Below are 72,089 nucleotides of genomic sequence, written 5' to 3' on the forward strand. Positions count from 1 at the left end.
AGGTATAAAAACTACTTTGGAAAATAAAGTGTGGGCCTTGTTCACCGAAACTTGGTCTCCCCATGTTGTTCTTTCTCTCACCTTCTGGCTGAATTATTCAGCCTCTTTTCTCCACTGAATTTCCTCACTGAGCTATCCTTATTTAACCACTCTTTATATCCTTAATTAACATTTAATTAAGCAATTGTTTCCTGATCCTTGCCGACACCGTCCCCACTTCAAATTCCCTGGATCCACCGGGGCTGGACCCCGGCAATCCTCCACTAAAATTCTGGCTTTGACAAGGAATTATTGAGAGCTAAACCCCTGGACAGACTTCTCCTGTGACTCAGCAGTAAAGAAACCGCCTACCAGTGCAAGAGACACACGTTCCATCCCTAGGTTGGGAAGATCCCCTGAAGAAGAAAACGGCAACCCACTCCAGTATTCTTGCCTAGGAAATTCCATGGATAGAGGAGCCTGGCAGGCTACAGTCCATGGTCTCACAAAGAGGTGGACATGACTGAGTGACTGAGCATGAACGCAAATTATAATTATAACTCAAAAGATAGCTTTAAGATTTGCAGAATTATACAGTAAGAAATAACTCTGTTACACATTTCACATGCATGTCCATGAAGGCGACCATTCATCAGCCCCACACTATTACTCAGAAATGACCAATTTGCTTGATTTTATCACCAAAGTATATTCTCCATCAGTGTAGGAGTTATTGTTTTGTACACCACTGTGCTAACACAGAGCATAGGCTATCAAGTCATACTTATACATTGGAAGCTGTGTCCAGTCTCAAGGCACACTCATCATTTCAAAGATACAAAACCAAGAAATACAAGCAAAGGTTAGAAACCTGGGACACAGAGTGCGATTCTCCAGGATTTTGCTGTTGGACATGTGTTCCCTGTCCCACTTTACACATTTGGCAGCATGTTAGGTTATAAAACATGTCTGTGGAATTTCCCTGGTGGTCCAGTGGTTAAGACTCTGTGCTTCCAATGCAGGGGTGTAGGGGACACGGGTTCAATCCCTCATCAGGGAAATAAGATCCCACATGCCATGGGGTGCACCAAAAAAGCAAACAAACAAACAAAAAAGAAAACACAGCTAAAACTACTGTCTTTGTTTTATACTTAGACCTCCCAGCAAATTTCCCAGGAATCCATGTCCCATAGGTTCTATGTTGGTTTGCTACAGCAATGCTAAACCAAAAACAACATACTGAAAATAAATTTACACAAAGCTGCTCCTCCTAGCAAATACTGATGGTCTATTAACCCTAAGATCAATTATCAGGGTGTTTATAATGACATCAAAGTGCCAGCTACCTTCTTTCTGAGCATCCTCATGGCAAAGAGAAATGAATGGCTTGCAAGCCACCTGCTTGACTCCTTTCCACCTGCTACTTCCCTGGTGCCTATAGCATTGTTGGGCACATAGTATGTAAATAACCATCTCCTTAGTGACTGAATAATGTGAGTCTGACCAATAGCTATTGGCAATGTGGAATATTATGTTCAGAAGGAACCTGGGGACCATATCCGGACTCCAGTGAAATAGTGTAACATCATTAGGTGGCAACATATAAACATACAGGAGATTTGTGAAATTTCATTGTCCACACACTTATCTCCACTGCACTGCTAAACAGACTAGTCTCCCTGACAAGTAACAATCAACCAAACCGATTTAGCACCCTATATGTCAACACCAGGGATATACAAATTTTAAAGTGAAAAAAAGGATTTCCCTGGTGGGGCCGGGGTCAAGAATCCACCTCCCAAAGCAGGAGACACAGCTTAGATTCCTAGTTTGGGAAGATCCCACATACAGCAGAGCAACTAAGCCTGAGCACCACCAACTTGTGCTCTAGAGCCTGGGAGCCTCAACCACTGAAGCCTGCGTGCCCTAGAGCCTGTGCTCCACGACAAGAGAAGCCACCGCAATGAGAAGCCCACGCATGGCACGGCAACTAGAATGTAGCACTCGCTCGCCACAACTAGAGAAAAGCCCTTGCAACAAGGAAGACCTAGCATAGGCAAAAATACATCAATTAATTAAGTTACAAAAAAAGGAAGTGAAAGAAAAGATGATAGCTTTTGAACGTCACTGATCAACAAGTTATGATTTCCTTAGTTTCTTTCAGATTTCCTATTTATGGATTTGTAAGGACACTTTATTATTCCTGTTCTGTGCTTAACTATCTTCATAAAATTAATGGAACTGATGATTGTTTCCTATGGGATTTAGATGGACCTCATTCATAGTCTGTATTATAATTCAAGACTCGTTATCTGCAATCATCTCTGTTAGTTCACTAAGGCTGCCATTACAGAGTACTATAGACTTGATGGCTTAAAGAACATAAATTTATTTTCTCACAGTTCTGGGAGGCAAAAAATCCAAGATTAAGACATAGGTGGAGCTGGGAGCATTCTGGGGTCTCTCTTCATGGCATCTTTTATCTGTCTTCACATGGTCTTTCCACTGCATGTATTTGTGTCCTAATCTCTTTTATAAGAAGACAAATAACATTGGATTAGGGCCCACCCTAATGATCTTTGTGATGGTGATGTAGTCACTAAGTCATGTCTGACTCTTTGAGATCCCTGGACTGTAGCCTGCCAGGTTCCTCTGTCCATGGGTTTTCCCAGGCAAGAATACTGGAATGGGTTGCCATTTCCTTCTCCAGGGGCTCTTCCTGACCCAGGGATCAAACCCATGGCTCCTGCATTGCAGGTGGATCTTTACCTCTGAGCTGCCAAGGAAGCCCACCTTATAACTTTAATTACCATTTTAAAGTACTCCGAATACTCCAGAACTCCAAATACAGTCACACAGAAAGCTACTAAGGACTAATATTTCAACATATGAATGAGGTAGGGGCACAGTTCACCCCATAATATCACTCAAGGCAGAAAATCATCATGCATTTCACTGGAGAGTTAATTTTTAAGCACTGTTTTATTGTACTTGACTTTAAATAAACTATTTTCTCCCTCATGGAAAAGTATTATGTTTTCTTCTTCAGTAAGATTCATCTGTGAGTGCATGTGATGTGCACTTTTTGTTAAAGTGATGCCCAACCTTTGGCAGGAGTAGATTATTGACCAAAGTACCAAAGTATGTTAATAAAATTATGGAGGCACAAAACTAGGGTATGTAATGTGACTCAGATAGCCAGAACTCACCATTTGAACTGATAAATCTCTGTAAAATTATTTTTGAGGAAATAAATTTAAATATATATAAAGGAAAATAGTAGTTTCTAGAATCATTAAGAATTCAGTGATAACCAAAATAGCACAGTGAAAATTAGTGAGCTTTTAAATAGTCTCTGAGTCATCAATGACTTTTGAAAAGTTGCCAAACCTTCTAAAGAAAATATTGTTTAGTGAATTTTAAGCGAAATTAGATGTAATTATTTTCTTTGATGACAGGGTTTTACAGAAATGCTGATTAGTGCTAAAAAAAATTGTCTGCCTATGTTGTCATCAACAATCTAATGTTTTCTTCAAGCATTCTGAACTAAGCTATACTTTTTGTTTTAGAACTTTTTATTTAAGAATTCAGGGCTGCAAAGTTTCACATCTACTTTCTATTATTCAAAAATTTACAGGACTCTAAAATATTTTAATATTTGAAATATACAATGTATCTTTAATATATGTACTATGTCATATGTTTGCATATACAGATCTCTGAATCTATTCAATCTATTTTTCTTTTCCCTATGCCACATGAAGGCATGGATCGTGTCTGTTTTGTGAATTATAGTATATAACATATCAAGGAACTTACCTAGCAAGTGTTTTTATAAATTAAAAGGTAAAAATTTTTCAGAATTCCAGTTGCAGCTTAGATATGTAAAGAGATAGTCATCATTTCACCAAAACAATAAGAAAAACATGAGCAAACTGAAAAATAATGATTTTTCATAAACCCCAAGGTCTTGGAACCAATCACCTTCACTCTAGCACCTGCAGTGAGATATTAGAGCCAAGAAGTTATTTCCTGGGCAGAAGCCACAGGATCCCATGTAAGCCAATAGGAGGATTAGACTGGAAATTCTGCCAAATTGCTGGAAGCTGAAATATGGGCTAGCATAAGAATGAGAAGCAAGTAAATGCAATAGACACAATCACATTTCTGCAGACGTTTCCTGCAGAAACCCCAGAAATCTCTCTTGGCCCTGAAGAAAGTGTCCACCGGCTATAATGTAACAAGTGTCCATAACCCATGGAGAGAATAAGTAAATACACAGAAAGCTTTCCCTTATGGAGCAAAAGGCCTGATATGCCAGGGGAAGAAAATCAACAAGTAGAATGGCAAAATTCCATTACAGCTGGGGAGTGAACTCAGTACAGCTCCAGCCCCCATTTCACTGAAGGATGCAAAAAAGCCATAATCTACAGGAAATAGAATTTAAAATATATTATTCTTGTCTAAGTCTAAGTCACTTCAGTCGTGTCCGACTCTGTGCGACCCCATAGGCAGCAGCCCACCAGGCTCCCCCGTCCCTGGGATTCTCCAGGCAAGAACACTGGAGTGGGTTGCCATTTCCTTCTCCAATGCATGAAAGTGAAAAGTGAAAGTGAAGTCGCTCAGTCGTGTCCGACTCTTAACGACCCCATGGACAGCAACCTACCAGGCTCCTCCATCCGTGGGATTTTCCAGGCAAGAGTACTGGAGTGGGATGCCATTGCCTACTCTTAGTTCTGCTTAAAAACACACACCCACAATTTTTTTTTTTTTTTAGTGTCAAGAAATTAGTATTATAAACAATTAAGGTAGAAAATCAGTCAAAATGGCCTGGCTTTGTCAAAAACAAGGAAAAAGATGCCCAATGAAAACTAGCAGAACCCTTACACAAACTAGCTTGACTGACTTTACAATCCTTCCTTTGAAAAAAAGAAAAGCAAAGATTCCAAAAGCTAAGAATCCCACAGGATTCAGGAAAATCATCATGCTTTTTCAACTCTACCATAGTATCTTCCACTTAATGTAGTTAAAATTTTTTTCATTGCTGTATTCCTTGTTACCACATTATATTATATACCACATTATATTTTTACAAATATATTTTAGAAAGTGAAAAATCTCTGTACCACAGCGAACAACTTTCAGCAATTCTCTCTCTTTTTTTTTTTTTTTTTGGTATGTAATTTCTTTTGCTTACCTTGGGAACTTGGAAAGGCAATTAAGGAAAGAAATAAAATACCCCCTGCTTTCTTTTTATAGTTTCACAACTGGCAGAAGTAACTATCTGGCTGTTTCTAGCTAAGGGATCATTAAAAATTTGCCACTTTGATGTGTCTATGGGGAACAAAAAAGTTTCTGTAAGAATTGCTCACGGGTTTCTGGATCTGCCAAAAGAGAACAAACAGAAAGAGGTTAAGATGCTAGACGTCTCAAGGGGTTTGTGAAAGATTTAGAAAGTGAGAATTTTCAATAATGCATTGTTCAAATTTCTTTTCATCAAACATGATGACATTGCAATATTTTCCTTTATTGTTTCAATAGTAAAATCATTAGAAAAAACACATCTTTTTTTCCAAAATAAGTGAAGGTTATGAGGATATGAGCAAAGGACGGATTATTCATTGATGTTTACAAAACCAAAATATAAATAATTTGTTATTTCTGCCCACATAAATTTTACATTTTGAGCTAAAATCTTAATTTCTATTTATTTCATTTTGCTCTGCCTGTCGATTGTATTCAGGGAAACATAGACCTTCCTTTCTTTTTTTTATTATAATAATAACGCCACTTACTCAGATTCACTAGGGATTGCAATACAAAGAACATTTACCTCTCTCACTATTCAAAATGTCCTTAGCAGCTATAGCCCTGGTACAAAAGCTAGTTAAATTTAGACTTTCTTCAATTCTTCCAGCTAATTTTGGACACTTACCTTTTAAACTATGCTGCTTAGAATATGAATACAGGCCAAATACTGCAATTATACATTCTCTTGATAGAAATGAAGGTGGGCCATTATATTTCCTGTATTTCCGCAAACTGTGAACCTTTTCTTGAAACAAAATGCACGGGTCATTCGAACTCCTCATTTAAATATGTACTAGGAAGATAATTCCACTGCTGAATAGCTAGAGTTATTACAGTTCAAACAATTGAACATATTATCTTCTGGTCATTGTAAGACTATTGCTTCTTCTCTGACTTCTGAGTTACTGTTAATTTCTATCAAAATACTGGGAATTTCTTCACAGCAATTAAGGATTGGAAAACTGGTTTAAGGGAATTTCAAACTGATCACATGGACCACAGCCTTGTCTAACTCAATGAAACTATGAGCCATGCCGTGCAGGGCCACCCAAGACAGATGTGTCATGATGAAGACTTCTCCCAAAACGTGGCCCACTGGAGAAGAGAATGGCATACTACTTCAGTATTCTTGCCTTGAGAACCCCATGAGTAGCCTGAAAAGGCAGTTTGACATGTTAACCTTTTGCAACTGTTATTAGGGTAAGCAATGGCTTTTGATATTATAGATAAGGTACTTCTATTTTGTTGCACTTAAATATTGTAAAATGATCATAAAAATGTGCTGTTTACTTTTAGAAAGCAAAAATAAGAATTTAACTGTTTTTGTTTAGTCGTTAAGTACTGTATGACTCTTTTGACACCCCATGGACTGTAGCCCACCAGGCTTCTCTGTCCCTGGGATTCTCCAGGCAAGAAAGCTGGAGTTAGTTGCCATTTCCTCCTCAAGGTGATCTTCCCGACCCAGGAATCAAACCAGCATTTCCTGCACTAGCAGTCAGATTCATTACAACTGAGAAACCAGGGAAACCTAAGAATTTAGCTAGGAAGGTACTAACAGAATTTAGTGCTTCTATTAAAAAAAAAAGTTGAGAAAAATGTCATAGATTTACAACTAATGCTATACATATGTATGACATTTTAATTTCATGCTGTTTATGGTAATTATTTAATTTTCTTTTAATAATATAAATTGCTAAATAATTATGGAAATGCATATAAAGCTAACATTTTGTTTTAATAAATAAAACACAAAGAACAGTGGAAAGTGCTAGCAGAACCAAGTAGTCCATAAATAAATTTTGGGGAAAAAAAACTACTATAGATTAAAAGGTAATATTTAACATACATTACGATTCAGGTACTCACTTATGCCTAATATAGTTGCTTTCAAGTTTAATTGTGTATAAGTACAGTACATTGGTAACTCAGCAGGTAAAGAATCTGCCTGCAATGCAGGAGACCCCGTTGGATTCCTGAGTCAGGAAGATCCCCTGGAGAAGGGATAGGCTACCCAGTCCAGTATTCCTGGGCTTCCCTGGTGGCTCAGCTGGTAAAGAATCTGCCTGCAGTATGGGAGACCTGGGTTCAATCCCTAGGTTGGGAAGACCCTCTGGAGAAGGAAACAGCTACTAGCTGCAGTATTCTGGCCTGGAGAACTCCGTGGACTGTATAGTCCATGGGGTCTCAAAGAGTCAGACACAACTGAGTGGCTTTCACTTTATACTACATTGAACATCGTGGACAAACTTGGCTAAACTTTTAAAAAGTTTTGTTAGTTTTTTAAGTTGTGTGTGTGTTAGTCATGTCTGACTCTTTGTGACACCATGGACTGTAGCCTGACAGGCTCTTCTATCTATGGAATTTTCTAGGCAAAAATATTGGAATGGGTTGCCTTGCCCTCCTCCAGGGGATCTTCCTGACCAAGGGATCAAACCTGGGTCTCTCGCATTGCAGGCAGATTCTTTACTATCTGAGCCACCAGGGAAGGCACATGAACAAAAATGACATTTTAAGTTACATGAATAAAAATGGCATTTCAAGACATTATATCTCTGAACTCAGAGCCTGCATCACAAGTTTCAAAGTCTAAAATGTATTCATAAAGATGTCCAATGTACGCAGTTGATTAAAGAGGCCGTTGCGATATAACAAAAACAACCCTTTAGAGAGCTGGAAGAAACAAATGTGCTCTCTGTTCATCCACTAACAACCTATGAGACCTTGGGAAAGTGAACAGAGCTCATTCTGTAACTTTTTCCTATTCAGAAAGATGAGGAAATTTGACTAAATGATCTCTAAGGCCTATTTAAATTTAAAAGTTAATACTCCATCATTGCTGACTCTTTAATACTCATGAAAATGAACTACACACATTTCTCTACATGCTGGGAGTTTAAACCACCTAAGAAGCAAGGGTCCATATTATCCTTGTTATCTGCTGAATCTCAAGGCCCACCTCAAAACTGAACACAGCAGAGGTGAGTCACTCAATAAAAAGTTGCTGAGTAAATGAACAAGTGAATCAATGACTGAACATTTTCCCCTGATGACTTTTTCTAGTTGTGAAACTATCTGGACTAGTCATTTTTCTTCACTTTTTAACATAACTCTAATTTTGTCATTATTATCAGAATGTTTGCTGTCCAAGTATAATGAGTAAAAATGTCACCAGTAGTTTAGTTTTCTTTCATGATTTGATATGAGTAAGCTTGGCATGGCTTCCCTGGTGGCTCAGAAGGTAAAGGTAAAGAATCTGCCTGCAGTGTGGGAAACCTGGATTTGAAACTTGGGTCAGGGTCTGACCCTTACCCACAAACTTTAAAATTCCAAGAAGAAGATACTCTGCCTAAGAAGCAGAAAACTTAAAAATGTAGAACATCTTCCCTCAGTAGAATGATCTAGAAATTTTATTTTTTTAATTTATTTTTTATTTCATTTTTTTAAATTTTATTTTATTTAACTTTACAATATTGTATTGGTTTTGCCATATATCAAAATGAATCTGCCACAGGTATACATGTGTTCCCCATCCTGAACCCTCCTTCCTCCTCCCTCCCCATACCATCCCTCTGGGTCGTCCCAGTGCACCAGCCCCAAGCATCCAGTATCGTGCATCGAACCTGGACTGGTGACTCGTTTCATATATGATATTATACATATTTCAATGATCTAGAAATTTTAGAACTTCTCTTATGCTGAGCACCAGAGATAATGTATAAAGAGCACTTGAACCTTACAAGGCTATGAAGCATCTCCAGGTCAAGATCTGGTGAATGGCAATCCAAAGAGAATTGATTTTTAATTCTGGAATAGGTAGCCGAGACACAACAAGTATGAGCAGCATACTTGAAAGTCTCGTCGGATGAGAAGGATCTAAGTTGGAGATCAAACCCATCCACATGGGAGCCCTGCTCAACAGCTTGCACTTTAAGTGTGTGTGTGTGTGCTTAGTGGCTCAGTCTGTCCAACTCTGTGACCCCAAGGGCTGTAGTCCGCCAGGCTCCTCTGTCCATGGGGATTCTCCAGGCAAGAATCCTGGAGTGGGTTGCCATGGCCTTCTCCAGGGGATCTTCCTAACCCAGGGATCGAACCCAGGTCTCGCACATTGCAGGCAAATTCTTTACCACATGAGCTCTGAAAAACTGGAACCAGGGAAGCTCTGAAAAACTGAACCCTAGCAATAAGGATAAACAAACTTTCCTGCAACTCAAATCTCAGTCCCTGAAATTGGCATTAGACAACCACATACTATTAGTGTCCCTAAGAGGTACATGACAGAAGCAATGGGACTTTCTTCTAGAAGCTAATGTTATACTAGGCTTCCAAATAGTTCAATAAAACAATTTTATTAAATGCAATGCTTGGTACATAATAACAAATGAATGAAGCTAGCAGCAAAGTCACTCTTTATCTTTCTGGCAATAGATTTTATTTTCAGATAAATTCTTCATTGAGATAAATTCCAACGTCTTCATTTGTTCTCTATTTCTTCTTATGTATTTCAATCAAGACATAAATGAATAATCTAAATTCTGAGCTTGGCAACACTAGAAAAAATTTAAGAGTTGTGCTAAAGTCACTCTTCAGTATTAAAAAAGTACTACATCTTTCTGATATGACAGCATTTCTTCTACTGCCAAAGTAAAATAACTTTGTCAAGGTAAGCATTCTTTTCTCCAGTGCAAGGGAACTCTTAATGGAAAGATGGGCACAATAAAGGAGGGAAATGACATGGACCTAGCAGAAGCAGAAGATATTAAGAAGAGGTGGCAAGAATACAGAGAAGATCTATATTAAAAAGATCTTAATGAGCCAGGTAACCACGATGGTGTGCTCACTCACCTAGAACCAGACATCCTGGAGTGCAAAGTCAGGTGGGCCTTAGGAAGCATCACTGCAAACAAAGCTAGTGGAGGGGATGGATTCCAGTTCAACTATTTCAAATCCTAAAAGATGATGCTGTGAAAATACTGCACTCAATATGCCAGCAAATATGGAAAACTCAGTAGAGGCCACAGGACTGGAAAAGGTCAGTTCTCATTCAAATTCTGAAGAAAAGCAATGTCAAAGAATGATCAAACTACTACACAATTGCACTCATCTCACACACTAGCAAGGTAATGTTGAAAACTCTCCAAGTGAGGTTTCAACAGTAAGGGAACCAAGAACTTCCAGATGTTCTAGCTGGATTTAGAAAAGGCAGAGGAACAAGAGATCAAATTGTCAACATCCATTGGATCATCAAAAAAGCAAGAGAGTTCCAGAAAAACATCTGCTTCTGCTTTGTGGACTATGCCAAAAGCTTTGTGTGGATCAAGACAAACTGTGAAAATTCTTAAAGAGATGGGATTATGAGACCACCCTACCTGCCTCCTGAGAAATCTGTATGCAGGTCAAGAAGCAACAGTTAGAACAAGATATAGTACAATGGACTGGTTCCAAATTGGCAAAGGTGTACGTCAAGGCTGTATATTGTCATCCTGCTTATTTAACTTATATGCAGAATATATCATGAGAAATGCCAGATTGGATGAAGTACAAGCTGGAGTCAAGATTACGGGAAAAAATATCAATAACCTCAGATATGCAGATGACACCAGACTTATGGCAGAAAGTGAAGAGGAACTAAAGTCACTTGATGAAAGTGAAAGAGGAGAGTGAGAAAACTGCCTTAAAACTCAGCATTCAGAAAATTATGACATTGGGGTCCAGTCCAATCACTTCATGCCAAATAGATGGGGAAACAATGAAAACAGTGAGAGACTTTATTTCCTTGGGCTCCAAAATCACTGCAGATGGTGATTGCAGCCATGAAATTAAAAGGGTCTTGCTCCTTGGAAGAAAATATATGACCAACCTAGACATATTAAAAAGCAGAGACATTACTTTTCCTACTAATGTGCATCTAGCAAAAGCTATGGTCTTTCCAGTATTCATGTATGGATGTGAGAGTTTGACCATAAGAAACCTGAGTGCTAAAGAATCGATGCTTTTGAACTGCAGTGTTGGAGAAGACTCTTGAGAGTCCCCTGGATTGCAAAGAGATCAAACCAGTCAATCCTAAGGAAATCAGTCCTGAAAATTCATTGGAAGGACTGATGCTAAAGCTGAAACTCCAATACTTTGGCCAGATCATTAGAAGAACTGATTCATTGGAAAAGACCCTGATGGTGGAAAATGAAAGCAGGAAGAGAAAGGGATGACAGAGGATAAGATGGTTGGATGGCATCACCAACTCAATGGGCAAGAGTTTAAGCAGGACACAGGAGTTGGTGAAAGACATGGAAGACTGGTATGCTTCAGTCCATGGGGTCACAAAGAGCTGGACATGACTGAGCCACTGAACTGAACTGAACTGACATTATTAAATATATATGATTGGAGACATTCTGATCTACAGTTCAGTTTGTCTCTACCAATAACTTAAAAATCGTGTACTTATATTTGAAGAGGGAAATCTTATGAACTCAAAAAAAATGTGTTTGTAGTATTTTAATTTCACACTTGAGAAATTGTTCTGTAGCCAATAGGTTATATATGTAGTATGGCTAACATATTTGTCTTGGAAGCAACAGTTATAACGGGACACGGAACAAAAGTTCAGTTCATTTCAGTTGCTCAGTCGTGTCCGACGCTGCGACCCCATGAACCGCAGCACACCAGGCCTCCCCGTCCATCACCAACTCCTGGAGTCCACCCAAACCCATGCCCATGGTGTCCGTGATGCCATCCAACCATCTCATCCTCTGTTGTCCCCTTCTCCTCCTGCCCTCAATCTTTCCCAAGGCCTTTTCAAATGAGTCAGCTCTCCACATCAAGTGGCCAAAGTATTGGAGTTTCAGCTTCAACAACAGTCCTTCCAATATACACGCAGGACTGATCTCCTTTAGGATGGACTGGTTGGATCTCCTCGCAGGCCAAGGGACTCTCAAGAGTCTTCTTCAACACCACAGTTCAAAAGCATCAATTCCTCAGCACTCAGTTTTCTTTATAGTCCAACTCTCACATCCGTACATGACCACTGGAAAAACTATAGCCTTGACTACACAGACCTTTGTTGGCAAAGTAATGTCTCTGCTTTTGAATATGCTATCTAGGTTGGTCATAACTTTCCTTCCAAGGAGCAAGCATCTTTTAATTTCATGGCTGCAATCACCATCTGCAGTGATTTTGGAACCCAAAAAAATGAAGTCAGCCACTGTTTCCATTATTTCCCCATATATTTCCCATGAAGTGATGGGACCAGATGCCATGATCTTAGTTTTCTGAATGTTGAGTTTTAAGCCAACTTTTTCACTCTCCTCTTTCACTTTCATCAAAAGGATCTTTAGTTCTTCTTCACTTTCTGCCAGAAGGGTGGTATCATCTGCATGTATGACGTTATTGATATTTCTCCTGGCAATCTTGATTCCAGCTTGTGCTTCATCCAGCCCAGCATTTCTCATCATGTACTCTGCATATAAGTTAAATAAGTAGGATGACAATATACAGCCTTGACATACTCTTTTTCCTATTTGGAACCAGTCAGTTGTTCCATGTCCAGTTCTAACTGTTGCTTCCTGACCTGCATATAGATTTCTCAAGAGGCAGGTCAGGTGGTCTGGTATTCCCATCTCTTGAAGAATTTTCCACAGTTTATTGTGATGCACACAGTCAAAAGCTTTGGCATAGTCAATAAAGCAGAAATAGATGTTTTTCTGGAACTCTCTTGCTTTTTTGATGATCCAGAGGATGTTGGCAAATTGATCTCTGGTTCCTCTGCCTTTTCTAACACCAGCATGAACACCTGGGAGTTCATAGGTCATGTATTGCTAAGGCCTGGCTTGGAGAATTTTGAGCATTACTTTACTAGCATGTGAGATGAGTGCAATTGTGTGGTAGTTTGAGCATTCTTTAGCATTGCCTTTCTTTGGGATTGGAATGAAAACTGACCTTTTCCAGTCCTGTGGCCACTGCTGAGTTTTCCAAATTTGCTGACATATTGAGTGCAGCACTTTCACAGCATCATCTTTTAGAATTTGAAATAGCTCCACTGGAATTCCATCACCTCCACTAGCTTTGTTCATAGTGATGCTTCTTGTGAAGCCCACCTAACTTCACATTCCAGGATGCCCGGCTCTAGGTGAATGGGAATGATCACACCTCCGTGATTACCTGGGCCATGCAGATCTTTTTTGTACAGTTCTTCTGTGTATTCTTGCCACCTCTTCTTAATATCTTCTGCTTCTGTAAGGTCCATACCATTTTTGTCCTTTATCGAGCCCATCTTTGCATGAAATGTTCTCTTGATATCTCTAATTTTCTTGAAGAGATCTCTAGTCTTTCCCAATCTATTGTTTTCTCTATTTCCTTGCACTGATCGTTGAGGAAGACTTTCTTATCTCTCCTTGCTATTCTTTGGAACTCTGCATTCAAATGGGTATATATTTCCTTTTCTTCTTTGTTTTTCACTTCTCTTCTTTTCACAGTGATTTATAAGGCCTCCTCAGACAACCATTTTGCTTTTTTTGCATTTCTTTTTCTTGAGGATGGTCTTGATCCCTGTCTCCTATACAATGTCATGATCTCCGTCCATAGTTCATCAGACACTCTGTCTATCAGATCTAGTCCCTTAAATCTATTTCTCACTTCCACTGTATAATCATAAGGGATTTGATTTAGGTCATACCTAAATGGTCTAGTGGCTTTCCCCACTTTCTTCAATTTAAGTCTAAATTTGGCAATAAGGAGTTCATGATCTGAGCCACAGTCCACTCCTGGTCTTGTTTTTCGGGAATGTATAGAGCTTCTCTATCTTTGGCTGCAAAGGATATAATCAATCTGATTTCAGTGTTGACCATCTGGTGATGTTCATGTATAGAGTCTTCTCCTGTGTTGTTGGAAGAGGGCGTTTGCTATAACCAGTGCTATGGGACAACAGTCTGAATCCAAATAGGAAAAGGAGTACATCAAAGCTGTATATTGTCACCCTACTTATTTAACTTATATGCGGAGTACATCATGAGAAGTGCAGGGCTGGATGAAGCACAAGCTGGAATCAAGATTGCTGGGAGACATATCAATAACCTCAGATATGCAGATGACACCACCCTTATGGCAGAAAGTGAAGAACTAAAGAGCCTCTCAATGAAAGTGAAAGAAAAGAGTGAAAAAGTTGGCTTAAAAGTCAACATTCAGAAAACGAAGATCATGGCATCTGGTCCCATCAGTTCATGGGAGATAGATGGAGAAACAGTGGAAACAGTGGCTGACTTTATATTTCTGGGCTCCAAAATCACTGCAGATGGTGATTGCAGCCATGAAATTAAAAGATGCTTGCTCCTTGAAGGAACATTATGAGCAACCTAGACAGCACATTCAAAGGCAGAGACATTACTTGCCAACAAAGGTCCATCTAGTCAAGGCTATAGTTTTTCCAGTGGTCATGTATGAATGTGAGAGTTGGACTATAAAGAAAGCTGAGTGCTGAGGAATTGATGCTTTTGAACTATGGTGTTGGAGAAGACTCTTGAGAGTCCCTTGGCCTGCGAGAAGATCCAATCAGTCCATCCTAAAGGAAATCAGTCCTGGATGTTCATTGGAAGGACTGATGTTGAAGCTGAAACTCCAATACTTTGGCCACTTCATGCGAAGAGCTGACTCATTTGAAAAGACCCTGATTCTGGGAAAGATTGAGAACAGGAGGAGAAGGGGACAACAGAGGATGAGATGGTTGGATGGCATCACCAACTCAATGGAGATGTGTTTGGGTGTACTCCGGGAATTGGTGATGGACAGGGAGGCCTGGCGTGCTGGGGTTCATGGGGTCACAAGGAGTCGGACATGACTGAGTGACTGAACTGAACTGAAGCATTGATATGTATGGCAGCAGAAATTGAAACAAGTCTTTTTTCTCTTTGAAAAAAATTTCCAAAATACTATATGATCAAATACTGTTTTTTTTTATTTAAAATTTTTTAGTAAAATGATATTATAGGAAAAAATCTAATGCAGACACATTAGCTTTTCAGCATCTAGTCAAACTCTTGAACTCTAGTTAATCAGCAGTTATGATGCTGAGTTTGATCAGAAGATAACAATTAAAAAAGTGAGGGAAATGGAAGATAAGAAAAGAAAAAAGCAAAGATATAGGTACTGTGCACTAAGTCGCTTCAGTAATATCTGACTCTTTGAGACCCTATAGACTGTAGCTCACCAGGCTCCTCTGTCCATGGGATTCTCCAAGCAAGAATATTGGAGTGGGTTGCCATTTCTTCCTCCAGAGGATCTTCCCAACCCAAGGGTCGAACCCACGTCTCAAGTTTCCTGAATTGGCATGCGAGGTCTTTACCGTTGTTGCCAACTGAGCAGAGAGTTAAAAGAGGTAAATTTTGGTACAGAAATGGACAAAAGGACAAGAGCCTTGGTTCTCAAGGATTTCAGTGGGAGAGTGGGGAGTGGTCCAGGAGAAAAAAAAACAGTTGAAGGTGCTGGAAAAAAAAAAACAAAAACAAAAAACCTCTGCTACTTTAGTAGAGGGAGGCATACTTATTTGTTGGTAATTCAAAAATTCTGACCCTCTTACCACCTTATCTAAGGATGGTCTTCATACCAGTTTTAAGTACCTAATCAGCCCACAGCTGGTACTTAACTCTGTGCTGGGCACTGCTCAAAGTTAAGGCCAGTCTATGAGGTTACATAGTTTGGACCTATCAAAAAGTGGCCTGTGAGTAGTATTTAGTCACTATAATCCAGCTGCCACTTTCCCAGCCAAGTGCTTGTACCTGGTGCCTCAACTAAGAGACCTTAGAAGGGCATCTTCCTCTACTTTATACATAAGGTGCTATATGCCAGTGGTGACCCTACCAAGGTGTTTGATACATGTTAACTCATGTAATCTTCCCAACAGCAAATATATAGAAAATATCACTATGTTAATAATATTTGCACAGCATTTACCATATTATCTTAAAATCGCACAACTATGAAATATCAGATAAATATTATTCTCATTTTATGTATGAGATATGTGGAAATTAAATTACTAAACTAAAGGGATACAGAAGGTGGTAGCAAGCCTGGTGTATGAAGCTGGGAAGCCCAGCCCCAAATCCTTGCTCTTAGCAAGGACTCCTCATATCCTCTCTCATCTGTTTTTTTTTTACCATTCTCCATCCTAATCTTCTTGCTCCTTTTCTCTCTTATTTATTTCTTTTTACTTTCACTATCCCTTTATGCTCTCTGTCAAGATCAGTCTAAAGTGGGCTAAATTATTAATTTAATCTTTCTGGATAACTGGTTATTGATTCATAAAGAAATGATTGCTCTCTTTTGAAAGTCACAAAAACATAGATTTTAATCTTCTATTAAATACAGTTACTGTTTGTGTTTTTGCTGACAAATGTTTACACCCACACATCTCCCAAGTAAATTAGTTTACTAATACAAAACCTGTTTTGGTTAATTTTCGTCAAATTATTAAAAAACCATAATGCTTTATAAATATAATCTCTCAGTCAAAACACGTTGTATTAGGTTTAAATGACTTCACATGTTAATCTCATAAAGTTGATATAAGTATCATCTTTAAATGGAATTTGATATCTACTTTACAGGAACATCTCAATTATGAAAGGAAACTTGAACATAAATTGTCAGGTATTTAATATTTATTTGAATTTGTTGTACTTCCTTCCTTTTTCCTATTCCATCAGTTCAGTTCAGTTCAGTTCAGTCACTCAGTCATGTCTGACTCTTTGCGACCCCATGAATCGCAGCACGCCAGGCCTCCTTGTCCATCACCAACTCCCGGAGTTCACTCAAACTCACGTCCATTGAGTCAGTGATGCCATCCAGTCATCTCCTCCTCTGTCATCCCCTTCTCCTCCTGCCCCCAATCCCTCCCAGCATCAGAGTGCCTATTCCATAACAGCTGACTGATCTGGGGTAATATGTTACTTAACAATGCTACAAAATTATCAATACTTTAGTCTCAAATTTTAAAAAAAAAAAAAAACACATCAAATTGATCGATACTCAAAATGAGAAAGGCAGCAAGAGTCAACACAAAGCTATGTTTAATACTTTTTAAAAGAGGCTAAATACCGCACAATTTATTCCTCAGAATAAACAATTTGTTCCTCAGAATCAAGCAGGAAGAGATGCATAGAAACAAGAGGATAACCATGGTGTAAGAGTTTAAAGGCCATGACCACTTAACATTATTGAAGATATCTCATCCCAAGTTTTCCTCTGGAATATTTTCAAAGGACCACAGCATCAGACAGATACACAGAACCATGCACATATGATATGAATGAATAGAATTAAACAACTACCCAGATATATAACCCCAAACATATGGTTTCTGTAATTAATATACAACCCCAAGAGAAAGCTTTTCTATAATTTTCATTTTCATACACACACACATTTATATGATGCCACATAAAACCTCGTCAAAATCTTCAAAAGCAGTTAGAGGGCAAATAAATATATTGTTTAAATATTCAAAAATTTAGATTGTTATGCCACTATATTTTCCATGGCAGATTGTGAATGTCATGTAGGGGACACAGCTCCAGTTCTGAAGGGTGCATCACACTCTCACTAACCATTCGAGGGCTGACCATGGTGATTCTACAAAGAGCTGCTACAAACAACATATCCAGCCTTCAAACACACTCAGAGCCCGCATTTTCTAAAAATAAAATGATATTTTGTGTGAATGACTAGAATAAATTATGTGACCATGGTGCCAGATGTTTTATATGGAATTATTTGAAAAATTTCCCTGGTACATGAAATGAAGTAAAATGAAGTGAAAGTCACTCAGTCATGTCCGACTCTTTGTGACTATACAGTCCATGGAATTCTATACCGTCCATGGAATTCTACAGACTAGAATACTGGAATGTGCAGCCTTTCCCTTCTCCAGGGGATCTTCCCAATCCAGGAATCAAACCCAGGTCTCCCGCATTGCAGATCGATTCTTTACCAGTTGAGCCACAAAAGAAGCCCAAGAATACTGGAGTGGGTAGCCTATCACATATTCAAGATTATTGAGGTTCACATTGAAAGAGAAATAGAGAAATACACCTACCTCGTCACCCCTCCCACATATATAAATAAGGGCTGATAGCAATTGTAATTGTCCTTTAAAAGTCAAATTACTTTGAAGAAAGTAAAATTGGGACAAAAGAATACATATAGGCAAATGAATAATTTTATTTTAAAGCTCTAAGCACTAAAATATCCTTGAAGAAATATATTTTAACAATTTTTCCAGTTTATTTATGTTACAAGAGATTTAATGAATGCATAAATTTTATTTTTTTAATTAAAATATAATACTTTGGCCACCTGAGTGAAGAACCAATTCATTGGAAAAGACCCTGATGCTGGGAAAGATTGAAGGCAGGAGAAGAGGGCGGCAGAAGACGAGATGGTTAGATAGCATCAGTGACTCAATGGACATGAAACTGAACAAACTCCAGAAGATAGTGAAGGACACGGAAGTCTGACGTGCTGCAGTCCATGGGGTCACAGAGTTGGACACGACTTTGTGACTGAACAACAAAAATAGCTGATTTACAACATTATGTTACTTTCTGCTGTACAGAAAAGTGCTTCAGTTATATATATATATTTTTTCTCTTTTTAATATTCTTGTTCCTTTATGGTTTATTATAAGATTATGAATGTAGTTCTCTGTGCTGAAAGAATGAATTTTAAACAAATAGGTTAAAGTATTGGAAAATAAGTACTTAAATAGGTGGAAAAACTATGGGCACTATAAAACAATATTAAATTTCCAGAACATCTGATTGACGTTTTCTGCTTTTAGTTTCTGGTTTTTATCAGATTTGAGACAGTCTCTTCAAAAGTGTTCTTATCCTATTTTGATCATGTGTAATAAATTAAATTCATATATAAGTGCACATATTAATTCCATACAGACTTATAGTAAAAGAACCAGAAATAGTAACTCATAGAATAAAACAAAAAGAGCAATCATCAGATAAAATTCCCCAAATTTATTGATTACACTTCATATAATGTCTATGAAAAGTGAAAGTGAAGTCGATCAGTCGTGTCCGACTCTTTGTGACCCCGTAGACTATAGCCCAGCATGCTCCTCTGCCCGTGGGATTTTCCAGGCAAGAGTACTGGAGTGGGTTGCCATTTCCTTAGCTTTGATCATTTAAATTATAGTCTTCAGAACTCTTTAATCATACAAACACCCAAAATTCTCAACTGACATTACAGACAGATAAAATACTGGTAAAAATTTTGCATCTGAGATACTTTGTTCTCTAATTTGAAAATATGCTTATTATAAATTGGTTTATAATAATTAAATTTCAAACATATTAAATTATACTTTTAAAGTGCAATCATTTTTAAAAAAAAAGTATATCCTGTATTTTCATTCATCTGTATTCCCTTGTCCTTAAATAACTTGAATAATTACCAATTATTAATTTCAATGTTTTTTCTCTTTTCCCAGTGAGTAGTTTCAAAACAGTAAACAATTCAGTTTTCCATCAAAAAGTGGGAAATTCATTAGTGATCATGTCAACATACACAAATTTCAGACAATGTACACAAAACATAAAAACAGAGTTTTATCCAAGTTCTTAAAGATATTAATATCTATTTACACACCATGTCCAACTTTAAACATTCATGGTCTAAAATTCAGCAGTGTTTGCTTTTTATCATAAGATTCATACCATATGAATTCATAATATTATGAAAAAAAGAACTAATCATTTTCCATTAACCCTAGTAAGACTCCCAGGTAAGACCTCCTAGTAAAGCAGCTTAGAGCTCTTCCTCTCCATTCATCTGTCTGAAAGTGAAAGTGAAAGTCGCTCAGTCCAGTTAGACTCTTTGCGACCCCATATACAGTCCATGGAATTCTCCAGGCCAGTATACTGGAGTGGGTAGCCTTTCCCTTCTCCAGGGGATCTTCCCAATCCAGGGATCGAACCAAGGTCTCCCACATATGCAGGTGGTTTCTTTACCAGCTGAGCCACAGGGGAAGCTCAAGAACACAGGAGTGGGTAGCTTATCCCTGTTCAAGTGGATCTTTCCGACTCAGGAATCCAACTGGGGTCTCCTGCATTGCAAGCAGGTTCTTTACCAACTGAGCTATCAGGCAAGCCCATTCATCTGTCTAAACCCGTCTTGTTCAAACAAGGCTGATAAACCCTGGCTCCAGTATGGTTGCCTGTGACGTCCTGTTCTATGTCTTTAGCAACCCATGTTTCTCCATACTTTACAAGAATTTAAACAGTAAACAATTCTTAGGAAAAAAAAAAAAATGAACACTATCTTTATCTTCTAAAATGTTTGTGTGTGTTCCTTCCACAAACTGCTATCTTAGAGCTGTTCTCATTTTGCAATGTTTTAATAAAGGCTTGGGGCTTCTCAGGTGGCTCAGTGGCAAGGAATCCTGCCGTCAAATCCAAGTGACATGGGTTGGATCCCTGGGTTGAAAAGATCACCTGGAGAAGGAAATGACAAGCGATTCTAATATTCCTGCCTGGGAAAAGCCAAGGATAGAGGAGCCTGGCAGGCTACAGTCCATGGGGTCACAGAGTCAGATACGACTTAGCAACTAAACCACAACAACAATAAATGCTTGAGCTGATGGTTTAAGGTAGCTGCTACACTTTCTACATTTTTAATACACTTTTTGTTGTTGTTCAGCCGCTAAGTCATGTCCAACGCCTTGTAACCCCACAGACTGCAGCACCCCAGGCTTCCCTGTTCTTCACTATGTGCTGGAGTTTGCTCAAACTCAAGTTCATTGAGTTGGTGATGCAATCTAACCATCCCATCCTCTGCCACTCTCTTCTCCTCTTGCCTTCAGTCTTTCCCACTATCAGGGTCTTACCCAATGAGTCAGCTCTTCATGTCATTTGGCAAAAATATTGTAGCTTCAGCTTCAGCATAAATCCTCCCAGTGAATATTCAGCATTGACTTCCTTTAGGACTGACTGGTTTGATCTCCTTTCTGTCCAAGGGACTCTCAAGTGTCTTCTCCAGCACCAAAATTCAAAAGCATCAATTCTTCAGTGCTCAGCCTTGTTTATGGTCCAATCCTCACATCCATACATGACTACAAGAAAAATCATGGTTTTGACTTTACAGACCTTTGTCGGCAAAGTAATGTCTCTGGTTTTTGATATGCTGTCTAAGTTTGTCATAGCTTTCCTTCCAAGGAGCAAGCTTCTTTTAATTTCGTAGCTGCAGTGATCATCCACAGTGATTTTGCAACCTAAGAAAATAAAACATGGCACTGTTTCCACTTTCTCCCCACCTAATTGCCATGAAGTGATGGGACCAGATGCCATCTCAGTTTTTTGAATATAGAGTTTTAAGCCTGCTTTTTCACTCTCCTCTTTTACCCTCATCAAGAGGCTCCTTAGGTCCTCTTTGCTTTCTGCCATTAGGGTGGTATCATCAGCGTACTGTAGGTTGTTGATATTTCTCCCACCAATCTTGATTTCAGCTTTTGTTTCATCCAAACCAGCATTTCACATGATGTACTCTGAAAATGAAAGTTGCTCAGTCGTGTCTGACTTTTTGCAACCCCTGTATAGTCCATGGGGTTCTCAAGGCCAGAATACTGGAGTGGGTAGCCATTCCTTTCTCCAGGGGATCTTCCCAACCTAGGGATAGAATCCAGGTCTCCAGCATTGCAGGCAGATTCTTTACCAACTGAGCCACCAGGAAAGCCCATGATGTACTCTGCATAGAAGTAAATTAAGCAGGGTGACAATATATAGCTTTGATGTTCCCCTTTCTAACAGTCCATTATTTCATGTCCAGTCTAACTTGTTTCTGGTGGCTCAGATGGTAAACGATCTGCCTGCAATGCAAGGGACCAGGTTCAGCCTCTGGATTAGTAAGATCCTCTGGTGAAGGGAATGGCTACCTACGCCAATATTCTTGCCTGGAGAATTCCATGGACAGAGGAACCTGGTGGGCTATTATAGTCCATGTAGTCACAAAGAGTCAGCCATGACTGAGTGACTAACTCACTCTATTCTTTATTTTTCTATATTTTTTCAAATTCTTCTTTCCCAATTTAGGATATTACAGAATACTCTATCCTTTTATTAAGATTATACACTCAAAACTTACAGATATAGGTACTCAGTATTCCTTAAAAAATTGGAAACATCCATGAAAGCTATATATATTTATTTCTAAGAAATACACTATAAAAGAAAATTGACCAGGGTACATTGCTAAGATCTTTGTCACTCTGATTTGTCTTTAGAATCTAAAAGCTGATAGAGAAGTCTCTGAAATAAAAAAGAAGAGATAAAATTTTATAACCCAAGGTAATAGACAACTGTGGAATTTGTATTGCACATAGCATGATTCATGAGTTTCTTTAATGTCTTCATAAATTACAGCATCATATTTGTTTAAAAAAGAGGAAAACTAACCCACAAAACCAGGTTAATATTATATTTAATTTATTGATTGATTTACATGACTGTATTTGATATTATAGTATTTATAACATTTATAATAGATACACTATTAATTTAAAATATATACTATATAATTCACAAACTATATGCAATATATTACACAGCCTATTATGTCATAATATTTTATATAGCATATATTTCATTTACTTACATGATGTAGATTACATGTTACATGTTTCATCCAGCCCAGCATTTTCCATGGATGTGCTCTGAAAATGAAAGTTGCTCAGTCATGTCTGACTCTTTACATTCCCATCTCCTGTCGGATCATCAAAAAAGCAAAAGAGTTCCAGAAAAACATCTATTTCTTCTTTATTGACTATGCCAAAGCCTTTAACTGTGTGGATCACCAGAAACTGTAGGAAATTCTGAAAGAGATGGGAATACCAGACCACCTGACCTGCCTCTTGAGAAATCTGTATGCAGGTCAGGAAGCAACAGTTAGAAGTAGACATGGAACAACAGACTGGTTCCAAATAGGGAAAGGAGTACGTCAAGGCTGTATATTGTCACCCTGCTTATTTAACTTCTATGCAGAGTACATCATGAGAAACGCTGGGCTGGAAGAAGCACAAGCTGGAATCAAGATTGCTGGGAGAAATATCAATAACTTCAGATATGCAGATGACACCACTGTTACAGCAGAAAGTGAGGAAGAACTAAAGAGCCTCTTGATGAAACAGGAAAGTTAAAAAGTTGGCTTAAAACTCAACATTCAGAAAACTAAGATCATGGCATCTGGTCCCATCACTTCATGGCAAATAGAGGGGGAAACTGTGAAGACAGTGACAGCCTTTATGTTTTGGGGCTCCAAGATCGCTGTAGATGGTGACTGAAGTCATAAAATAAAAAGACACTTACTCCTCGGAAGAAAAGTTATGACCAACCTAGACAGCATATTAAAAAGCAGAGACATTACTTTGCTAACAAAGGTCTGTCTAGTCAAAGCTGTGGTTTTTCCAGTAGTCATGTACTGTTGTGAGAGTTGGACTATAAAGAAAGCTGAGTGCCAAAGAATTGATGCTTTTAAACTGTGGTGTTTAGAAGACTCTTGAGAGTCCCTTGGGCTGCAAGAAGATCCAACCAGTCTATCCCAAAGGAGATCAGTCCTGGGTGTTCATTGGAAGGACTGATGTTGAAGTTGAAACTCCAGTATTCTGGCCATCTCATGAGAAGAGTTGACTCATTTGAAAGGACCCAGATGCTGGGAAAGATTGAGGGCAGGAGGAGAAGGAGACGACAGAGGATGAGATGGTTGGATGGCATCACCGACTCAATGGACATGAGTTTGGGTGAACTTCGGGAGTTGGTGATGGACAGGGAGGCCTGGCGTGCTGCAGTCCATGGGTTCACAATGAGTCGGACACAACTGAGTGACTGAACTGACTGAACTGAAGAAATTTTAACTCTCTGACAGGAAAAAATTTGAAAGTTAGTATTAAGAACTATGAGAACTCAAATACTTGGCAGTGGTAGTAAAAATTAATACAGTCACTTTGAAAACAGTAAAAGCAAAAATCGGCAAATTCTATAAAATTATGCAGTTCCACTCATAGACATAGAGAGCAAATTAGTGGTTACCAGTGCAGAGGTGGGTGGGTGGGGGCGGGGGGTGTTAGTATGTAATATGTTTAAATGGAGTACAATTTATAAACATTGAATCACTGCTGTACACTTGAAAGTAATATGTTTTTAGGGCAACTATATTTAAATAACAAAACAGAAAGAAAAATTGTAGAGCTTTCTCCAGCTGGCAAAAGAAGTCAGAGAAAGTAAAGTCAGAGAATTTCAAATTATGAGAAGGACTAGACTACATGCTGCTTTGAAGATGGATGAGAGACGGGGGGTGGGGGAACACTGAAAGGAACACAGGTGGCCTCAAGGAATTGAGAATGATCCTTGACTGACAGCCATGAAGGATTCACTTTTAGATTCATTTAGGTAGTGGATTAAAACCTAATGCCTTACAACTAGAAAAAAAGCAGATAGTACTGATGAGCTGTGATATAGTAAGGAAGCAACAAAAAAGCATAATTGTTGAGGCTTTTATCATCTTTCCTTACCTGAGTATAATTACTTATTTACCAATTTACATTATTTATGTTTTCTTAGTACATATATACATGGCATAGAAATATGTTTAACTTCCAACTGGAAAATTATGTAAAGAATTACCTAGTGAATAAAAGAAAAAAGTTTCCATCCTGATGACATTTAGGACAAAAACTGGCCCTGATCTAGGAATAATTATTTGGGGAATATGGGAATAATTATTTTGCACAGTTCTTGTCCATAGGAACCAATACCCTAGAGCAAAAGTAGGAAAGGCTGTTGACAATTAAATCAACACTACTTATCTAAAGACACCATTTAAATAAGCTGTAGTAAGTTGAAAAGATTGTTATGTTTAGAATTAGAAGTATCTTCTCAGTAGACATAACTTTTGACTTAACTTTTAAATTTACTGAAAGTACTCATTTAGCTTTAAAAATAGAGCCTTTATCAAAATATATAAACAAAATTCAGTTTAACCAATTATTTCTTCCATTTCTCAGCCCATCTCACCCAAAGAACTGAACTTGATTTTGAAATCTGGGTTATCCTGTGGAGTTAACTGAAGATTTTTTCAATTACTATTGTCTCAAACTGTTTTTACTCTAGAATACAATCAATCAATTTCCAGTGATGCAATTTAAAAAAAAGAAAAAAGAAAGACTTGAAATCTCAGCTTCTCAAGAAAAGAGAGAGATTTCTTTCTTGTACGAATGAAACAGATTTTTTTTTATAGCTTCAACTGATAATGTTATTGGGTAGAGAAGCTTTTTTTTTTTTAATTGGGCTAAAGTTGCCTTACAAAGTTGTGTTAGTTTCTGCTGTGGTGGTGGTTTAATCACTAAGTCATGTCCGACTCTTGTGATCTTATGGTCTGTAGCCTGCCAGGCTCCTCTGTCCATGGGATTTTCCAGATGAGAATACTGGAATGGGTTGCCATTTCCTTCTCCAGGGGATCTTCCTGACCCAGGAATCAAATCCAGGTCTCCTGTATTGCAGGCAGATTCTTTACCTACTGAGCTATGAGAGAAGCCCAAGGAAGCAAATCATCTGTGCATAGTAAGGAACATAACCAACGAACATCTGTACATAATCAAGGAACAAATCATCTGTACATATACTTATATCCCTTCTCTCTTGGAGCTCCCCTCTCCCCATTCTATTCCTCTAGGTCACCACAGAGCGCAGCGCTCAGCAGCCTGTGCTATATAGCAGGCTCCCACCAGCTGTCTATTTTACATGATAGTGTGTATATGTCAGTCCCAATCTCCCAATTCATCCCATCGCTCCCAGCACCCCCACCCCACAGCCTAAATTTCATGGGCAACAACAACCTCGGTTGTTATGAAATTGACTAATCACTATACTTGCATAACTTTAAGCCATAAATCATTTACATATAAAATTAATACCTGGCTCTCACATTAAACCTGACAAGGTAAAGTTTTTATTTTGGAGCTTCTTAATCAGGACACATTTCCTGGAAGCAGAGGTAACATATAGTAAAAAAGGCTTAGTTGACTTTACAAAGGGAAAATATAAGTCTCTTTTTGCATACGATATTTATAGATTTCATTGCTTTTTTATGGTCCTAACTATATCTGACAGTTAAGCTGAAAGTTCAGTGAAAATCTAGCTAACTTGTGGAAATAAGTGAGAAGTGACTTGTCTTTACTGAGACATCAGTTGTGTCTAGCAGGAAATAAATGCATAATATTCACATGTAAGTTAACATCCAACAATAAAATAACATACCCAATGACTTTCAGTATATATATTTCTGAAGTTTGAACATAATGTTTCTATTTATAGAAAGCAGTTGAAGAACTTGATATGTCTGTTGTATTATTTTTTCCCCAGATTTTACCTGTTTAGTAGTTGCTTTATAAATAGTGGATGTTTTATAAGAATTTAAGTTATTGCTTGCTTTGTTCTGTTTTATGCATTTATAACTGAAATAATTTTGGTTTAACCATTTACAGTGTCATTAGAACAAACAACAATTTTGAAACTAATTATGGTTCCAAAAGGTTGGGTAAGGTGCCCAAAAGACAAGAAACAGCTGGGTGGCACTGAGGTTTTAGACAATCTCAGATGTGAACACTACATTGTTAACAATGAGAAATTATTTATTTTAAGCAACATAAAATATTGGCAAGTCCTCATTTTTAAAAATGGTTTTGAAACTTTTTGAGATAAACTGTTCTCAGTGTTGTGGAATTCTTAATGGCATATGAATTAAGTAAGCAAAATTTCCAACACTGAAGGGTTTCTCCTAGCTATTACTGACAGGACACTTCTACAGAGGTGTCAGTAATCAGAGTGGCCAGTCTTATGGAAAGAGCTGGAATGTGGCTGAGAACCTTTTAGCTTCCTGGAAACCTGGCTCTTAGTTTAGCTTCTGGACACTGCTTTAAACTGAGCTCTCCTTTCACATGATTCAAAGGGGGCTTGGCAGCTAATAACCCTGAGAGCCTTTCAGTGTTCAGGGTTGGCTGTATGCCTGACAGTTACTTGAAATGGGACAAGAAGTCCCTCCCCATTGGGGTCTCCTGACTCAGAGAGTCTGCCCAGATATTCACCACCTGTCAGTCAGCTGGCCAAGACCCCTACTCTCAAGCTCGAGGCTGTTTCTCAACTCAGATTGCCATTCTGAACACACAACGCAAATAAAACAAGAAGCATAATTGATGTCATGTTATTCAAAAAGGAATTACAGACAATGCCAAGAGTGAACCACAAAGCAAATTATGGACTTTGCATATTTGTAAGGTAGGTTCATTGATTTTAGCAAATGTACCACTCAGGATTATTGATAATGGGGGAGGCTGTAGGTGTAGAGGTTGATATATGGAAATCTTGATCTTCCCCTCAATTTTGCTGACCCTAAAACTGCTCTGCAAAAAAAAGTCTTAAAGTCTTTAAAATGAGTCCATTTTGTTTTTGTTTTTGTTTTTTTAATAACTATAGTAAGATAGACTACAGCTTGAACTACAGACAATTCTGTATTTAAATTTCTAACTATAACATCATTGAGAAAGACTTTCTATATCTTTTCTACCTTTTTTAAGTCATCCACCTGGAACGTCAGAGAAAAAAATTCCTGGTGTTTGGTGTAAAAAATACATAGATTCTGAATCTTGGCAGCAGTACTAGACACAGAATGGGAAATTCACTGTTTCCTATTCTATGATGCTGATGAGACTACTTTGCTATAGAATTTGGAAAGAACCTGACAGATACCAATTAGTGAAGAAAGTGCCAAAGTGAGTCAATGAAGACTGTACTTCAGACAGTCAAGCACTATTACATTTCATAATGTCATGACTCATTTGATGAGTTACTAATGTCCACAATTTATTTTACATGAATATGGAAAAGAAAGTTGTATACCAGATTTATCAGGTTGGCTGGATCCATGTATACCTTTAAAATTGCCTAAAATTGATTTCTTTTCTAAAAAAAAATCAACTTATTTATTTTAATTGAAGGCTAATTGCTTTACAATATTGTGGTGGTTTTTGCTATACATCGACATGAATCAGCCATGGGTGTACATGTGTCCCCCATCCTGAAAACCCCTTCTACCTCCCTCCCTACTCCATCCCTCTGGGTTGTCCCAGAGCACCATCTTTGACTGCCCTGTTTGCACTGGTCATCTATTTTAATATGGTAATATATATGTCTCTTTGCTATTTTCTCATACCATTCTATGCTCATCTTATCCCACATAGTCCAATAGTCTGTTCTTTACATCTGTGTCTCTTCTGCCATCTTGCACACTTTCTAAACACAAGTGTGCATGTGTGTGTGTATTTCTCTTCCAGAGTCATACCTTGTTTTATAGCACTTCTCTTTTTGCTCTTTGCAGATGCTGCAGTTTTTACAAATTAAAGATTTGTGGCAAAGTCTGTTGCTGCCTTTTACCCAACATTTGTTCACTTCTTGTCTCTGTGTCATATTTCAATGATTCTCTCAATATTCAAACTATTTCATTGTCATTATATTTGTTACAGTAATCTGTGATCAGTGATCTTTGATGTTTCTACTATGACTTGCTGAAGTCCTAGATAATGGTTAGCATTTTTTAGCAATGAAATAATATTAAACAAGAGATGTACATTTGTTTAGGCAAAATGATATTGCACATTTGACAGACTACAGTATAGTCTGACACAACTGAAGTGACTTAGCGGCAGCAGCAGTATAGTGTAATCATAGTTTTATATACCCTGGTAATGAAAAAAATCTGTGACTTCCTTTGGTTTGATATTCACTCTGTTGCAGTGGTCTGGAACCAAATCTATGCTATCTTGGAGGAATGTATGCCTCTACAGATCAGTTAGTGAGATAAAGTCACCTTTTTTTTTCCCCCTAAATTTTGAAGGCTAAAAGCAATGGACAACAAGAAGACCTGTTAGTTTCGGCAGCTATCACAACCACCTGCTTGGGGAAGTAAGTCATCACTCCAAATATTAATATTATAGTCATCTCTCAGTATTTGAGAGGGACTGGTTCCAAGACTCCATCCCACAGATACCAAAATCAGTGGGTGCCTGAGTCTCGTATACAAAATGCATAGTATTTGTGTGCAATGTATACATATCCTCCCACATGCCTACTCTCTAGAATATATATAATGCCTACTATGAGTAAATGCTAGGTGTGTGTGCTTATTCACTCAGTCATGTCTGACTTTTTGCAACTCCATGGACTGTAGCTCACCATGCTCTTCTGTCCATGGGGATTCTCTAGGCAAGAATACTGGAGTGGGTTACCATGCTCTTCTCCAGGGGATCTTCCCAATGCAGGGATCGAACCCAGATCTCCCACATTGCATGTGGATTCTTTACCATCAGAGCCATGAAGTTGCTATATATTGTAAGTGCTATGTAATTAGTCACTGGTGTGTGACAAATTCAAGTTTTGTTTTTTGAAACTTTAAACATTTTTCTGAATATTTTTGATCTGGGGTTGGTTGAATCTGCAGATACAGAACCTGAAAATATGAAAGGCCAAATGCATTCAAAAATCACAGTTAGTACAGGAATTTTTGATTCCAGATGACTAGATGTATAGAACAGTCTTTTGGACTCTGTGGGAGAGGGAGTGAAAGTGAAAGTGAAGTTGCTCAGTCATGTCCGACTCTTAGCGATCCCAGGTATTGCAGCCTACCCGGCTCCTCCGTCCATGGGATTTTCCAGGCAGGAGTACTGGAGTGGGGTGCCATTGCCTTCTCTGAAATACTGGGTTAAACAAAGTTAAAAAGTTCCTATAGGGCTTCTCAGAACTTCTTTAAATGCTCACAAATACTGTAAAGGTATTATAATGGAAAGTGTTTCTTAAACCCCAGTCAGTTAGAGAACTAAGGATTCCATAAGCACCAGGAGTCCAATGAACACACCTTGAGAAGTGTCGTTACAGGGTGGGCCTGTAACACAGAAAAGTAAGGCCCCAAATAAGCCTTCCGCCACTATCTTCAAAAGTACGGTAGGGCTGTGCCACTGCCATTTGTTAGCGGTGGAAATACAAAGAGCGCTAACTTTGAAAATAAACAACTCGATGCATTAAAAAAAAGTGCAGAGTTGGATCAAACAAGGTTGTCATTGGGAGAGCGAGAGGGTGGGATAAATTGGGCGAATGGCATTGAAACATGTATAATATCATATATGAAACAAATCGCCAGTCTAGGTTCGATGCATGATACTGGATGCTTGGGGCTGGTGCACTGAGATGACCCAGAGGGATGGTACAGGGAGGGAGGAGAGAGGGGGCTTCAGGATGGGGAACACGTGTATACCTGTGGTGGATTCATGTTGACGTATGGCAAAACCAATACAATATTGTAAAGTAATTAACCTCCAATAAAAATAAATAAATTGATATTAAATAAATAAATATTTACCGCACTTGCTGGACTCTGGACACATTTATTACAAATCCCTGGTGGCTCAGACAGTAAAGAATCAGCCTGCAATGCAGGAGACCTGGGTTTGATCCCTGAGTTGGGAAGATCCCCTGGATGAGGGCATGGCAACCCACTCCAGGAGTCTTGCCTGGAGAATCCCCATGGACAGAGGAGCCTGGTGGGCTACAGAGTAGGACACTACTGAGTGACTAAGCACAGCAAAACACATCTTTAAGTGTTATATTTCTCATAATTTAAAAGCCAAAGTCACAAATTATAATTATAGTGTTTAAATATGTTCTTAAGAAACTGAAAGATTTTAATAATCTCTGTTCAGCTTTTAAAACTTTCCTTTGGTCATATGTAAAACTCATATTGTTATATTCAACAAATTCATTGCTTCTGATGGAAGGTAGAGAACTCTTGGGCACAGCATACTGAGATAATGCAAAACAAAATTCTCCTTCTGCTGGAGAAGTGCTAGAAAACTCTTTCCAAAGAGCTCTCATAGGTACAGGGTATAATGTATATGCCACACAGAGGAATGGGGTGGGGAGGGGGAATGCTGAGAAAGTCCCATTCTTGAGGCCCAGGTATAGAGTTCTAGGCTCAGACAATAGAACTGGATGCCCTACCTCCAATCAAGGACCCATTCAGTAGAGATCACAGGCAACCTCCTGCTGAGGAAGCAGCAAGAATGTTATCATGTTGGTACAAGTGTTCAGGAACTGATGAAGTTTGGAAATGAAGCAGGAACTCAGGAGAAAAAAAAAAAAAAAAAGGATCTAAACACTCAGACTTGACACTAAGTCCAAGGGAACAGCAACCTGTCCCAGGGGAGCTTTGAAGTCTGTGGAGCACTGTCAGTGACTAAGACAAAATCCAAACCCAGTTCAGCTACTGATGAGATCAACTCAATTTCTCACACTATCTCCTTAACAGATGAAGAGGTAGACCAGTTTCAGGGTGTTATTTTCACTTCCTTCATTATTCTTTTACAGATAGTATCTGGCTTTCAACCAAAAACCATGGAATAAACAAAAAAGCAAGAGAAAACCAACCTGTTTTCAAAAGATAAAGCTAGCAGCATTACCAGACCCAGAGATATAACTATCATTCAGGAATATTAAAATAGCTATAATTCAAAGTACATTCAGTATTTACTTGTACATGTCACTGCATGCGACCTTTTATATATGTTGAGCTCTAGCTAATAATATACATGCCAACATATTCAGGGAAATTTTATTGATGTCTGCAATTTTTTGTTTGTTCAGTTGCTCAGTTCTGTCCAACTCTTTGTTACACCATGGACCGCAGAACACCAGGCTTCCTTGTCCTTCAACATCTCCCAGAGATTGCTTAAACTCATGTCCACTGGGTCAGTGATGCCATCCAACCATCTCGTCCTCTGTCATCCCCTTCTCCTGCCTTCAATCTTTCCCAGCATCAAGGTCTTTTCCAATGAGTCAGCTCTTCGCATCAGGTGGCCAAAGTATTAGAGCTTTAACTTCAGCAACAGCATCAGTCCTTCCAATGAATTTTCAGGGTTAATTTCCTTTAGTGTTGACTGGATTGATCTCTTTGCAGTCCAAGGTACTTTCAAGAGTCTTCTCCAACACCACAGTTCAAAAGCATCAATTCTTCAGCACTCAGCCGTCTTTATGGTCCAACTCTCACTTCTGAACATGACTACTGGAAATAGCTTTGACTATACAGACCTTTGTCGACAAAGTGATGTCTCTGGTTTTTAATATGCTGTCTAGGTTTGTCACAGCTTTCCTTCCAAGGAGCAAGCACCTTTTAATTCCATGGCTATAAACACCATCCACAGTGATTTTGAAGCACAAGAAGATAAAGTCTGTCACTGCTTCCACTTTTTCCTCTTCTATTTGCCATGAACTGATAGAACTGGATGCCATTATCTTAGTTATTTGAATGTTGAGTTTTAAGCCAACTTTTTCATTCTCCTCTTTCACTGTCATCAAGAGGCTATTTAGTTCCTCTTCACTTGCTGCCATTAAAGTGGCATCATCAGTTGATATTTCTCCTGGCAGTCTTGATTCCAGTTTGTGATTCATCCAGACCAGCATTTTGCATAATGTACTCTGCATCAGTGTTCTAAAACCACTTATATTACTCCACCATAATATATATTTACATAAGATATACTGCATTTTCAAATAGATGAAATGTGAATGATGAAATTCGTAAACCTTGAATTATATATCCTTCTGTAATTTCTAAATGACTATTAACTTTCTATTTTTTAAAATATCATTATAAAAAGATAAAACTGTCTAGAATAGGTTTCTATCATTTAAGCTATGCATGCATGCATGCACGCATGCTAAGTCACTTCAGTCGTGTCCGACTCTGTGCAACCGCATAGACAGCAGCCCACCAGGGCCCTCCCCTCCCCTGGGATTCTCCAGGCAAGAGTACTGGAGTGGGTTGCCATTTCCTTCTCCAATGCAGGAAAGTGAAAAGTGAAAGTGAAGTTGATCAGTCGTGTCTGACTCTTAGTGACCCCATGGACTGTAGCCTACCAGGCTCCTCAGTCCATGGGTTTTTCCAGGCAAGAGTACTGGAGTCGGGTGTCATTGCCTTCTCCCTTAAGCTATGCATTTCTTACTAAATATCCAATATGTCACTGTATGTCAAATCTGTTTTAATCTACAACATTTGTAGGAAGATACCATAAGATACATGAGAAACTTGATAGTACCTCATGCCCATCCTGAGGCCAAATAAGCAGATGCTGCTAAGACGCTTTCCTACAAATACCTTTTTTTTTTTATTTTATCTTTTTTAAACTGTCTACTCTTGTTTGCAAAGTACCTGCAACCTGCTAACAGAATGAATGTAATAAAAATACAGAATAATAAATGTCTGCTTATTTTTTTCAATAATGTGGAAGAAGCTTCTACTATTGTTCTGAGAACTTGGGTAAATACAGATAAATGTGTTCCCCTTTTTACTCAATAACAAACAACTCCATTTAGACTGAAATAAATGCAATTAAGTAAATTATTTTTGGTTTCACACTTCAAAGGCATTCCTAATGTAGACTATTATTTTTTTTAATGGTTTTGGACTACAATTTATTTTCATTACAATTATCTGTAACAGAAGTATTGTAATATAGATTTAAAGACAACTCATGGCAAAGATGCTACAGCTATCAACTGAAATAACACAACAATATAAATTATTATGGTCAAGCCCTACTTCATTTAACAATACCAGAAAAAAAAAAAAACATACTATGGCTGATTTGTCCCAAATCTTATTCTCTACATTCACATTGATCCTCAAAACATCAGTTTTAATTATAGAAGATATATAAAAAATGCACAAATTAGATTGAAGGCGGAGAATGCACCACTTTGAAAAAGTTCAGATCACCAGTAAGTATGGTCAAATTACATAGATGAAGCTAATTTTACCATTTTATGGCTTTTAAAAATCTTTCCAGTATAGGAAGAATTGATATAGCAAACGTTTAAAAATATTAATAGTAAATCCTCCCCTCCGCCACAAAAGTCAGCTTACTGTATTTAGATTTAGAGAATTTAGAGAAAAACATGCCTTTTGATTCAGTCTTTGATGATCAGATATTTTGGACCCCAGAACATGCCATTATAGTCCAGTTGAATTTAAAGGTATTATATAAAAGTTACTCTCACTTTGGCATTGGTTCAAGAAAATCACTGCATGGTTCTTAATTCACTCTAACTATAGACTTAGAAAGAGATAGAATATGACCTGAAAAAAACCTACAATATAAAATACAAGAGACAGAATATTTTCATTAACACAAAAGCGATAGAAAGAAAGGAATAAAGCAGGTTGTGAGTGTTATTTACAGGTTCTGGACATCTCCACTCATGAAACACAAGATGCTTTAATGCTCCTTCTGCTAATGAAGTGAATGATGCTTTCTAATCTGGGCTTTCTCTTCATTTTTTTAAAGTCACTTTAACCCATGGGGAATAAAATTGATTTTTTTTTTTAAATAGCAAAATGCTGAATGGTTAGAATCTGTATATTCACCACTATGCTCTTTCCTTTAAAATAGCAGGAAATTAAAACCTTGCTGATTTCAGCCAGAGTCTCCATCTAGGAGTGTCTGTATCTCCCTGAATAGTGAGCTGTCCACCAGGAAAACACAGACTTTGCTCTGGGCATTTCAGGCAAGGAAGAAAATACAAAATCCAATAGAAGCCTCCCTATAGCGTAATTGATCTTCATTTTCTCTTCACATGTCATTACCAATGAAATCCCCAATTTTTCTTCTCCCCTTTTCTTCTGCTCCTCAGGTTATTTCCTGAAAAGTTCAAAGAAACTTCATGACTGTAAATATCCATTATCTGCTCTAGCTTTCTGGGAGAAAGTTGGCCATCAGGCAAAGAGAAATCTTGTTGCTGGAAGCAGAGGAATAGGGGATGAACTAATGATCTCTTAACCTAAATCCTTTAATGCACATGACCGGATTTAGAAAGATCAGGTTTTCCATATCTAAGTGAGACAATAGTTGATCAGAAAGGCATGGACATAGACATGGGCAAGAGGACTCACTCATTTGCTCAGTGGCCACATCAGGAAGGTGGCATTTGAACAAAGATGTGAAGTATGTAAAAACACTATCTCACATTATAACCTGGAGGACAAACTTTGCAAGCAGAGCAAACAAACTGCCAAGTTTTAAAGCAGAGATGTGCCTGGTTTCTTTTCAAGGATCAGATGAGAGATCAGTGTGGCTTCAGCAGACTGTTAGTAGAAAATTAGTACAGGTCAAAATGATAGGAGAGGGCTGATGGTGGGGAAGAGAATTAGGTAGGGTTTTGGAGGCATATCATTGCAAGCTCACTGGATTTCATATCAGTGTAACGGAGAACCCCCGCAGGGTTTCAAGTAGAACAACACAATCTAATCTGTGTTCAAAAAGAATGACTCCCGCCTCCCTGTGGAGAACACAGAGCATGAACAAGAGGTAGGACCAGTGAGTACGGTTCAGAGGTGGCGCTAGCGGTAAAGAACCCTCCTTCCAATGCAAGAGACGTAAGAGACGTGGGTTTGATCCCTGGGTGGAGAAGATACCCTGGAGGAGGGTAACCCATTCTTGCCTGGAGAATCCCATAAACAGAGCAGTCTCAGGGTCACAAACAGTCAGACAAGACTGAAGCGACCGAGCACACGTGCACGTGGGGGCTGGGGGCGGAGAGAAGAAGGGTACGTTCCCCGTGACAGCAGGGGAGGTGGTTAGAAGTGGCTGGAGTGTTCATGGTGGTTTGAAATTGAAGACAACCAGATTTGTTTCCTGACTGAATGTAAGGAATGAGAAAGAAAGAGGACTTTAAAAAAATGCCTCCTCTTCCATAGCTTTATGTCTGAACATCAGGAAGAGAGATGCCAACAGCTGAGGTCAGGAAAACAGCAATTGGAACAGATTTGGACTCGAGGAGGTCAGAATATCAGTTTTGGAAATGCCAAATTTGATAGGCTAACTAGAAACAAAAAAGAAAAAGCTAATACGCTATCATATATATCAATCCAGAGTTCCTATAAAGATTTGGGTGGGAGATCAAAACTGAAAGTTCCTAAGGCTGTATAAGATCACCAAGAAAATAAATGCAAAGACTAAGTCAGTGCCCATCAACATACGTACTTTAAGGAAAAAGATACTCCAGAAACAGACTGAGAAGAAGTAAAGTAAGAGGATGGAGGGAAGTTGGGTGACTCGAGTGTTCTGCAAACTAGGGAAGGAATTCTTTAGAGAAGGAGAGAGAATCAACTCTGCCTGGATAAGGAAGATGCGGCTTGAAATTAATCACTGGACTCTTATTGTAAGGAAGCCAATCATGGCCATATCAGAAAAGCAGCTTGTTGTCCTTGATATTTGTTATTGTTGTTAAAAGTGGGGGTGGTAATAGAGAATGCACAAAGGAGAAGACGAAAACAGCCTATAGGACCCTCTGGAAAAACTTTATTGAGAAGTAGACATGAGAAATGGGACAGTAATTGTCAGGGGAAGTGGGGTTCTGTGAGCATCTTTTAAAAGATGGGAGAGTGGCACCATAGGTCCATGCTACTGAAAATGATGCTGTATATTATAGAATAAAGAAAGGATAAATGTATCATTCTTTACATATATATATATATATATATATATATATAAATATGTATATGCTGCTAAGTCACTTCAGTCATGTCCGACTCTGTGCGACCCCAGAGACGGCAGCCCACCAGGCTCCCCTGTCCCTGGGATTCTCCAAGCAAGAATACTGGAGTGGGTTGCCATGTCCTTCTCCAATGCATGAAAGTGAAAAGTGAAAGTGAAGTCACTCAGTCGTTGTCTGACTCTTAGTGACCCCATGGACTGCAGCCCACCAGGCTTCTCCGTCCATGGGATTTTCCAGGCAAGAGTACTGGAGTGGGGTGCCATTGCCTTCTCCAAAATATGTATATACTGATATATATAACTGATATATATGCATATATAACTGATATATATGCAAATATTACTTATATGTATATAAAACTGATTCAGTCTGCAGTACATCTGCAACTAGCACAACATTGTAAATCAACTATATTCTAGTAAAACTTAATTTTAAATAAATGATGCTGAAGATCAGGGGAAATAAACTGGCAATGTAGACTGGAAGGTATGGGAGACAAGCTGGTGTGATGATCTCACATATCCGTGTTCTTTGTGAAAGGAGAGCAATCTGCTTCAGACAGAAATCCAAGTTCTTCTAGAGCAGGTCTTCCTAACAGAATTATGATGTTAGCAGCATAAGGGATTTTACACTTGCCAATAACCACACTTTAAAAAGTTAAAAAAGGAAAGTGAAATTCTTTAAATATTATTTAACCCAATATATCCAAAATATTATTTCAACATTTAATCAGTATAACAAATTAAGTGTGATATTCTACTCTAAATCTTTCATACTCTATTTGAAATCCAATGTGGATTTTGCATTCACAGTATTTCACAATTTGGACTAGCCTCTCTTCTTATATGCTCTATGGCCACATGGGGCTTGTGGCTATTGGATTGGAAAACACAGATTTGGGGTATCAAGCAGGAAGATGTCATATGTGGATGCAAATATGGTTGGAAAGGGATTGTCTGAGTCTACAAATTTTATTTTCTGATTAATTTACATAGTGAAGAAGCAATCATTAAAGAACAGATAAGTGTGAGAGTGGGGTAAAAAGATGTTGGAGCTTTTTGAAGAGAGAAGGAATGAAATAGAAACAGAAAATGGGACCATGAAGGAAAGAGGCATTTTTGCTGAGTAGCATGAAGGTACCTTTTGAGGCTCATGACCATGAATTTAAAGAGTTCAAGCAACATAACTAAGTTCATTCCCTGGTCAATTGCAGTGCATCCCTTCTATCCATCTCCTTTCCTTGTCTATTCTTGCTTCATTTAAATGGACATACAACTTCATGTAACCTACTGAGCACTTTTAGAAAATAAGATTGTTAATTCTATAAAGTGTGTGTGTGTGTGTTTACAGCCTCCTCACATGAGAATGTAAGCGTCACAAACTTAATTCAGGCAGGTTTTTATCACTTTTATTCACTCCTATATTCTTTGTGCTTAGCATACAAAATAGGTACTCACTAAATAAATATTTATTAAAGGAAGTCATAAAATAATATTTCTAATATATTTTAATGTTACTTTTGAAGATTTAAAAAATACAAATGGAAAACCTGATTTTATATCAACTGAGTAGCTTTCAAAATTGCTATATGCACTTACTGAAATGCATTTGTTTCTTTTATTAACAATGCTGATATAATAATTAAATTTGATTTTTTTTATTAAACCTAAATCATTTTTTTATTGAACAGTCAGCTGTAGCTTCATAAATTATTATTGTTTTATTTCAGAGAACCTCTCTACTGGTGATGTTATTGATATTAATTGAAAAATAACAAATTGATTTATTAACAACAAAATAAAAATATGTATATTTTAGTATTACTATTATCATCAATCCCTAGAGGAGAAAAGGACAACCTACTCCAGTATTCCTTCTTGGAGAATTTCATGGACAGAGGAGCCTAGTGGGCTACAGTCCATGGGGTCGCAAAGAGTCAGACAGGACTGAAGCAACTTAGCCTGCATGCACAATCAACAGTTTGTCCATTTTGTCTCTTTTTAGTTTCGTTTTGGTAAGTATTGGATCACATGCGGAAATAGAGAGTATACTAATATCCAAAATGTATATCTATGCACTGCCCACATTGGTTTCTTCTATATCCTAGCATTGTCCTTATGAACTCATCCATGTGGAATTGAATGTGGATTTTCATAGAGATCCTCAGCTTGCTCAGCTCAAGACACCTCACTTGTGGAGGCTCCAGATGATCCTTTGGGGCATACTAGGGCATCAACACATCAAAGAAACGTTTCTACATAAGGTTGGAGAGCAGGGAGAGTCATGTCTCCTAGAGCAGTCAGCCACTTCTCCCCCAGGATTGTCCATTGCTAAGACCCCAGCTCAGAAGTAGCAGGTATTTCTCCCAACACATGGGATGCACACACCTGCAGGGGATGTGAGATCCTGATTTTCTGTGTGTGTTAGTCACTTAGTTGTGTCTGACTTTTTGCAATCCCATGGAGTGTGGCCCACCAGACTCCCCTGTTCATGGAATTTCCCAGACAAGAACACTGCAGTGAGTTGCCATTTCCTTCAAGGAATCTTCCTGAGACCCAGGGATGGAACACACCTCTCCTGTGTCTCCTACATTGCAGGTGGAGAAGACTTCAACTAAAGCTGGCAGGGATTTTAATCTATCATCCCTACTGTAGTGCTTAGATATTGCCCTCTCTCAGCTCCTGCCCTGAGTTCATTTCCAGGCACTTCCAGAAACCAGGTTCCTCTTTAGTGGGAACCTCTGTCTTAGAAACTGGGGCCAGGTATCTCTGTGCAGCATCCAATAATCTTCCCCACTCACAAAGCTGCCCTAATTTCATCTCTGTGCTTTTTTCCTCCCATCTAATCTCTTTTGGTCCAATCTTTAGCAGTAGAGAAAACAGAGTCCCTATCACAAAGTTTTGTCTTCAACCTAAAGTCTTCAGAAATTCCTACCTAGCCATAAAGTGTATTTAGAGAAATGTAGTTTTATGTCACACCACATAGGGTCATTCTCAACTTTAATATAGCACTAAGTAATAATACTGGTGAAATCACAAGATAGATGAGAAAACTGTGTTTTTTTTTTTCCCTCTCTCAGATATTGTATATGAAAATTTGTTGCATTATTTCAGCAACTCTGCTTCAGGATCTGTGACAAGGAGGAAATAGTCTCTGTTCATATCCTTAATGTGGAGAAAAATAGCCTGATTTGAGGACACTATAGACAATTATCCTATATAGCTGCATATCAATTCTCTGAGGTTTATCCTCAATTCCAGGCATACTGGCTTTAATGCAGCTTAATTTCTCATAAGGAATATCTTCTTCCTAAATATGTAGGATAGTTTATTTCAAACCAAACTTATGAAAGAGTAGAAAAGGTGGCCAAAATACAGAAAATACACATACATGTGCAAAGGTACACACACACACACACACACACGAGACCACACACATCTGTTTGAAGACATTGATAAGCTTGCAAGACACAAAGGGCTTGAAAGGCCAAGATCTCAGATAAGAGAGGAGTCCAGCAAAGTAAGCCCAGTGTTCAGTATCACTTACTCACCTCAAAAGGCTTCCCCTGATGGCTCAGATGGTAAAGAATCCACCTGCAATGCAGGAGACCGTGATACGATCCCTGGATCTAGAAGATCCCCTGGAGTGTGGCTACCCCTCCAGAATTCTTGCCTGGAGAATTCCATGGACAGAGAAGCCTGGTGGGCTACAGTTCATGGGGTCACAAGGAGTCAGACATGACTAGGCAACTAACACTAACTAACTAAATAATTGTCACCTCAAGTTTTTGGCAGTCTCACAGGGACAAAGGGATAAGTTTAGAATGGTGAGTCAGTTCATATTTCATGGTATTATTTGGAAATAGCAAAGAGCCATATACTAAAAGTAGAGAAAGCAAAATTAAAGTATTCTTCCTGGACCTGCCAAATCTTTGATTGGATTAGGAGATATGCCTCTGTGTAATAGCATAATTAAGCAAATATAAATTATTTCTTCAGAAAGAAATATCATATGAAGCATCAAATCTCTTCTGAAATTTTTCATCATAATGGTCAATGCATAAGGAAGAAATAGCAGACTAGATGGGTTGAGAAATGACGGGGAAAAGAGGCAATGTAAACAGACTAAGAGGAGGTTCAAATACTGGAATTCTGAGAAAAGGACCTTAAAAAATAGGGCTTAATACTTTTGAGAAATTAGGTAACAGGAAGAATTTCCATGGAAAATTTAATGCCATACAGAATAAAATGGGAACTCTCAAAGTGATTAATTAAGAGTCTAAAATTAGAAGCTCAAGAAATTGATAGGTTTGAGAGCAGAGTAGAAAAACTAAAGGGAACAAGCAAACTAAAAACCAAGTCAGAAGAAAAATTTTAGACAATATCTTGTACAGCAAAACGGATGAATCACACAAAGAAGAGTCTAATAGTTACATGGAGATGCTTGCTCATTGTCAACAAGGCAAAATTTCACTTCCAATATGTTTGCACATCCTAATGCCTTTTATCACCCTTGTTTTCATGGTTAAGCAGTAAAAATCAAACTTCAAAGTATTAGTTTAGTCTCTGGAATATCATTCTACTTTATTATCCTGAAGAATCTATTCAAAGTTGATAACTCATCTTATTACCACATTGGAGGAAAATTGCTATCATCATTTGAATAGATAACTTTAACTGTCATATACATAAAAACATTACTTTGATAAAATTGAAATCTGCTTGAGTTTTCAGTAAATAAACCCAGAGATGAAGCTAGTCTTTGCTCAGATAAGTGATTAGACATAAAGAAGACATTTTCAAACACGTAATCATATAACCAAAGTAGGACACCTAATTTCATATCTTCTCTTTTCTTTCATTAATAAATATAGGCTATCATACCTAGCACAGCCATTTTCTGATATGACACTATTGTTGGCAGCAGATCTATTTCTAGAAGAAACTAAAAACTCGGCCTGAAATTTTACTGTGTTCTCCAAAGGTGAAATTGGGACAGTCTTTTCCAATGTCAAAAGTGTAATTGGGTCATATTAAAGAAAAGAATGCTTTGACATTCTAAGCCTGAATTGGGTCACCACTCCCCATAATTTTTGAGAAATTACTCTGTAAATAGGTGTCCCCATCTCCCTTTAGATTACTAGAAAAAGATCAGGATTGGGTAGCAAACCTGAAGGAAGGAGTCACAGACAAATTAAAAGTCCTTTCTGGGCTGGATAATTCACAACTTGAATTACGGAATAAATAATGATTGAATAAATGGACTCCTTCCTTGAGATTTGTAAAAGAGATATTTCTCTTATAAAGGAGATATGACTGTCTTCAAGTGAAAGTATAGATAATGAACTTCATAAATAATATTTGATTTAGACAACAAAGAGAAAGTTAAAACAAATAAGTAAAGTGGAAAATGAATAATTAAGAAAATGTTCATCAGGAGAAGGCAGAGGACATGCATTTCAATATCCAGTTGTCAATAAATTTCAGGGATATTTCCATGTTGTATGCGATGATGGCAATAGCTTTGTCTTATTGGAAAATAAGGGGCACTTCCAATGCCATTAAAAATACAAATCTTGGGAGAGAACAGTATCAAGTAACACAGGTGTCTCCATAGCTTCTCAGTTCAAAAAGTGAGAAATCATGTTACAGTTCTTGGGAGCAAAATCCCAACAATCTGAAAGTTCATACCCTGTTATGTGACATATAACAAGAGGATATGGACTATCAAACTAATCAAATAGAATTTAAGATATTTTCAATATCTCCAAAAATTAGAGTGATAAAATACTGTTCTCTCCACTTCAAATTATGACAAAAGAGGTACATAGTCACTGATAAGTTAAATTCTTATTTTCCTTTCTCTTATGTTTATAGCTAAGATCTTGCAAGGAAATATGAAAACAAAATATTGAAAAGGAAAAGATAAGGAGATAAAGCATATGAGTGAATGATATGATAATTCCTCAAGGATGGGTGCATTGATTTATCAGTATCAGCAGTTATCATAGCTAATGATACATAGAGCTTCCACACATAATGTTTAAATATATAGACATGTAGGTAGATATGAACATAAATATTGATATACATACAAATATAGAAAACATAGAATTTAAAAAGAAAAATATCTATAAAAATGCTCTAAAATTTTAAAAATCTCATTAGCAACATAAATCTAAGAAGTAGGATTCTTAAAATAGTCATTTTGAGTCATTAGACTATTCTTTAAAGTCTTTTAAATTCCATTTCATTGCAGAATCTCAGCAGCATTTCATTGATTATTAAAAATGCAAGAAGGGCATAATGCACTCTTGCAAAGTGAACTATATGCAATTCCATACCAAAATCGCTCTCACTGTACATCATTACTGAACTATGTTATAAAATAACACAAGGAACGCAAGATTGAGAATAATGACTTGTTGACAGAAGTCATTCCATAATTTTTGTTTGGATTCCTGTGACTATTGAATAAGACTTTTAAAACAGGCTGACCATATATTAAAATATCTCTGGGACGACCCAGAGGGATGGTATGGGGAGGGAGGAGGGAGGAGGGTTCATGATGGGGAACACATGTATACCTGTGGCGGATTCATTTTGATATTTGGCAAAACTAATACAATTATGTAAAGTTTAAAAAAAATATCTCTATATAATATTTTGAAGAAAAAGTATTTTTCTATATACTTTATTTTACTGGTCAAACATTCTGAGTTTTTTGGCCACTGTGGATGTTGGCCCATTTGTTTTAATGGAACATAGATATTCCTTAAGAAATCAAACATTTTATTTTAAATGGATAGAGTACCAATATTGAAGTATGTAAATATCATCACTCCATCCTGATTTTAAGCTGTATTGGTTTGAACATTAGTTACTATCTGATCAAATGTTTAGATCTACAAAAAGGCAAGAACTTAACTGTTCAATCTATTTTGTGTTCTTTCGTATATTTGGCAAAACTAATACAATATTGTAAAGTTTAAAAATAAAATGAAATTAAAAAAAATAAATAAAAAGGAATAAAAAAAAAAGAAAGAAATCTAAAACCAATAAAACATAAATAACTTAGTCAATTACATGTCACAGGTCTAGATATAAAGAATTAAAATAACAGCTGAAGATTATTTTCATCTATGAATCTAAATTTAGTAAAAGAAGATTTGTCTTAAGCAATGTTTGCAACACTAATAATTATCATAATGGAGATTTTAAAAAACCTATTTAATACTTGTGAGGAGAGAAATAATATCTCAATTTACCATATGTCTTTGTCATTATTGGTACCTTGGATCCTAGTATGTTCATTATAAAATCTAAGAAATGCTAGCATATATGATACTATCCTCTATGCTGTTCGATTTTTAAAAAATAAAACAAGTATCTCTTATGTGTCCTTTTCCAAACATGTAATTTCTAAAGAAAAAAAAAAAACTCATTATCCTGGTTGAGAAAAATATAAGTTTTATCATCTGCACAGTTTAGAACTAAAGTCACACAACAGAGGCTCTTACATAGATGAAGAGCTCTTTAGTCTTTCATGGTGTTGACAGCTGTCATCTTGGACCTTTGCAGCACTTTGCTTTCATAAAAAGTCTTCTTCTGCTGACCCATTATGCTGGCATTTACAGCTAAAGCTCTTTCAAAATATTTTTATATTTGATGAGTTTATTGAAAATATTAACCATGTAATAGACACAGTGTCAAGGATGCTAATCTGCCCACCCCTCTCTCTCAGTACATATGGGCTTTATTTACATTTTTATCGTTAACAGTAAAAAGGAATGTCGATTTTAATGTATTTTCTTAATCAGCTTATTTCAGCACAGTTAAAACAAGAGTAGTACATTTACAAATTTTAAAGGTAGTAGGTGCACTTTGACTTTATACGATTTGAGTTTTTCTATGTCATTACAATGAAGTTATTGATTATTATTCTGACCCAGAAGACAATATCTACACCTGAATAGACTTAAATCAAAACGATACCAAAGAACAAGGTATTATATTCTCAAAACTCTCTAAAGAATCCAGTGTTGCTGCTGTTGTTGTTTTTCCCCAGCTCAACGAAGTGTCTGGGTATGTGCATATGCATGCATGTGTGTAAGTGGATGTGAATTTAGCTGAAGACTCTGTGTACATGTCCACCTGTGTGTGGATGTGGACGTGAGTTTAGTTGAAGATGGAGCAGAGAGATAAAATGAGGCATAGGAAAATCAGTATAATGTCACAAGTCTTAAAAACCTAGAATTATTTGAACTGTATAATTTAATAATCCAGGTCACTTTCACACTACATTAAAATAGCATCTTCAATGGCAGAAATAAGATGGTCTGGTACATAGAAATAATCAATTATAATGAATCTTCAGGGATTTAATAAGAAGAAAAATTCATTTATTTTTATCATTCCTTAACACTTGTTAGACAAATGGAAAGTAAAGTTGTTTCAAATACTAAGAAATAATCTTTTTTCATATTTTTAAATTCAGAATGGAAATTCAATTAGTTCTACCTGATGTATTAAATAAACAAGATCCCAAACCTCCCTAAGAAACAATAAATAGTATGTTAGGATAATTTTCTACTTTATGATTTCAATGCCCAATATTGACTTCCTGGGTGGACAGAGATTCACTCAGTTGTGTATGACTCTTTGCATCCCCACAGACTAGACTGCCAGGCTTCTCTGTCCATGGAGTTCTCCAGGCAAGAATACAGGAATGGGTAGCCATTCCCTTCTCCAGGGAATCTTCCCAACCCAGTGATCAAATCTGGGTCTCCCTCATTGAAGGCAGATTCTTTACCATCTGAGCCACCAATGAAGCCCTCCTGGGTGGTGCCAGTAGTGAAGAATCTGCCTGCCAATGCAAGAGATACAAGAGATGCAGGTATGATCCCTGAGTTGTGAAGATTCCCTGGATTAGAAAATTCCATGGACAGAGGGGCCTGGCTGGCTACAGTCCATGAGATCGCAAAGAGTTGGACACGACTGAGCACACAGGCACACAAGACCTGCCCCCCCCCCCATAGGAAACAAAACATCAGTATGCTAGAATGATTTTCTCCTTTATGTTTTTAATGTTCAATATAAACTGGGAATACAATATATAGTATAATTTCATTTTACAGTCTCTTAGACTCACATTTTGTAAAATACAGCCTTTTCTCCATTGGTGTTGCTTTTCCTCCACTGATTACTCAGATTATCACTTTTCTACATTCCAAAAAGAAACTTATTCCAGTCATGTGTACCTTCCTAGCATCATTTTATCATAAATTAAAATTCCTAGAGATAGTTTCTGAATTGTTTTCTTTAAAAACTAATCAGCTCTTTCTGAGTAAAGATGCTAAAAAATGGATTTAATTCCTATTTGAATTGTAAGGTTTTCCCTCTTGATTATAAACAAAGTAAATGACTCTAGAGTTTTATGTGGAAAGGGGACAGAGAGAAACCTAATATCCAAAACTATTAAAATATGTAGACAAGAAAGCTATAATATTTCAAGATTAAATCCAGATTTTAGCTTTCATAAATGTCATATTTATAGTTCATTCAAATCAGAGACTGAACAGCATGGACTGCTGCTGCTGCTAAGTCACTTCAGTCATGTCCGACTATGTGTGACCCCACAGACGGCAACCCACCAGGCTCCTCTGTCCCTGGGATTCTTCAGGCAACAATATTGGAGTAGATTGCCATTGCCTTCTCTGGAACATCATGGACAATCATCTGTATACAGTAATGAAGGTCTAACTTCTAACTTGGCTCATAATTTGTCTTTTTCTGTAATACAAAAACTACTCATAATGTTTATCAATAAAAAAGACTTTTTTTTTTATTGTGGTGACAATTTAAGGCCTTTATCTTGCATCAACTTTAACAAATAAGAGTGACAATATTGTTTTTTTGGCTATTTAAATTTTATTGACTTGCTTTCGACTATATGTTCTTTGATGATACCCCTTCATAGTTTACTTGCAGGACTTAAGGTTTTATATCAATGAATACCCAAAGGGCTAGGAATTTCAGAAGCCTTACTTTCCAATTTGTGAGTAGAAAGTTTGCTCCCTCACACATACTCACACACACATATACATTTTCCTTCTGCTCATTTTCATTGACTCAGAATTCAGAATCTATGCTATTTGTGTGTGTGTGCATACTATGCCATGCCATGTAGGGCCACCCAAGATGGACAGGTCATGGTGGAGAGTCCTGACAAAACATGGTCCACTGGAGAAGGGAATGGCAAACCACTTCAGTGTTCTTGCCCTGAGAATCCCATGAACAGTATGAAAAGGCAAAAAGATATGACACTGAAAGATGAACTCTCCAGGTCAGTAGGTGCCCAATATACTTTTGGAGAAGGGTGGAGAAATAGCTCCAGAAAGAGGGAGGAGGCTGAGCTAAAGTGAAAATAATGATGTTGGCCATCTGATGCGAAGAACTGGCTCACTGGAAAAGTGATGCTGGCAAAGATTGAAGGTAGGAGAAGGGGATGACAGAGGATGAGATGGTTGGATGGTATCACCTACTTGATGGACATGAATTTGAGCATGCTCTGGGAGTTGGTGATGGACAGTGAAGCCTGGTGTGCTGCAGTCCATGGGGTGGCAGAGAGTTGGACACAACTGAGCAATTGAACTGAGCTGACTGATTGCACAGCTGAGGAATGTATTATAAATAACATCTCCTTTCTTGTACAACCTCTTGTTTTCCCTGTACTTGAAAATCGCCTTATGTTTGGGGGTTTAATTTGGACACTGAGTACACATTGCTTACTTATTGCCTAACCATGAAATGAAAATATCAATGTTTTGGGTATATCTAAAAATAAAAATAGATAATGTAGTTCAAAACAAGCAATTTATGCCCACAGACCCAAAGGTCAGGGAGTCTATGGAGCAGCACCACTTGCCACGGGAGAACGCCCATTGAGGGCAGAAGCCTTTCTCTCTATGCTTTGTACCGGGAGACTCCATGAGGTCAGAGATTTGTAGGGGTGTCTGGGTCCAGTTAGAAGAAGACAGGGAAATTACTATGATTTCACACTAATTTTCTTACCTGGACTTCCCTGGTGACTCAGCAGTAAAGAATCCACCTGCAATGCAGGAGGCTGAGGTTTGATCCCTGAGTCAGGATGATTCCTTGAAAAAGAAACAGCAACCCACTCCAGTATTCTTGCCTGGAGAATCCCATGCACAGAGAAGCCTGGGGGCAGCAGTCCATGGGCTCATAAAGAGCCAGACACAACTGAGCGACTAAACTACTACCACCCCAATGACAGAAGAAAACAGCCTCTGTATTACACTGCGCTCTTGTATAGACAAGATGTGGGGTGGGGGGCATATATTAGAGAAAAAATAAAGAAATTCACTTTTTTATCCTCTGTTTCTCTTAAGTTCATGATACGATTATATAAATAAGGCTCATTGGTTATGGCAGAGGGCATTTTGCATTCACAATAGGAGCCAGTCCAGCCATAATATCTGTTCTGAGAGGGGGAGTGGGCCTCAGGTGAATGCATTTCCAGCCCCCAGGCATCACTATTGTGCAGGCTGAGACCAGCACAAAATGGGATGCCAACACTTCCGGACATCCTGCAGGACAGTGAGCAGAGATGTTTAGGCCTCTCTCAGCTATCCAAAGGACACTGCCTATACTTGATTCTCAGACTGTAAGGACTGGAAAACAAATCCCCATTTAGAAAGCTGTGGCTCCCCTTTGTAAAGTTGCAGGCTCCTTTGTATCCTTCCAGTGATTACTGGCATGGGAATAAATCAGATATTCATAAAAGGTGATGGTAAATCATATTTCGGGGCTTCTCAGGTGGCTCAGTGGTAAAGAATCTGCCTGCAATCCAGGAGACCTCAGTTTGATTCCTGGGTTGAGAAGATCCCCTGGAGAAGGGAATGGCTACCCACTCCAGAATTCTTGCCTGGAGAATTCCATGGGCAGAGGAGCCTGATGGGCTAGAGTCCACAGAGTAGCAAAAGAGTTGGACACAACTTAGTAACTAAACAACAACAATAGCAAATCATATTTTTATAGGGAAATTTTTAAGACTGGCAATATGCTGAAATTTCTAACAAATCTCTTGGTCCCTGTTTAAGAGACTTTATCAAATTACACTAAGAGGGTAATTTAAAAGATATGGATAGATGGAAATATGAGGGAGAATGTTATGCAAAAGCACAAAAATTTTTATTAAAATAAGTGACTATGGAAGGCAGACCCCTAAGTCTAAATGTAAGTGAAAGGGCTGCAGAGATTCAAAATAATAATGTGTTTCAGCTTTCACTGTCTGCTTTTAGCAAGGGGTTCCAAGAAAAGGTAAACTCAGAAAAGAATCAGTCTATTAATATCATATATGAAACGAATCACTAGTCCAGGTTCGATGCATGATACTGGATGCTTGGGGCTGGTGCACTGAGACAACCCAGAGGGAGGGTATGGAGAGGGAGGTGGGAGGGGGCTTCGGGATGGGGAACACATGCATACCTGTGGCAGATTCATGTTGATGTATGGCAAAACCAATACAAAATTGTAAAGTAATTAACCTCCAATTAAAATAAATAAATTTATATTAAAAAAAGAATCAGTCTATTTGTATGAAGGTATGAAAATGAATACAAATAGTAAGTTAGGGCTTTGGAGTGTTGGAAAAACTGATTGCCTCTATATTCAAAAGTATAGAATAAGATACAAGCAACTTTGAGTGATAAAGTCTTATTAATATTCACCCTGTGACATATTTATGAGTGTGGCCTTCTCACTTAATGCCATTATTTCTAATAGCCTCAAGGTAGCTGCCATTAAGTTGAGAAAAAAACAGTTTGGCCCGGGAATACAAGAAATAAAAATTTTTAGTTCTATTTCACTGTCTCTGGTTTAGTATTCCATGTTGGGTTAATAAGGATAAAGATGGGAAAGGACACAGAAATTAACTCTTTAGTTAGTAGGTCACTAGACTTGAGAGTGGGCTTCCAAGGTGGCTCAATGGTAAAGAAACTGTGTGCCCATGATAGAAACACAAGAGACGTAGCTTCAATCCCTAGACTGGGAAGACCCCCCTGGAGAAAAAAAAACTGCAACCCACTCCAGTAATCTTGGCTGGGAAATCACATGGACAGTGGTCTGGCAGCTACAGTTCATGGGGTCACAAAGAGTCGAACACAACTGAGCATACACATACACACAAACACACACTCACAGAGACTTAGATGTGCTGTATCTCCAAATTATGCAGAGGACTTTCATCCCTCACAATGTTTGATCTGTGATTAGATAGAGGAATTAGGTTTAACCACTGGGAGTGAGGAAAAGAATAGAATAGTCTTTGTTACTAGACTGACTATCATAGTTGATGCCTGATCAACCAAACCTGCTTATCCTTCCTATGCTGCTAAGTCACTTCAGTCGTGTCCAACTCTGTGCGACCCCATAGACGGCAGCCCACCAGGCTCCCCCATCCCTGGGATTCTCCAGGCAAGAACACTGGAGTGGGTTGCCATTTCCTTCTCCAATATCCTTCCTGTGAGATATACTATATTTCTTAACTTCTTTTGTAGCTATAATTGGATAAATAATTGATCCCAGGCCAATAAACAAAGATAGAAACTACGTGAACTACAGGCACGCTTATCACATGAGAATCTCCCATGTAAATTTTTCCATGTTTATCATCCTTAGAAACAGATATGATTTCCAAGAACAGACACAATAATAGGGACAGTTGCTTGATGTAACAAAATAGAGTGTCGAGGCTGAAGTTCCAATACTTTGGCCACCTGATGTGAAGAACTGACTCACTGGAAAAGATCCTGATGCTGGGAAAGATTGAAGGCAAGAAGAGAAGAGAACAACAGAGGATGAGATGGTTGGATGGCATCACTGACTCAGTGGGCATGAGTTTGAACAAGCTCCAGGAATTGGTGATGGACAGGGAAGCCTGGTGTGCTTCAGTCCATGTGGTCACAAAGAGTTGCACAGGACTGAGTGACTGAACTGAACTGATGGCTCCATTAAATAATATGAAGAAGTACAAAGATAAAGTGAGTGAGTGAGTAAGAGTCGCTCAGTAGGGTCCAACTCTTTGTGACCCCGTGGACTGTAGCCTGTCAGGCTCCTCTGTCTATAGAATTCTCCAGACAAGAATAATGGAGTGGGTAGCCATTCCCTTCTTCAGGGTATCTTCCCAATCCAGGGATTGAACCCAGGTCTCCTGCATTACAGGTGGATTCTTTACTGACTGACCCACCAGATAGAGGAGGCTTGATTTCTGGATCAACATTTGGAATATATCACCCAACCAAAAAGTCCCTTATTAGGCAGACTGAAGAGCAATAAAATGCTGATTTTGTTAAGGCACTGAGATGTGTGGGTTCATTGGGTTTGATTCTAGATTCAACACTTCCAAAATATTGATTCTGGTTTCTTACTTTCATTCTACATCATTAAAAAAAAAAAACCCTCCATCTAATAGCTTTATTTTGGGGCTGAAAACTTTTCTCCAAGGTATTATTAAATGTGCAAAAGAAATATTAAGAGTACAAGGAGGAGAACCTTCAGACTGTGATGAAAGTTAATACCTATGGAGAAAGAAAGGGGAGGGAGGAGACTTGGGTAGAAGAGTGTATGGTTGCAGAACAACAGCGAGAAAGATTTGTGCAGGCTGTTGGGGAGACCTTGAGCCGAGTGTGCCCATAAGGAGAAGACTACACCTTGCTCCATTACAGTGTCACGTGCATGAGTGCTCAGTCATGTCACACTCTTCGTGCGACCCTCTGAACTGCAGCCCGCCAGACTCCTTTGTCCATGGAATTTTCCAGGCAAGAATACAGGAATGGGTTGCCTTTTCCTCCTCCAGGGGGATCTTCCTGACCCAGGTATTAAGCCCACATCTCCTGTGGTCCCTGCCTAGTTTGATACCATGACTATAATCAACCATTACCTAGAGCTGTACTGGAAGCATGGCAATGGTCAGAATGCAGTAGTTAATTCACAGAAGCAGCAGCTGGGATTATTAAGCGACCGTGCTTTCTACAATGGGAAATTTGAGCAGTTTTTTGTTTTCTTGGCCGCTACAGTCTTTCCCCTGTGAATCATTAGAATATCAGCTGGTGAGCCTGGAGGCCAGAGGTCAGGAAATGTAATGCTTGTTAAAAAAGAATGGAAACAGGCTAATATAAACTTCACCTCTCCTTCAGTCCACAGGTTAACCTTAGATCTATTCACAGACAAAATGAAAGCTCTTATATATATATATATATATATTTTTTTTTTTTTTTTTAATTCTGCTAGCTATTATGACCTCCTCAGGGAGATTTCCCAAGGATTGACAGACTACTGTGAAAAACAACAAATGAGGCATTGACTAATAGTTTGATCCTATGGGTTCAGATTAGGATTATTAATACAATGCTAACAAGGTCATCTACTAAATGGGACATCCCTGCTGGTGCAGTGGCTGAGACTTTGCATACCCAATGCAGGGGACCTGGGTTCTACTTCTAGTTAGAGAACTAGATCCTGCCTTTTGCACCAAAAAGATTCCACATGCCAAAACTAAGACTTGGTACAGCCAAATAAATAAATAAAAATTTTTAAAAGAAGAGTATCTACTAGAAAATGAGAAATTGAGTCAAGCTACCTATATAAATATTTAACAGTCAGATTTACTGCTTAAAAAAAAAAAAAAAAAAACCCTTTCACTCATATGAAAATGAGGAAAATACAAGAGATGTTATTATGAAAATTGAATGAAAAAGACTCCAATTAAGGTGTACTTCTTTTCAAAATGTTCCTGTTATATGAAATGAGCTTGACTTAGATAAAAAGTATACCCCAAATCCCAACTAGAAAGTAATGTCATGTGACCGTTGAAGAAAAGGATCCCCAAAGCTGAAATAGAAACAGTAATGTTGATCTTCCCACATGATAGTTTTCATAGGTTAAATGGGTGTTCATTTATTCTAGCCTAGCCATGTTCAGCCTCCATTCCATTCATATCTGAAAGTATTTCCTTACTGACACACCCCCAATACCTCCAGCTCTTTACCCTGACGTGAGTTTTCTTAAGGAAAAAGACAGTCAGAGGGAGGAGTGAAGTCTCTTTGTCCCAAAAGGAAACTAAAGGTTATAAGAATCTGTATAGTATGTTGAAGAATCAAGCAATCATGCCTCTTCTGCATGAGGAATTACCCTACCCAGCCCTATGGAGGGAGGTGGGGCTTTGATTCAACTGATGGAGATGTCAGGAGGCCTTGGACTTCAGTGGCTTGAAGCAGGGCTTCAGATCCCCCACCAGAGAGTGAGGTCAGGTCACCGCTGTAAGAGCACCAAATCCTAGCCACTAGGCCAGTGGTCAGTGACCAGGACCTGGCCTTTCAGCTTTGCAGAAGAAGAATTCCCACAAATAAGGAAAGCAGTGATAACAGTAAAGTATTTATTAGGAGGAACAAAGAGTACAGTATATGTGGATAGACACACCAGCAGACTCAGAGACAGACTTGCTGGGTCGTGCCCTTGTGGCAGTTTGAATTACTTTTATGAGACATTTCTTTCCATTTTCATTTGGCCAATCATTCTGATTTGCCTAGCTCAGAGTTCATCTTTGATATATTGAAGGATCCTCCCATGTGCATGCACACATCTCATAACCTAGATGGCTTTCACTGAAGATGTCTTACCATTACTCCCGTTTTGACCTCCAAGGAGCCTTCCTACACTTGTGTAGTCAGAGAGGTCTCCTGACTTTGAGATGGAGAAATAACTAGTCTGGTTAGGGCCCAGCCTCTGTTCTCAGTTGTCTTCCTATTCTTGACTTGGAGAATAGCTCACAGTGGATGAATTTCCAACTGCTTTACCCTTGGGGGACCCATCTACTTCCTGCCTCAATGGGATCTGGCCAGTATTCACAACTGGAAAAGAAGCTAATATCATTTGTGGGTGCTTTTTCACCTGGAAAAAAAAAAGGAAAAGGTTACCTGCCAAATGTTGCTGCTGCTGCTAAGTCGCTTCAGTTGTGTCTGACTCTGCGCGACCCCATAGACGGCAGCCCACCAGGCTCCCCCAACCTCCAGGCAAGAACACTGGAGTGGGTTGCCATTTCCTTCTCCCATGCATGAAAGTGAAAAATGAAAGTGAAGCCACTCAGTCGTGTCTAACTCAGCGACCCCATGGACTATAACCTACCTGGAATTTTCCAGGCAGGATTACTGGAGTGGATTACCATTGCCTTCTCCACCAAAATGTTGCAATAAAGATTATACTTAACATTTCAGATAGTATACTAAATAGTTGCAGTCAATTATCTCTCCTGCCTCTGATAAGAAAGCCACTTATGTCAAGCCTGGTCTTGTGACTTTATTTGATTAATAAACACTATCAATATAAGACCTAAACTTAAGAGCTATGGAACTTCTATTTCCCTTAAAAGAAGCCAGCTGCAACCACCCAGAGATCATCATGTTGTGAAGTAGACCAATATTGCTTCCATCAATAATTCTCTTATTAACCTCTGGAGAGGACACTGTGGTGTCCTGCCCAGATCCCGGCCTACTTATTCATCACTTGCTAGTAATTACCAGCCGAGCCACCAGGGAAGCCCAGGAATACTGGAGCGGGTAGCCTATCCCTTCTCCAGAGGATCTTCCCGACCCAGGAATTGAACTGGGATCTCCTGAATTGCAGGCAGATTCTTTACCAACTGAGGTCTCAGGGAAGCCCCTTGCTAGAAATATTGGACTCTTATTCCTTGACACTACATAGAAACCTGCCTTCACATAAAAGAAGCCATCCTACCCAGAAGGCAATCTCACCCGTTTAGTCACAGCCAGACACCCGACTTCAAAGGGAAAACATGATGATGAGGTATATGATCCAAAGCCTTTAAGAGCATGTCCTTGATTAAATCCCCATCATGTTTCACTCCCTTTCTCACAGATTTTCCTGAAGAGCACTTCCTCACTAACCATGAACACTCAAATTCCTGCACCCGTCTCTGCTTCCAGGAAGTCCACACTTTACACAGCCTGAGTAGAAGTGCGGTTGTGTTCATGTCACAGTTATTCCCTCTGGGCTCCTTTGTGCATCTGAACCATGGCAAATGCTGCTGCAAATATCTTACTATTTGTAAAGGAACATGTGTAAATGGAGACGGGACAGAGAACAGGGAGCAAGTCTAATACTCTGGCACAGTTGCCACCAGAAACATTTTATCAAATATAACTATTAGTATGAAGTCAAGTTTTAAAGAATCAAAATATTTTTTTTCTCTTTAAAATTAGAAGCATGACAAATAATACTATATCACTAATGCCCCAAGAATTAGCTTGGTTATCATAAACGATACAAGAAAGGATAAAACTCAAATCGTCTTATGTTATTTTCAAACTTGCCATATGTAAAATATATTGTTGTTGTATAGTCACTAAGTTCACCTCTGACTCTTTGCAACCCCAGGGACTGTAGCCCACCAGGCTGCTCTGTCCATGGGATTTCTCAGGCAAGAATACTGGAGTGGGTTGCCGTTTCCTTTTCCAGGGGATTTTCCTAAATCAGGGATCAAAACCATGTCTCCTTCATTGGCAAGCAATTCTTTACCACTGAACCACATGTATATAAAAGTTAATTTTACAGGATAGAACCATAACTGGCTTCAGATGTATCATTTTTCACTTTAGTAGCCTACACCATGTACCATAGGAGACATGGTAAAAACAATCATTGTTTTTATTCACAGAACACAGGTTTCAAATATATTTACACAACAAAATAATATTTTAGATGTACATATTTCACATATGTATCATGTGTCCTGTGTCTGTATATTTCTCTAACTTAAAGTAACCTTGAATAATTTACTTTCCTCAAATTATACCAATGAGTTTCTGTTTTTCCTTTTCACTATACCGAGACATTTTATAATTACACTGTTCACAGCTGACAAGCATAGGAAGAAAGCTTAACCCATAATTAACATTAAGTTAGTTATCTTATGTCACCCAGAAAATTAGTGAAACAGCCAAGATAGTTTAGATATCAGAAAGTAAAATGTCTAAAAAATCTTTTACTATATCAGAATACAAGCATCATCATCTTACTGTATACACAGAAAGTAGTGTATGTTTTATATATATGACACTCCGGGATATGAAAGCTGTTGAAATGAAACGAACTTTGATATTTTAGATCTTCCTATCATTTTTATAATATTATTGAGATTAGGTAAGAATTCTAACACTAAAAATGAAATTTCTCAAGAGAAAATTGCCTCAAATGAGGCAGGCATGCGTGCTCAGTCAATCAATCGTGCCCAACTCTTTGAGATCCTATGGACTATAGCCCACCAGGCTCCTCTGTCCATAGGGTTCTCCAGGAAAGAATATTGGAGTGCTGGACACTATCAGGTGCCCAAGCAATGTTATATTATCATTGACCTACTGAATGAGAGAGAATTTTTTCAAATTATATGGACTATAAGTAAGGTGTTAATATGTAAAGTATATCATCAGCTTATACAACTCGATAACAAAAACAAACACTCAATTAATGAATGGGTAGAAGACCTGAATGGACTTTTTTTCCAAAGAAGACATAGAGATGGCCAAAAAACACATGAAAAGATAAACATCACTAATCAGGAGGAAAACTCAAATTTAAAAAAAAATGAGATATCAGGTCACACCTATCAGAATGGCTATCATCTAAAAGCACACACAATAAAACAAATGTTTACAAGATGTGGATAAAAGGGAACTCTAGCACATTGCTGGTGGGGATGTAAATTGGTGCAGTCACTGTGGAAAACTATATGGAGTTTTCTAGAAAAAATAAAAATAGAATTACCAAATGGTCCAACAATTCCACTCATGGGTATATATCCAAAGGAAAAAAAAAACATTAATTCAAAAAGATATTTGCACCTCAGTGTTTATAGCAGTGTTATTTACAATAGCCAAGATATGGAGGCAAACTCAGTGTCCAACAACAAATGGATGGATAAAGAAGCTGGGAGATAAATATATATATATATATATATATATATATAATCCACGTGTATATTCCATGCATATATATCACAATATATACATTCCACCTATATATTCCATGCAAATATATCATTATATATGTATTTATATATATATTCCAACTTGAAAAAGAATTAAAATTTGGCATTTATAACATATATACCCTGGATGATGTTATGCTAAATGAAATAAATTAAACAGAGAAAGACATATATTATATGTTATCACTTATAAGTGAAATCTAAAATATAAAACAAACTAATGACTATAACAAAAAAGAAACAAACTCACTGATATAAAGAACAAACTAATGGTTACCAGTGGAGAAAGGAAAGGTGGGAGGAGCAAGACAGGGATAGGAGTATAGAGGTACAAGCTAGTCTGTATAAAATAAATAAGCTATAATGATATATTGCACAGCACAGGGAATATGTGTAATATTTAATAACTATAAATGGAATACAGCCTATAGAAACTTTGAATCACATTGTTGTACACCTGAAGCTACTATATCAATAATATTGCAAATCAACTATACTTCAATAAAAAATACATAAATATATATTGGAATTGCTCTTTTAATTCTATATCAAATTTTATCCTACCACTAATGTTTTCCTATTTTTCCATAAAAAGATGCACCAGTTATATGAAATATATTCCTTCCAGCAAAGATGTGACTCAGAAATTCAGTTTTCAGAATTATTTAACCATTTTTACACGTCTGATGATAACTACTGTTATCATTAGTATCACTTGCTCCTTGGAAGAACATATATGACAAACCTAGACAGCCTATTAAAAAGCAGAGACATTGCTGTACCCATAAAGATTCATATATTCAAAACTATGCTTTTTCCCAGTAATCATGAATTGATGTGAGATTTGGACCATGAACAAGGCTGAGCATTGAAGAATTGATGCTTTTGAACTGTGGTGTTGGAGAAGACTCTTGAGAGTCCCTTGTACAGCAATGAGATAAAGCCAGTCAATGCTAAAGGAAATCAGTCCTGAATATTCATTGGAAGGACTGATGTTAAAGCTGAAGGTCCAATACTTTGACCACCTGATGTGCAGAACTGACTCATTGGAAAAGACCCTGATGATGGGAAAGATTGAAGGCAGGAGGAGAAAAGGACAACAGAGGATGAGATGGTTGGATGGCATCACCAACTCAATGGACATGAGTTTGAGCAAGCTCTAGGAGTTGGTGATGGACAGGGAAGCCTGGAGTGTTGCAGTCCATGGGGTCGCAAAGAATTGGACATGATTGAGCGACTGAACTGAACTGAACTGTCATCAATAAAATTTTAATGGTATAAAAATGACATAGCTATAACTGCTTAAAAATACCACTTTAATAATGAGATTATTTGCTATATAATTCATAGTAAGAAATACCTATTTGATTTTCATCCCTGCTTCTGGCACAGAGCTTTTAAAACTCTTGAAATTCCCTAGGTGAGGAGAGCCATAAAATTTTCTTTTCTTAAGTTAATGAGGTAACTTTGGGACCACACCTAAGGATGGGAACTAGTTGCCAAGAGACCCAACCTTGAGACCAGAGGTTAGTACCACACCCTGCCCTCCAGGGAAGGGAGAGGGACTGGAGGGTGAATCAGTTGCCAATGGTCAATGATTTAACAAATTATGTCTCTGCAATGAAGTCTTCATTAAAGCCCAAAAGGACTGAATGTGATCAGCCAAGGGCATTTGTCATCTGCCTCTATGGAGACTAGTTTTTCCCTGGTGGCTCAGATGGTAAAGAGTCTGCTTGCAGCACGGGAGACCCAGGTTCAATCCCTGGGTCAGGATCATTCCCTGGAGAAGGAAATGGCAACCTGCTCCAGTATTCTTGCCTGGAAAATCCCATTGGCGGAGGAGCCTGGCAAGCTACAGACCATGGGGTTACAAAGAGTTGGACACGACTGAGCCACTTCACTTTCTTTCTTTTCATTCTTTCTGTGGAGACTGAATCCTGTGCTACTGTAGTTGTTGACCTTCAAGTTGCCCTGAAGAAGTTCAGGGTGGAGAGTCAGGCACTCTGTGCTCCAGGACAACTGGTGGAACAGGTCTTTAGGTAATTAGATATTTTTAGAAACTGATTTCATGAACGCAATCCTTGCATCTACTTAAATCTGGTGTGTGCCTATGTGCTAAGTCGCTGCAGTCGTGTCTGACTCGTTGCCACTCTATGGTCTTATAACTGACCACGCTCCTCAGTCCATGGGATTCTCCAGCCAAGAATAATGGAGTGGGTTGTCATTTCCTACTCCAGACCATCTTTCCGACCTAGCAATCAAGCCCATGTCTCTTATGTTTCCTGCATTAGCAGGCAGGTTCTTTACTAGTAGCACCACCTGTTTATGCCTAGAAAAACACTAAATCCCTTCATGGTGTTTGATGTCAGCTCTTCATTATTGTTGCTGTCCAGTCACTCAGCTGTGTCCAACTCTGTGACCCCATGGACTGGACTACAGCCCACCAGACTTCCCTGTCCATCACCATCTCCCTGAGTGTGCTCAAACTCATGTCCATTGAGTCAGTGATGCCATCCAACCATTTCATCCTCTGTTGTCCCCTTCTCCTTCTTCCTTCAGTCTTTCCCAGCATCAGGGTCTTTTCTCTTCAGATCAGGTAGCCAAAGTATTAGACCATCAGCTTCAGCAAGAGTCCTTCCAATGAATATACAGGATTGATTTCCTTAAAGTTTGACTAATTCGATCTCCTTGAAATCCAAGGGACTCAGCTCCTTGTGACTAAAAGAAAACCTCTTGTAAAGTGCGTGCTTGATTGCATTGAACTCCCTCTTCACCGAAATCTCATGTGTTGGCCTTCCCCCACTATCTCTTTGGAGCAATTTCTTGGAACTCTTTGAGGTGCTGTCTTCCAGGCTGCAGTCTTCACTTTGCCCAAATAAAATTTACCTCACAACTCTCACTTTATGCATCTTATTTTAGTCAACAAAAGAATGTTTCTCTGAGCTCTATGAGCTGCTCTAGCAAATTAATCAAACCCAAGGAGGTGATTAGCAGACATTCTGACTCACAGACAATTGGTCAGAAGTATAGGTAACAACCTAAGCTTGAAATTGGCATTTGAAGTGGGGAGGGGAAGGGCAAAGTCTTGTAGGACTGAACACTCAACCAATCTTTTGCTCTGAACTCTTAAATTGAATCTGAGACTATCTCTGGGTAGAGAATCAGAATTGAGTTGGATTGTAGGATGCCAAGCTGGTGGATGAGAAGTGCTTGTTGGTGATGTGGGGAAGCATGCACACTCACACATACACACACATTCGAATTGGATTCAGGAACCTAAAAGAGAACATAACCAGAAATAAATGATTTTTTGAATGACTTAAAAGTAACGTGATAAAGTAATACATTCTGGATATTTCAAGTGGGCATGTAAGCAAGCCAGTCTGACTGCTTTCTTTGTCCCCCTTGACCCTTCTCCTAACCGCCAGTAAATCTTAACTAGTTTACATCTAATTATAACAAGAGGATTTCACATTGTTAATTCGTTGACCTCCTTCCTTTTTCAATACCAGATTTGTGATGGCAATTTTCTGAAACCCAAAATAGCTATGCTTGACCTTTCTCTTCTCTTTTCTTCTGTGAGCCCATGTCTAAACAAAGTAAGTTCACAGTAAATGTTAGGGCTCTTCTCACCTGAAAAAAACCTGTATATATAACTCCATTTTAGCCTGAGGATCAACTTTTCATTTTTAATTCTAATCCACTGCTAAAACAAAATCTTTCCTTTAAAAAAGATCCCTCTTTCTTCCCCTTTTCTTCTCCTTGCTGCCTGGAGACAGTTTGCTTCCTGAACCCCTGGCTACGACAGGCATATGGCTGACATCACCTGTTTGGTGGTTGGGGTTCAGAAAGCCTACCAGCTCATATTCCCTTTTGCTCATGTTGTGATACTGTGTCATACTGTTGTGGGATGTTACTTAAATCACTTTCCTAAACTGTGAATAGCTACAAGTATCCTTATTTTTGAGACATTTCCTCTGTTACTTACTTTACATCTGTGTGTTCAGTTTCTGTAATGCAATAATCCTGTGGCTTATCTAATTCCAAGATATGATTAACCTGTTCTGATTATACATGTCAATACTTAAAGTCATTTTTTGAGGAAATTTTTACTTTTTAAACTGTTATTGAGATGCAATTCACCTATTGAATTTAATTAAAAAATTTTAGTATATTCACATATATGGGCAAGCAACTTCATAGTCAATATTAGACTATTTTCATTATCTCAAAAAGAAATCTTGAAGTTATCAACCCCTTGAAGTGATGTGAAAGTGTTAAGTCACTCAGTTGTATCCACCTCTTTATGACCCCATGGAATATAGCCAACCAGACTCCTCTGTCAATGGAATTCTCCAGGCAAGAATGCTATAATGGGTAGCCATTCCCTTCTCCAGGGGATTTTCCTGACTCAGGGATCAAACCCAACCAGGAATCACACCTGACCCAGGAATCGAACTCTGATGTCCTGCATTGCAGGTGGATTCTTTGCTATCTGAACCACCAGGGAAGCCCCATAGACCTTCAGATAGCCCCTACTCCCTAGCAACCAGGAACCTACTTTCTTAAGGACCAAGGTTGTGTGAGGTATTAACACTTAGATATTAACACCAATACTTTGGCCACCTGATGCAAAAAACTGACTCATTGGAAAAGACCCTGATGCTGGGAAAGATTAAAGGCAGGAGGAGAAGGAGATGACAGAGAATGAGATGGTTGGATGGTATCACTGACCCGGACATGAGTTTGAGTAAACTTCAGGAGTTGGTGATGGACAGGGAAGCCTGGCGTGCTGCAGCCCATGGGATCGCAGAGTCAGACATGACTGAGTGACTGAACTGAACTGAATGCTAAGGGCACACGGTAATGGGTATACAGAAAATCTCTTCAGTATCTTTTCCACTTTTATGTAAATCTAAAATTATTCTAAAACAAAAATAATTTAAAAGTACTTCAAATACATATGGTACAAAACAATACAATTGTCTTGTTAAATTAACACATATATTGTTCTTGCACTATCCAACCTGTTCTAAGTGTTTACATATGTTAACTTACTATATCTTCACAAACATTAAGTAAGATGCTATTCTCCTACAGATGAAACAGATCCAGGGAGTAAGTGAATTCCCCAAGGTGCTCACCCCAAGAAGAACATCAGGGCTTTATATCCTGGCTACTGACTCCACAGTCCATCTTTTAACCACTGCACTTTTCTCCTGACTATGATAAATGAGATTTCAGCAAGTCAATATGGTTGTGGTAGTGAAGTCACTTAAGTCGTGTCCTACTCTTGCAACCACGTGGACTGTAGCCTGCCAGGTTCCTCTGTCCGTGGGATTTCCTAGTCAGAAATACTGGAGTGGGTTGCCATTTCCTTCTCCAGTGGATCTTTCTGACCCAGGGATGAAACTCACATCTCTTGTCCCTCTTGTATTGCAGGCAGATACTTTACTACTGAGCCACAGGGAAGCCAGTCAGTAAGGAGGAACAGAAAATGCTGAGATGTGAGATAAAAATCTGAACTGCTTTTCCCAAACATGAGTTTTAAAGAATTACAAATATTAGTTCAGAAGTGATTTTTCTCACTTAAATATCACATGCAATTAGAAATGTCTGCATGTGTATGAAAGTAGGTCAAGTCAGGCCTATGTGCTCATTGATTTCAGCTAGGAAAGGTGGATAAAGTACAAAACTCAGGAGTATGTCTTAAAGGGCTCCAATCCTGGTTCCAACAACAACTATGCCCCTGCTGACAATTTACTTGACATCTCTATTTCTCAGTACCTGGGTGGGCAGATCATGGCATCTATATTGCAAATCCTTGCAAAACTGCACGGTACATAGTAAATGAGTGATCAGTGCTATGAAAACAAAGAGTGGGGAAGGGCAGACAGCATGTTGTCTCAGGACAGACAGCTGTTTCTTGCAGGAAAGTTGAGAGCACCCCTATACACGAGAGATACATGAAAGGAGACCTGACTTAAGCAAGGAAGTGAGTCATGGAGCCTTCTTGAGAAAGAGTATTTTAGGCAGAAAGAAGATGCTCCAATGCCAAAGAATTGAAGGTTTCAAACTGTGGTGCTGGAGAGGAACCCTGATAGTCCCTGGACAGCAAGGAGATCAAACCAGTCAGTTCTAAAGGAAATCAACCCTGAATATTCATTGCAAGGACTGATGCTGAAGCTGAAGCTCCAATACTTTTGCCACCTGATCCAAAGAGACAACTCACTGGAAAACCCCCCAGTGCTGGGAAAGATTAAAGGCAGAGGATGAGATGATTAGATAGCATCACCGACTCAATGGACATGAATTTGAGCAAAGTCTGGGAGATAGTGAAGGACAGAGGAGCCTGGAATGCTGCAGTCTGTGGGGTCACAAAGAGTCAGACATGACTTAGCAACTGAATGACAAGATGGTCCAGGCAAGAGTAACCTTGGAATGGAGAGCTTGGAAATTTGCAGGCAAGGAGCAGACTGGTGAGGTGAGGAGTAAGTATATAGAGGCCCAAACTGATTTGCAAACCTAAACCACTCTGAGGGTTGCTTGAAGATTTCTCTAACATTGCCCGAGGCACTCTACTACCCACAGAAATTGCCTCTATCTTGAAATCTCAAACCATTGTTTGGATATACCACATTTAAATATACTGAGCTGGTATATATGAGTATCCATCTGTCACCTGTCACTGGAATGTAAATTGCCTCTTGCCATTATCATGTAGAGTGTGTGTATGTGTTTGTTTGTGTGTGTACACAAATGTGCTTGTTTCATGTTTAATCACTAAAGTATCTAGAAAATTATCGAGATTATTATTTTTTTTTGATTAGTAAATTCTAACAAACAAAACACATTACATTAGAGAAAGAATTGTGGCTTTGGTTATATTTCTCTTCTCATGCATCTGTAAACTTCATATGTACTCACTGGAACTAAAATTATCTTAAATAATTTTAAATATTTAATTTATTTAAATTATTTTATTATTTTATTTATATTAAATTAAATTGATATTTATATTATATATATTAAATTTATATTAAATTAAATTAAATATTAAATATATTAAATTAAATTTAAAAAAAAATTTAAATATTTTTAAAAAAATTAAAAAAAATATCTTAAAATAGAAATAAAATATATCTTACAGGCTTGACCAGAATTGTACAGGAATTATCGGGTATTTTGATCCAGTTTACAGTCTTGAGAGCCAGTCAAAAGTTATTTTAATTTCATTTGACAAATGGCTCAACATTCACTTTGAGAAGGTAAATGGCTTTCCAAAGGTTATACAGTTAATAGGTGGTAGAAACTTGAGTTGAACCAATGTTGCTGGGCCTCTGTTTATTTTTCCCTAAGTTTACCATAGGCCAAAATGAATTTAAAATATTGCAGAGTAAGGCTAAGCCTATAAAGTATAGGTTAAGCCTATACCCAAAGAAATACTACTGAATTAGTGGGAAAAAAAAGAAAAGAGAGAGAACCACAATTCTATTAATTAAATTGCTGTCATGTCCCTGATAAATAAATGTTATTGGAGCTGTACATGCCTGTCAGTAAGGAAGATTACTTTTAAAATGCTGTATTTCTAAATTATTATCACAAAATGAAATGATAGTTTTCAGAGGAACTAAATTCCTAACAGCAGAAGTTGCTCTTTAGAAAAATATAAGATTCACTCTGATACCTTGCCCACATTAATCAGAATTCCAATGTGACCATTTTCAAAACATAATATTAAAAACTAAATTCTTCAATTATTTTCAGGAAGAAAATTCAAGAAGGGCACAAGGTGGAAGAATGGATGGGAATTCAACCAGTATTCTTGGCTCTTCTACAAAACTAGAAAATAAATGCTTGCCAAATCATGCATTATACAGATATGGCAAATTCTCACTTGTACGATTACTCATTTACATTTCTCTTCCTTTCTGGGATCTGTAGCAAACTTTGAATCCAAGTTTGGATTCTCTTAGCCTTTCAGAATTCTACTTAGAGACTTCCTTGATTTCATCAAGTGAATAAATAGAGAGGAAAAGTAAAACATGGTAAATACCACCAAAGAATTACACGGCAGGCTAATCTGTTGTCAAACGCCCATATAAAGACTTCCAAAAAAAATGAAAGCATTTGCCTTCTCCATGCCCTTACTTACTTTCACTAGCCTGATTATTGTGCTATTTACAGTATAGAATCACAGCCTACAAGTGCTGCTCATTCTTTGATTCCTGACTTGTCTATCTGAGTTGCAAACTGGGAACACAAGACTTCAGTTTTGTACAAACAGTTGCCCTAAAGCCATTCAAAAGATGGCATGCGATAAAATCTGCACATGCTATATTTAACAGCCTATCTCATGTACAGCAACTTGAAAATATAATCAAAGGCAAAATTACATTGCTGAATTTTTAAACAGTTAAATTAAATACCATACAATGTATATAAAAGTACTAGGCATACTCCATCTAGTTATAACATTTAGGCATGGGCTATATGGCTTTATCTTATAGAAATTCACAGAAGAAATCCAGAAAATAGCTAAGCCCTTGCAAAATAAGATGTTTTCAATTATGAAATTAATATATAATTTGTGCTTTCAGAGCAAATAACAGCTCTTTGTGGTAAAACGTGTCAACATCATAATTCAAGAGACCTGGCCAGTTCATTGCACTTGACTCACAAAACCAAAATTATGAGAGCCCTTCTTTAGATGTAGTGCTATTTTTCATTTTATATGTGTGTGCATGTTTCAATATATTCCACATATTTGAAAACGCTTAAATTTCTTATCTGGTTTTATTCTTGAAAAGATTCCAAACAAATATTCTTATACTTTAAAAATAGAACAAAATCATAGGAAATCTAGGAATTTAAAGATTTTTTACAAATATAAGTTCATAAGTTCATATTATATAATCAAGATACTGTAATTTATGACCAAATTTTTTTAAAGTAGTACTATTCTGCTAACTTTAAATGAAAAGAGATTCTGCCATACCTATTTATCAACATATAATATTGTTGTTCAGCTGCTAAGTCACGTCCTACTTTTTGTAACACAACAGACTGCAGCACCCCAGGCTTCCCTGTTCTTCACTATCTTCCAGAGTTTGTTCAAACTCATGTTCATTGTGTCAGTGATGACATCCAACTATCTCATCCTCTGTCCCCCTCCTTTCTCCACATGCCCTCAATCTTTCCCAGCATCAGGATCTGTTCCAATGAGTCAGTTCTTCACATCAGGTGACCAAAGGATTGGTGCTTCAACTTCAGCATCAGTCCTTCTAATGAATACTCAGGGTTGATTTCCTTTAGGATTGACTGATTAGATCTCATGGCTGTCCAAGGGACTCTCAGGAGGGAGGAGGGTTCAGGATGGGGAACACATACATACCTGTGGTGGATTCATTTTGATATATGGCAAAATCAATACAATATTGTAAAGTTAAAAAATAAAATAAAATTTAAAAAAAAGAATCTCCTCCAGCACCACAGTTCAAAAGCATCAGTTGTTCGGTGCTCACCTTCTTTTTGGTCCAACTCTCACATCCATACATGACTACTAGGAAAACCATAGCTTAGACCATATGGACTTTTGTTGGCAAAGTGATGTCTCTGCCTTTTAGTATACTGTCTAGGTTTGTCATAGCTTTACTTCCAAGGAGCAAGCATCTTTTAACTTTAAAGTGTCAGTCATCATTCACAATGATTTTGGGAATATAATAACACAACATATAATGTGTGTGTGCTAAATCACTTCAGTTGTGTTCGACTCTTCGAGACCCGAAGAACTGTAGCCCACCAGGCTCCTTTGTGCATGGGATTCTCCAGACAAGAATACTGGAGTTGAATCTCGTGCCCTCCTCCAGGGGATCTTCCTGACCGAAGGATCAAACCCATGTTTCTTACGTCTCCAGCATTGGCAGATGGGTTTTTTACCACAAGCTCGGGCTGGGAAGTCCATACTAAATTGGTGAGTAATTTTTCCTCTGCTGAGAGGAAAATTATAACATCATTCTAGATGAAAAACAAACTTCTAAAAAGTGACCTAAGATCTAATGATAGATAATAATGGGTTTTCTAATGATAGGTGTTAATGGATTTTCTAACCTACTTTCTACAAACCGTTATGTCTCAATGATGCTGAGATTCTCCACATCAAAGATACATGGGAGAAAATTTCTCTGAGTTTGTTCATAGATATTCCTGTCAGTCTTTTCTTTGAAAAGCTCCTTCAACCCCATATATGGTGTTTAAAATACAGTACTTTACAAAAAGCTTTAAAAGTTGCTCCCAGTGACCATTTTCATACATGTAACAAAACTGATTACTTTTCCACCTAAACAAAATATGCAAGAGAAAGGAAAGAGCGCAATAGAAATAATGTCAAACCTGAAAATTTGGGGAGAAATAAATAAGGCATTGCTGCAAGATTCAGGTAAACACTAAATAAATTACAGTTGCTTTTAATATCCTGACTAATTTTACAAGCAAAATTGGAAGTCAAATTGTTAAACAGCAAGGCTAAATTTGACACCTTTCACTGTCATATTTTATTTGTACATATCAAGAGAAGCGAGTTCAATCCCTGGGTTAGAAAGATCCCCTGGAATAGGAAATGGCAACTCGTTCCAGTATTATTGCCTGGAACGTTCTATGGACAGAGGAGCCTGACAGGCTAATATCCATAGGGTCGCAAAGAGTCAGGGATGACTGAGGGACTGTGTACACATACAGAAACAGAATGAGTCTATTTAGGTGATGTAGGTATTAATCAAAAATGGAATCTTCAGGCATCTTTATTATGTAAACACACCACCAAGGCTACTCACCATTATCCATTATAAGTTAGGCTTTCCTTTTTTGATAGCATTATCCCCAAAGTTTTATGTAACTAAAAATTTCTAACTTTATAAACTTTTCTCTCTCTATTCCAAGCCTTGTCATCTACAAAACTACAAACCATCTTCACCATGATTTCTCTCTTCTACAAACTCTGATATGCATTTTCTCTGCACAGGGATAGTCAACTCCCTGCAAAATTCATTTTCATTTGTATACAAATAGTTTTCATTTTGGGACTTCGCAGTTGGTGCTAGTGATAAAGAACCTGCCTACCAATACTGGAAACATAAGGGACCCAGGTTCCATCCCTGGGTCAGGAAGATCCCCTGGAGGAGGGCATGGCAATCCATTCCAGTATTCTTGCTTGGAGAATCCCATGGACAGAGGAGCCTGGTGGGTTACAGTCCATAGATTCACAAAGAATCTGACACGACCAAAGCAACTTAGCACAACACAGCACAGTTTTCATTTTACAAATTAAGAGTGTTAGGTGATACCTTTCATATTTCATTGCCTCTCGTGTACCTTCCATAGTTCTGTGAACACAGTGGAAGCCCATAAACTTACCTTGACTAACTCACAGATACACAAACATATCATTATAAGTCCACATCAAGAAGCTTTGCATGTAATACATGACTCCCCTAGAACATATGACATGAGCTTAGCCCTCTAAACCTCACTGCTATTTCAATTACTATAAAATAGTTCATTTATAATCATTAATGACCATACTTACTCATTATGACAGGGATCCAATACAGAAATACATTTTCACTTAGAAGAAAACTTAAAAGTCTTATTGCCACCTTTAATTTTTAATTAGGAAAGAAATCCCATTGGGGCAATAAAGAGCACTACACCGATTATGTATTTCATTCTTGTTCCTGGTATGGAGGGCAAGAGCTATATACACTTACAAAACAGTATGACAAACATGAATACATTCAAGCTTGAAGCAGCAATAATAATTCAGAATAAAATTAGATGAATGCAATGAGAAGATATAAGCCTCTGGAAAATAATAAACTAGAAGTGAAATCTATTATAAATTATTCCCAACAAACACTGGTTGAATGCATACTTTCTTATTAGAGGTTGAGAATTTCTGCTGTCTGGCAATTAGAAAGAGGAAAGGATGAAATAATTGGTTCCCTGACCAGGCCTATTATTCCCAGTGAACAAGCATCTATTACAAATCAAGCTAACCTCACAATTTTACTGGAGAGCTTTCTCAGTAGAAAAGTGAAAACAGTTGGACCACTACATTGAGAAATCACAGAAATGTTGTCAAACCACAAATACCCTTACTTGGGGGAAAAAAAAAGCCTGAATGCAATCACTAAAGCTTAAATATGCAGTCACCATGTACATGAATTTAAGCAATCAGAAAAGGAAATTTTATCATTTGAAAAGAAATGTAAGAAAAACAATAAAAATATTGCCTAGATTGGATATTTTGGTATATAGAATGAATTGAAAGGATGCTTAGATATTACATAAGCCTATCTCCAATACACTTTAGGAATTCTTACTTGACTAGTGCTTATCTAGTTTTTCTTTATTTGAAGAAATGGGATGCTCAAATCACTTAATTTTGCCACATGTGATATGAGACTGTGAGTCATAATGAGTATTTATTGAATAGCTAGCTTATAAAGCATATTAAACTACTAAACGGGCAATTTTTCATATATTCTAGCTTAATTTTGGAGAAGGCAATGGCACCCCACTCCAGTACTCTTGCTTGGAAAATCCCATGGAAGGAGGAGCCTGGTGGGCTGCAGTCCATGGGGTCGCTAAGAGTCAGACATGACTGACTGACTTCACTTTCACTTTTCACTTTCATGCATTGGAGAAGGAAATGGCAACCCACTCCAGTGTTCTTGCCTGGAGAATCCCAGGGATGGGGGAGCCTGGTGGGCTGCCGTCTATGGGGTCGCACAGAGTCGGACACAACTGAAGCGACTTAGCAGCAGCAGCAGCTTAATTTTAGTAGTTCTATTAGCTAGATGATGCGCCATAAGATACTGTTGGTGAAACACTCTTTCTTAATTTTTTCTAATCTGTACAGCAAGATACTTTGGTAAAATAAAATAGATTCTTATGGTAATACCAAATTGCTCTATAATTTCTAATATCTCACTTCTAATTTCTATTTGCTTGTCTAGTTTAAACTATAAACAAATACTGGACCAGAAATAATCCATAGTCTTCTTAGATAAGCTATCTACAGTTGACCACAACATTGATAGTAAGTGGTACAGAGAGTGTTGACTAAATACCTGTAGCATGAATTTAGGGATGATGCAAACACTCATACAAAGTGTTCCTTTTTACTAAAAAGGCTAAATGAAATTTGTCAACTTACATCATCCCTAGTTTCAAAACATATTATGAAACACATTAAGCTATTCCATATTTTTGACGTCACGGTTCACAGAACTGCTTTTGGATGAAACCTTATGGTGGTGTCTTATGTAATATAATACATAATAATTACCTGTTGAATTAATATACTTTTTCATGTGTGCTCAGAGGACAGTATATTTCAAAATGGACACTTATATATCCTCTTTCCCTACTTTTATATTTGTTATTGACATATATATATATATAATTGTCAACAAAGAAAACCTCAAACTTACAGTTTAACCCAAAAAATCATCTACTTCTGTTTCATTGACTACACCAAAGCATTTGACTCTGTGAATCACTACAAATTGAGGAAAATTCTTAAAGACATGGTAATACCAGACCACCTTACCTGCCTCCTGAGAAACCTGTATGCAGGTCAGGAGGCAACAGTTAGAACTGGACATAGAACAACAGACTGGTTCCAAATTGGGAAAGGAATATGTCAAGGCTGCATATTGTCACCTTGCTTATTTAACTTATATGCAGATTACATCATGCAAAATGCCAGACTGGATGAAGCACAAGCAGGAATCAAGATTGCTGGGAGAAATATCAATAACCTCAAATATGCAGATGACACCACCCTTATGGCAGAAAGTGAAGAGGAGCTAAAGAGCTTCATGATGAGGATAAAAGAGGAGTGTGAAAAAGCTGACTTGAAACTCAACATTCAAAAAATAAAGATCATGGCATCTGGTCGCATCACTTCATGGCTAATAGATGGGGAAAAAGTGGATACAGTAACAGACTTTATTTTCTTGGGCTCCAAAATCACTGCAGATGGTGACTGCATCCATGAAATTCAAAGACACTTGCTCCTTGGAAGGAAAGCTATGACAAACCTAAACAGAGTATTAAAAATCAAAGACATCACTTTGCCAACAAAGATCTTTATAGCCAAAGCTATGGTTTTTCCAGTAGTCATGTATGGATGTGAAAATTGTACCATAAAGAAGGCTGAGAACCAAAGAACTAATGCTTTCAAATTGTGGTGCTGTGGAGTTTCTTGGACTGAATGATCAAACCAGTCAATCCTAAAGGAAATCAGTCCTGAATATTCATTGGAAGGACTGGTGCTGAAGCTGAGGCTTCAATACTTTGGCCTTCTAATGCAAAGGGCCAACTCATTGGAAAAGACCCTGATGCTGGAAAAGACTGAAGGCAAAAGGAGAACGGGGTAACAGAGAATGAGATAGTTAGATAGCATCACTATCTATGTGATAAGACAGCATCACTGTCTCAATGGACATGAATTTGAGCAAGCTCTGGGAGATTGTGGAGGACAGAGAAGCCTGGTGTGCTACAGTCCACGAGGTCATAAAGAGAAAGACATGACTTGACAACTGAACAACAACAACACATCATTATTTGTTGTAAGATTTTGACAGACAACATTTACCAATTTAATGAAGTTTAATTCTGTTACTAGTTGGCTATATTTTTTTAACATTAATTCATGAAATGTCTTTTTTGGATCAATAGAATTGATCATTTGATTTTGTTTCTTTAGTCTAATAATGTTATTATCAACTAACATTTAGCATACTTGCAAGGGTAAAATAAGCCATAATACTCATAATGTTTTGTTTTAGAAGTGCCTTATTTGGTTTGCTCAAATTTTATTGAAAAATGCTTTATATATGAGGAAAAATGATGTTACCTCATAGTATTTATTTTTATTAACTTTTAGTTCAATTGAATTGAACTTTAATTAATTTAAATTTAATTGAATTTTTAAATTTTTGACATAACTAGCTTAGGGACTGAATTAGACTTATTGCTTTTCCTAATTTCCAGAAGAGTTTTTATGATACA

The sequence above is a fragment of the Bubalus kerabau genome, chromosome 18 (genome assembly GCF_029407905.1).
Source record: "Bubalus kerabau isolate K-KA32 ecotype Philippines breed swamp buffalo chromosome 18, PCC_UOA_SB_1v2, whole genome shotgun sequence".
Taxonomy (NCBI): Eukaryota; Metazoa; Chordata; class Mammalia; order Artiodactyla; family Bovidae; genus Bubalus; species Bubalus kerabau.